General features: G+C 39.6%; 2 protein-coding genes across 2 annotated transcripts; both read left to right on the top strand.

Annotated features, from left to right (window-relative positions):
* Positions 1-36,262: 36,262 nt before the first annotated feature.
* LOC132525441 (olfactory receptor 8B8-like) lies at positions 36,263-37,193 on the top strand. Its single transcript, XM_060157992.1, is given in 2 exon segments — positions 36,263-36,948; positions 36,950-37,193. Coding segments are annotated over 2 exon segments (927 nt in total). The 5' UTR covers positions 36,263-36,265.
* Positions 37,194-51,793: 14,600 nt separating this feature from the next.
* LOC132525440 (olfactory receptor 8B4-like) lies at positions 51,794-52,718 on the top strand. The gene is given in 4 exon segments (XM_060157991.1): positions 51,794-52,005; positions 52,007-52,441; positions 52,443-52,639; positions 52,642-52,718. Coding segments are annotated over 4 exon segments (918 nt in total). The 5' UTR covers positions 51,794-51,796.
* Positions 52,719-72,089: the final 19,371 nt, after the last annotated feature.

Here is a 72,089-nt window from a genome sequence, read left to right as displayed (position 1 = left end):
AATGCAAAAACAGACGTTTTCTTAAAACAGAGAATGGAGAAAGATACACTGTGTAAGAACTAATCGTAAGAAATCTGAAATAGCTATATATTTCTGACACAGTAAACTTCAGGACTTGAAATATTAACAAACATAATGAGGCATGTTTCATAATAATTCAAGTATAAAGTAATAAAAACACATAATTCTAAATGTATTACACAGAACACGTTTACCACCACCTAACAACAGACCTTCAAATACATAAAGCAAATGCCGACAGAACTGAAAGGAGATACAGAAAAATTCACAATAAAAGTTGTAGGTTCAACATTCCCCTTTCAGTAGTTGATAAAACAAGTAGACAGAAAATCGTTATAGACACAGAAGACGTGAATAACTATCAACTGAAAGGAACAAAGTGACATTTATGCAACACCTCACTCAACAATAGAATACGGATGTTTTCTTCAAGTGCACATGGGCAATTCACTAAGATAAACCAGATGCTGGGACATTAAAGAAGTTTCAATAAATTTGGAAGAACCTAAAGTGTACAGAGTATATTCTCTGACTACCGTGGAATTAAGTTTTAGAAACTAAGAAGAGATCACTGCAAAAACAATATCAAGAGATAAGATCATGCAAGAATAGGATTTAGTATCTCTATGGTTTGGAAGAGAAGGAAAGAGAAGAAAGAAGCACAAATTAAATCTGACTAAAATTTTGAGCCCAGGGGACCATGAGTAGGATGGCAGAGATGAAGAAATAAGGAGTGGAGACGGTAAGGAGCTAGGTTTTAGGCTATTTGGAAATTGAACTACACATTTTTTAAAATATATTTATTTTTTATTTTTGGCTGCATTGGGTCTTCGTTGCTGTGCACAGACTTTCTCTATTTGCGGCAAGTGGGGGCTACTCTTCCTCGTGCTCAGGCTTCTCATTGTGGTGGCGTCTCTTGTTGCGAAGCACGGGCTCTAGGCACATGGGCTTCAGTAGTTGTGGCTCGCAGGTTCTAGAGTGCAGGCTCAGTAGTTGTGGTGCACAGGCTTAGGTGCTCCACAGCACGTGGGATCTTCCCAGACCAGGGCTCGAACCTGTGTCCCCTGCATTGGCAGGCAGATTCTTAACCACTGTGCCACCAGGGAAGCCCTGAACTACACATCCTTAAATAACCCAATTTTGAGAAAGAAACCACAAGGGAAATTAGAAAATATTTTTAAACTGAATAAAAAATGAAAAAAAAAAGCACAAAGCATTTTGTGGTGTAGCTAAGGCAGTCTCTGGAGGGAAATTTATAATTCTAAATGCCTATATTAGAGGAGAAAAAAAGTTTAAAATTAACAACCAATGTTTCTCACCTAAAAAATCTAGAGATATAAAAGCAAACTGAATCCAAAGTGAGAGGAAGGAAAGAAATGATAAAGATGAGAGTATAAATTAATGAAACAATATCAGTAATTAATAGAGAAAAACAATTAAAACTTAACTTTTAAGAAATCAAGAAAATTGATAAAATACTAGCTAGGCTCACCAAAAACGATATAAAACAAAAATTAATAATGTCAGGAATGAAAAGGAGGCAATCACTACAGATCCCAAAGATATTTTTAAAAAAATAAATAAATATTATGAACAACTTTACCCTGATAAAGTTGATAACTTAGAGAAACTGGGATATTCTTTAAAAGATGCAAATTAGTAAAACTTACAAAAGAAGAAACAGAAATCTGAATAGTCCTAAATCTATTAAAGAAAATCCTTCCCAAAAAGGAAATTCCAGGCTTTAATATTGACTTCTTCTAAACATTTAAGGACAAAATATAGATTAACAGTGATATGGAAGAAGTAAATTGGAATGCAAGAGTTCAATTTATTTAAATTCATTTTCATTTCTTCTTCTTTCCCTTGGATGCACAGAAACATTAGTTAATTCTCATACTAGAAATTCTCTCTCTCTTTTTTTTTTGGTTTCTGTGAATTTCATGAATTCAGGAAATATTTACTTACCCTTTGACTATTCTGTCTTTAAATATTTTTACTTGGAACAATTCGTCATTTTCTGTGGTCAGAGTATCCTAATTTGTATTTTGACCCCTTTCTCGCAAGCTCTGTTCCTCCATTGCCATTTTTTTTACTTTTCCTTTTGAAGATATTTGTCAGTATTTTATCATCTAGTCTAAAATCTAGCTCCTTATCCTTTCCACTCCTTATTTATTCCTTTCCGCCATCCTGCTCCTGGTTCCCTGGGTTCAAAATTTTAGTCAGATTTAATTTGTGCTTCTTTCTTCTCTTTCCTTCTATTCCAAACCATAGAGACACTAAATCCTGCATTTCCATGTTCTTATCTCTTGATGCTATTTTCACTTTACTATTTCCACTGCTTGTGAAACCTTAACTGATTTTCCTGCTTTCAGTCTGTCCCTATTTTAACTAATCCTGTGTGTCACTTCAGTCTTAAATATTTTTCTCATTCAAAGATACAGATCTGAATAGTAATGACGATAATAGCAGTAACAACAACATAATATTTTTTGTGTCTTCTATGTTCTATGTAATGGAAGATACATCATTTATGATTATTATCCCCATTTTAAGATGAGTAATTTGAAGCTCAAAGTTCCCAAGGCCACACAGCTAGTAAGTGTCAGAGCTAGGAATTGTAAAGGTTGGTTTGATTCCACATACAATTTCTCATTTAACTGGGATATATTTCAGAGTGAGAGAAGCTGCTACTACTAATTTTGGGGGGACAAGAGATGTTAACTAGGGCCAACCCAAATGAGCTAGAATTTATAGTACCCCACTAATACTATCTTCTACTTCCTCTCCAATAAGGACATAGGAAAGTTGGGTAGTCTGCTTTGGGGACAAAGAAGATGTGTTAATTTTTGTATTTGTTGAGTTCAGGGTGACAACAGGACAGCATACTGGAACATTTTAATAGAGAGGTTGTATACAGAAGACAGGGAATTAACAGAAAGATGAGAACTAGAGATACAAACTTAGGAACTAACAATAAAGATGATATTGTTGAAATCATGAATGAGCTCACCAAACATTTAAGGAAGAAGAGGCTCAGATGGTTGAGAACTAAACACCAGAAATTTTGAAACATGAAGGGAATAAGGTGGTAAAGAGACAGAACATGAGATGCCTGTATAAGACTGTAAACCCCTTTGGGGCATGAACCATTTCTTTTGAATCACTTTACCTACCATTTTAATGTTCCAAGTAAATATATCAAAAACCAACTGAACATTAAGTATAATACAGACCATATGACTTCTGATAGATTGATTTAATGTTATGCCTGTCCTTAGACCCTAACTGAAGTCATATCAAATGAAGACATTTCAGCTGTCATATTTTCTCTCTGTACAGGATCTTCAACTTTTTTTTGGTTGGAATTATGGCTTATTCTTGTATTTCTCTTGTGTGGAGTGAAGGGTACACCACTATGGTGCTGACTGAAGGTCTACCAGGCATTTGAGGGTTAGTGAATATGTGTGAGGCATATGTACGTAGACACTGCATTATACAGACATTTTCCACATGAGTATGTTATAAACCATGTCTCACAGGTATTTTAGTGTTAGCAGTTAGTAGACAAGGAATCCATTATACAGAGATTTGAGTTTTGGGAAAGAGTTCTACGACAAAAGTAACTTAATCAAGAATATTTATTTCTATGTTTCTCTCTGCTTGTACTGGAGCAAGTGAACACTGAAAATGACTTTAGAGAAGTCCTGATTCACTTGAAGTAAAACCTTGATGCATTTAAAATACAATTTCCATGGAAACTGTCTCTGAAGTAACAAAAATCTCAGAAGAGTTTTCCCTGGTGTTGCATCACGCCTGCAAGAACCCTCCAAGATTCCTAGAGGAAAGTGAACATTTAATGAACCCCTAAGCTCTTCTTTGCCCTTGGGTCTTAAGAAGAGCTTATTTATGCTGATTATTCTAATTTTTTGATAATGGATTGTTTTTCTCTATTTCTTAAATATGTGAAGTGGGATTGAGAATAGGGATTGGGATTCATTTGAGTCACTTTGGACCATGGACAATTCTCAGTGTAAATGAGACAGATGAGACTCCATCATTGCTGACTCTTAGCAAGTGATCATTGATGTATGTGTACATACTCATAATCATACAGTGGTTTTAGTTGGACTTGCTTGGAGAAAGGTGGACCCCTGCTTTTGTGTTTTGATTTCACAACTTCTCCAAGAGGACTCCAGCCCTTAACTCATACCAAAAATATATATAACTCATCTGTTAACTTCCCAAAATAGAAATTTATTTTTTGGATAGAAAATCTACAATCCTTAATATTAAAAAGACCCTGGTAAAGAGTGTAGAATGCAAATTGCTACACAGAATTTTATTAGGCTTTATATCAGTTTCAGTCAATAACCTACATTGTGTGATTGTCACTGTCTGAAACCTCAGCAAGGTCTCTTGCCTCTCTATCCTGTTACTAAGATCAGAATTTTCTCCCTCATAGCCAGCAATTTGGGATACAGTATTGCATTTAAAGTGCAGGAAAAAGACGTGTTGCCTTGGAAAGGTGCTCTGTTTAAGCCATGAACATGCCATGTTTTGTTAGAGTAACTGTTCTTATCAGGATAAGATTTTCAGGTATCTTTCAAGTCATTGCTCAAATGTCAGATTACTCTGCTTAAAGTTGAAATCTGTAACGCTTGTGTTTTCTATCCCTTTCCCTTGTTTTCCTTTTCTTCATCACATTTTTCATGTCACATGTTTTACCTCTTTCTTTCATGTATCTTTTGTCTTCTCCCAATTGAATGAAAGCTCCATGAGGGCAGGAATCCTTTTTTGTTTTTGTTTTGCTTTTTCACTGAAGAATAACCAGGTCTTAGAAGGGTTTCAGGGACAGGGTATATACTCATTAGGCACTTGCTGAAGGAATGCCGTTTTTGTTCAAAATCTTTCATCAACTCCACTTTATCTGGCAGGTTGGCTGCAGAGTTTGTTCTCTGCTTTTAGGTCTTGACGAAAGTTGTTATTAACCCAGTAGTGGGACTCCTGGGTCATATGGTAGTAATATTTGTAGTTTTTTAAGGAAACTCCATACTGTTCTCCATAGTGGCTGTATCAATTTACATTCTCACCAACAGTGCAAGAGGGTTCCCTTTTCTCGACACCCTCTCCAGCATTTATTGTTTGTAGATTTTTTGATGATGGCCATTCTGACTGGTGTGAGATGATATCTCATTGTAGTTTTGATTTTCGTTTCTCTAATGATTAGTGATGTTGAGCATCCTTTCATGTGTTTGTTGGCAGTCTGTATAACTTCTTTGGAGAAATGTCTTTTTAGCTCTTCTGCCCATTTTTGGATTGGGTTGTTTGGTTTTTTTTGATATTGAGCTGCATGAGCTGCTTATATATTTTGGAGATTAATCCTTTGTCAGTTGCTCCGTTTGCAAACATTCTCTCCCATACTGAGGGTTGTCTTTTCGTCTTGTTTATGGTTTACTTTGCTGTGCAAAAGCTTTTAAGTTTCATTAGGTCTCATTTATTTATTTTTGTTTTTATTTCCATTTCTCTAGGAGGTGGGTCAAAAAGGATCTTGCTGTGATTTATCTCATAGAGTGTTCTGCCTATGTTTTCCTCTAACTACTGGGCGTATACCCTGAGAAAACCATAATTTGAAAAGAGTCATGTACCACAGTGTTCATTGCAGCACTATTTACAATAGCCAGGACATGGAAGCAACCTAAGTGTCCACTGACAGATGAATGAATAAAGAAGATGTGGCACATATATACAATGGAATATTACTCAGTCATAAAAAGAAACGAATTTGAGTTATTTGTAGTGAGGTGGATGGACCTAGAGTCTGTCATACAGAGTGAAGTAAGTCAGAAAGAGAAAAACAAATACCATATGCTAAGACATATATATGGGATCTAAAAAAAATGGTTCTGAAGAACCTAGGGGCAGGACAGGATGAAAGATGCAGATATAGAGAATGGACTTGAGGACACGGGGGTGGGGGAAGGGTAAGCTGAGATGAAGTGAGAGAGTGGCATTGACATATATACACTACCAAATGTAAAATAGATAGCTAGTGGGAAGCAGCTGCATAGCACAGGGAGATCAGCTCGGTGCTTTGTGACCACCTAGAGGGGTGGAATAGGAAGACACAAGAGGGAGGGGATATGGGGATATATGTATCCATACAGCTGATTCACTTTGTTATACAGCAGCAACTAACACAACAACATAAAGCAATTATACTCCAACAAAGACATTAAAAAAAAATAAATGTGTGTGAACAAACAACTCATGAGATGGGAACTTGAAGTGGCTATTAAAAATTTGGGAAAAAAAAGGTTGTTATTAGTTATCTGACAAATATTTGTTTTTAGTAATCAAGATTAAACTGCATGATCAAGTAGTGGAGAAAAATCAGAGAAAGTTTCCTTAGGTTTAAGCTTGGAGAAGGTGCAAATAATTCTTGGTATATTTTAGAGGTGACTGAAATAATTAATATCCTCCTCTGAAGTCCAATACCCCTAATTTTACCCTTCTTGGCTCTAATACTTTCTACATTCCATTAAAATTATGTAAGTACTTGTTTTTATCTATAAAGAATTTCATGAGATCCTAGAAAGTAAAAATGCTGCTTCAGAGATTTCATTGTCACTTACAGGGAGGTATTGTAGCCCAGTGATTAAGACTAAGAAGTTTGGAGGCTTCTGGGAAGATGGTGGAAGAGTAAGACGCAGAGACCACCTTCCTCCCCACAGATACAACAGAAATACATCTACAACGTGGAACAACTCCTACAGAACACCTACTGAACACTGGCAGAAGACCTCAGACCTCCCAAAAGGCAAGAAACCCCCCACGTACCTGGGTAGGGCAAAAGAAAAAAGAATAAACAGAGACAAAAGGATAGGGACGGGACCTGCACCAGTGCGAGGGAGCTGTGAAGGAGGAAATGTTTCAACACACTAGGAAACCCCTTCGCGGGCGGAGACTGCAGGTGGCGGAGGGGGAAAGCTTCGGAGCCGCGGAGGAGAGCACAGCAACAGGGGTGCGGGGGGCAAAGAGGAGAGATTCCCGCACAGGATCGGTGCCGACCGGCACTCACCAGCCCGAGAGGCTTGTCTGCTCCCCCGCCGGGGCGGGCAGGGCTGGGAGCTGAGGCTCGGGCTTCTGTCTGAGCGCCCAGGGCGGCGTGAACACAGCCTGCAGGGGGTTAGTGCACCACAGCTGGCCGGGAGGGAGTCCGGGGAAAAGTCTGGAGCAGCCGAAGAGGCAAGAGACTTTTTCTTTCCTCTTTGTTTCCTGGTGCTAGAGGAGAGGGGATTAAGAACAGTGCTTAAAGGAGCTCCAGAGACGGGCGCGAGCCGCGGCTAAAAGCGCGGATCCCAGAGACGGGCATGAGACGCTAAGGCTGCTGCTGCCGCCACCAAGAAGCCTGTGTGCGAGCACAGGTCACTCTCCACACCCCGCTTCCGGGGAGGCTGTGCAGCCCGCCACTGCCAGGGTCCCGGGATCCAGGGACAACTCCCCTGGGAGAACACACGGCGCGCCTCAGGCTGGTGCAACGTCATGCCGGCCTCTGCCGCCGCAGGCTCGCCCCGCATTCCGTACCCCTTCCTCAACCCGGCCTGAGTGAGCCAGAGACCCCGAATCAGCGGCTCCTTTAACCCCGTCCTGTCTGAGAGAAGAGCAGACGCCCTACGGCGACCTACACGCAGAGGCGGGGCCAATTCCAAAGCTGAGCCCCTGGGAGCTGTGAGAACGAAGAAGAGAAAGGGAAATCTCTCCCAGCAGCCTCAGAAGCAGCGGATTAAAGCTCCACAATCAACTTGATGTACCCTGCATCTGTGGAATACATGAATAGACAACGGATCATCCAAAATTAAGGAGGTGGACTTTGAGAGCAAGATTTATGATTTTTTCCCCTTTTCCTCTTTTTGTGAGTGTGTATGTGTATGCTTCTGTGTGAGATTTTGTCTGTATAGCTTTGCTTCCACCATTTGTCCTAGGGTTCTATCCGTCCGTTTTTTATTTTTTCTCTTAATATTTTTTTTATTTTAATAACTTTATTATATTTTATCTTATTTTATTTTACTTTATCTTTTTTCCTCCTTCCCTCCTTCGTTCCTTCCTCCCTCCCTCCCTCCTTTCTTTCTTTCTTTCTACTTCTACTAATTCTTTCTTTCTACTTTTTCTCCCTTTTATTCTGAGCCATGTGGATGAAAGGCTCTTGGTGCTGCAGCCAGGAGTCAGTGCTGTGCCTCTAAGGTGGGAGAGCCAACTTCAGGACACTGGTCCACAAGAGACCTCCCAGCTCCACATAATATCAAACGGCAAAAATCTCCCAGAGATCTCCATCTCAACACCAGCACCCAGCTTCACTCAACGACCAACAAGCTACAGTGCTGGACATCCTATGCCAAACAACTAGCAAGACAGGAGCACAACGACACCCATTAGCAGAGAGGCTGCCTAAAATCATAATAAGGTCACACACACCCCAAAACACACCACCAGACGTGGACCTGCCCACCAGAAAGAAAAGATCCAGCCTCATCCACCAGAACACAGGCACTAGTCCCCTCCACCAGGAAGCCTACACAAACCACTGAACCAACCTTAGCCATCGGGGACAGACACCAAAAACAACGGGAACTACAAACACGCAGCCTGCAAAAAGGAGACCCCAAACACAGTAAGGTAAGCAAAATGAGAAGACAGAAAAACACACAGCAGATGAAGAAGCAAGAGAAAAACCCACCAGACCTAACAAATGAAGAGGAAATAGGGAGTCTACCTGAAAAAGAATTCAGAATAATGATAGTAAAGATGACCCAAAATCTTGGAAATAGAATAGACAAAATGCAAGAAACATTTAACAAGGACCTAGAAGAACTAAAGATGAAACAAGCAACGATGAACAACAAAATAAATGAAATTAAAAATACTCTAGGTGGGATCAATAGCAGAATAACTAAGGCAGAAGAATGGATAAGTGACCTGGAAGATAAAACAGTGGAAATAACTACTGCAGAGCAGAATAAAGAAAAAAAATGAAAAGAACTGAGGACAGTCTCAGAAACCTCTGGGACAACATTAAATGCACCAACATTCAAATTATAGGGGTTCCAGAAGAAGAAGAGAAAAAGAAAGGGCCTGAGAAAATATTTGAAGAGATTATAGTTGAAAACTTCCCTAATATGGGCAAGGAAATAGTTAATCAAGTCCAGAAAGCACAGAGAGTCCCACACAGGATAAATCCGAGGAGAAATACGCCAAGACACATATTAATCAAACTGTCAAAAATTAAATACAAAGAAAACATTAAAAGCAGCAAGGGAAAAACAAATAACACACAAGGGAATCCCCATAAGGTTAACAGCTGATCTTTCAGCAGAAAATCTGCAAGCCAGAAGGGACTGGCAGGACACATTTAAAGTGATGAAGGAGAAAAAGCTACAACCAAGATTACTCTACCCAGCAAGGATCTCATTCAGATTTGATGGAGAAATTAAAACCTTTACAGACAAGCAAAAGCTGAGAGTTCAGCACCACCATACCAGCTTTACAAGAAATGCTAAAGGAACTTCTCTAGGCAAGAAACACAAGAGAAGGAAAAGACCTACAATAACAAACCCAAAACAATTAAGAAAATGGGAATAGGAACATACATATCGATAATTACCTTAAATGTAAATGGACTAAATGCTCCCACCAAAAGACACACACTGGCTGAATGGATATAAAAACAAGACCCATATATATGCTGTCTACAAGAGACCCACTTCAGACCTAGAGACACATACAGACTGAAAGTAAGGGAATGGAAAAAGATATTCCATGCAAATGGAAATCAAAAGAAAGCTGGAGTAGCAATTCTTATATGAGACAAAATAGACTTTAAAATAAAGACTCTTAGAAGAGACAAAGAAGGACACTACATAATGATCAAGGGATCGATCCAAGAAGAAGATATAACAATTGTAAATATTTATGCACCCAACACAGGAGCATCTCAATACATAAGGCAAATACTAACAGCCATGAAAGAGGAAATCAACAGTAACACATTCATAGTAGGGGACTTTAACACCCCACCTTCAGCAATGGAAAGATCATCCAAAATGAAAATAAATAAGGAAACACAAGCTTTAAATGATACATTAAACAACATGGACTTAAATGATATTTATAGGACATTCCATCCAAAAACAACAAAATACACATTTTTCTCAAGTGTTCATGGAACATTCTCCAGGATAGATCATATCTTGGGTCACAAATCAAGCCTTGGTAAATTTAAGAAAATTGAAATTGTATCAAGTACCTTTTCTGACCACAACGCTATGAGACTAGATATCAATTACAGGAAAAGATCTGTAAAAAATACAAACACATGGAGGCTAAACAATACACTACTTAACGAAGTGATCACTGAAGAAATCAAAGAGGAAATCAAAAAATACCTAGAAACAAATGACAATGGAGACACGACGACCCAAAACCTATGGGATGCAGCAAAAGCAGTTCTAAGAGGGAAGTTTATAGCAATACAATCCTACCTTAAGAAACAGGAAACATCTCAAATAAACAACCTAACCTTGCACCTAAAGCAATTAGAGAAAAAAGAACAAAAAACCCCAAAGTTAGCAGAAGGGAAGAAATCATAAAGATCAGATCAGAAATAAATGAAAAAGAAATGAAGGAAACGATAGCAAAGATCAATAAAACTAAAAGCTGGTTCCTTGAGAAGATAAACAAAATTGATAAACCATTAGCCAGACTCATCAAGAAAATTAGAAATTAGAAATGAAAAAGGAGAAGTAAAAACTGACACTGCAGAAATACAAAAGATCATGAGAGATTACTACAAGCAACTCTATGCCAATAAAATGGACAGCCTCGAAGAAATGCACAAATTCTTAGAAATGCACAACCTGCCAAGACTGAATCAGAAAGAAATAGAAAATATGAACAGGCCAATCACAAGCACTGAAATTGAAACTGTGATTAAAAATCTTCCAACAAACAAAAGCCCAGGACCAGATGGCTTCACAGGCAAATTCTATCAAACATTTAGAAAAGAGCTAACACCTATCCTTCTCAAACTCTTCCAAAATATAGCAGAGGGAGGAACACTCCCAAACTCATTCTACGAGGCCACCATCACCCTGATACCAAAACCAGACAAGGATGTCACAGAGAAAGAAAACTACAAGCCAATATCACTGATGAACATAGATTCAAAAATCCTCAACAAAATACTAGCAAACAGAATCCAACAGCACATTAAAAGGATCATACACCATGATCAAGTGGGGTTCATTCCAGGAATGCAGGGATTCTTCAATATACGCAAATCAATCAACATGATACACCATATTAACAAATTGAAGGAGAAAAACCATATGATCATCTCAATAGATGCAGAGAAAGCTTTCGACAAAATTCAACACCCATTTATGATAAAAACCCTGCAGAAAGTAGGCATAGAGGGAACTTTCCTCAACATAACAAAGGCCATATATGACAAATCCACAGCCAACATCGTCCTCAATGGTGAAAAACTGAAAGCACTTCCACTAAGATCAGGAACAAGACAAGGTTGCCCACTCTCACCACTCTTATTCAACATAGTTTTGGAAGTTTTAGCCACAGAAATCAGAAAAAAAGCAATCCAAATCAGAAAAGAAGAAGTAAAGCTGTCACTGTTTGCAGATGACATGATACTATACATAGAGAATCCTAAAGATGCTACCAGAAAACTACTAGAGCTAATCAATGAATTTGGTAAAGTAGCAGGATACAAAATTAATGCACAGAAATCTCTGGCATTCCTATACACTAATGATGAAAAATCTGAAAGTGAAATCAAGAAAACACTCCCATTTACCACTGCAATGAAAAGAATAAAATATCTAGGAATAAACCTACCTAAGGAGACAAAATACCTGTATGCAGAAAATTATAAGACACTGATGAAAGAAATTAAAGATGATACAAATAGATGGAGAGATATACCATGTTCTTGGATTGGAAGAATCAACATTGTGAAAATGACTATATGACCCAAAGCAATCTACAGATTCAATGCAATCCCTATCAAACTACCACTGGCATTTTTCACAGAACTAGAACAAAAAATTTCACAATTTGTATGGAAACACAAAAGACCCCGAATAGCCAAAGCAATCTTGAGAACGAAAAACGGAGCTGGAGGAATCAGGTTCCCTGACTTCAGACTATACTACAAAGCTACAGTAAACAAGACAGTATGGTACTGGCACAAAAACAGAAATATAGATCAATGGAACAGGATAGAAAGCCCAGAGATAAACCCACACACATATGGTCACCTTATCTTTGATAAAAGAGGCAGGAATGTACTGTGGAGAAAGGACACCCTCTTCAATAAGTGGTACTGGGAAAACTGGACAGGTACATGTAAAAGTATGAGATTAGATCACTCCCTAACACTATACACAAAAATAAGCTCAAAATGGATTAAAGACCTAAATGTAAGGCCAGAAACTATCAAACTCTTAGAGGAAAACATAGGCAGGACACTCTATGACATAAATCACAGCAAGATCCTTTTTGACCCACCTCCTAGAGAAATGGAAATAAAAACAAAAATAAACAAATGGGACCTAATGAAACTTCAAAGCTTTTGCACAGCAAAGGAAACCATAAACAAGACCAAAAGACAACCCTCAGAATGGGAGAAAATACTTGCAAATGAAGCAACTGACAAAGGATTAATCTCCAAAATATATAAGCAGCTCATGCAGCTCAATATCAAAAAAAACCAAACAACCCAATCCAAAAATGGGCAGAAGAGCTAAAAAGACATTTCTCCAAAGAAGTTATACAGACTGCCAACAAACACATGAAAGGATGCTCAACATCACTAATCATTAGAGAAACGAAAATCAAAACTACAATGAGATATCATCTCACACCAGTCAGAATGGCCATCATCAAAAAATCTAGAAACAGTAAATGCTGGAGACGGTGTGGCGAAAAGGGAACCTCTTGCACTGCTGGTGGGAATGTGAATTGGTACAGCCACTATGGAGAACAGTATGGAGGTTCCTTAAAAAACTACAAATAGAACTACCATATGACCCAGCAATCCCACTACTGGGCATATACCCTGAGAAGACCATAATTCAAAAGAGTCATGTACCAAAATGTTCATTGCAGCTCTATTTACAATAGCCAGGAGATGGAATCAACCTAAATGTCCATCATCGGATGAATGGATAAAGACGATGTGGCACATATATACAATGGAATATTACTCAGCCATATAAAGAAACGAAATTGAGCTATTTGTAATGAGGTGGATGGACCTAGAGTCTGTTATACAGAGTGAAGTAAGTCAGAAAGAGAAAGACAAATACCGTATGCTAACACATATATATGGAATTTAAGAAAAAAAAATGTCATGAAGAACCTAGGGGTAAGACAGGAATAAAGACACAGACCTACTAGAGAATGGACTTGAAGATATGGGGAGGGGGAAGGGTAACCTGTGACAAAGTGAGAGAGTGGCATGGACATATATACACTACCAAATGTAAAATAGATAGCTAGTGGGAAGCAGCCGCATGGCACAGGAATGACCGCCTAGAGGGGTGGGATAGGGAGGGTGGGAGGGAGGGAGACGCAAGAGAGAAGAGATATGGGAACATATGTATATGTATAACTGATTCACTTTGTTTTAAAGCAGAAACTAACACACCATTGTAAAGCACTTATACTTCAATAAAGATGTAAAAAAAAAAAATGGACCATAGACCTAAATGTGAAATGCAAAACTGTACATCTTATTATAGATGATAGTACAGAGAAATTCTAAGTGGCCTTAGGTTTAGTCAAAGAGCTTTTAGATAAAACACCAAAAGCACAATCTATGAAAGAAAAAATTGATACACTGGATTTCATTAAAATTAAAAACTGCTTTTCAAAAGATAATTAAAAAAAAAAACCAGACAAGTCACAGGCTAAGAAAAATTTTTTGCAAACCACACATCTAATAAAGTACTTATACACAGAATATACAAAGAAATCTTAAAAGTCAACAATAAGAAAACAAACAACCCTATTTTTAAAAATGGGCAAAATTCTGAACAGACGCCTCACCCAAGAAGATATACACACAGAAAACAACTGTTTGAAAAGTTGTTCAACATTATACATCATTAAGGAATAGCAAATTAAAATGACACCGAGATACTACTACACACCTATTAGAATGGCTAAAATTCAAAAACACCTGACAATACCATATTCTAGTGAGGATGGGGACGTAGAAGAACTTTCATTCTTTGCTAGTGGGAGTGCAAAATGGTACAGCTACTTTGGCAATCTTTCCATTTGACTCAGTAATCACACTTTAGTTATTTACCCAAATGAGTTGGAAATTTATGTCTACATAAAATCCTGCATAAGAATGTTTATAGGGCTTCCCTGGTGGCGCAGTGATTGAGAGTCCGCCTGCCGACGCAGGGGACATGGGTTTGTGCCCCGGTCCGGGAAGATGCCACATGCCGCGGAGCGGCTGGGCCCGTGAGCCATGGCCGCTGAGCCTGCGCGTCTGGAGCCTGTGCTCCGCAACTGGAGAAGCCACAACAGTGAGAGGCCCGCGTACCACAAAAAAAAAAAAAAAAAGAATGTTTATAGCAGCTATATTCATAATTGCAAAACAAACCCTTGGTTGAAGGAATCAACAAAGATGTCCTTCAAAATACAAATGTGTAAACAAACAATGGTACATCCATACAATGGATATTATGTGGTTATAAAAAGAAATGAACTATAAAGTCATGAAAAGACATTGCGGGACCTTTAATGCATATTGCTTGGTGAAAGAAGCCAATGTGAACAGGCTACATATTGAATGACTCCAAGGGGAAATCATTCTGGAAAAAGAAAAACTATAGAAACAGCAAAAAGATCAGTTGTTGCCATGGGGGAAGGCGAGAGGGATGACTGGGTGGAGCACAGAATAATCTTAGGGCAGTGAAACTACTCTGATGATATTGTAATGGTAGATACATGACACTATGCATTTATCAAAGCCCAGAGAACCATACAACAGAAAGAATGTAAAGAATGCCCTAATGTAAACTATGGACTTTACTTAATAATAGTATATTAATGTTGGCTCATATACTGTAATAAGTGTACACCTCACTAGTGGCAAGGTATTAATAGAGAAAACTGTGAATGAGGAAGAAGGGGTATATGGAATCTCTCTGAACTATCTGTTCAATTTTCTGTAAGCCTAAAACTGTTAAAAAAAGTCTATTAATGAAAAAAATAACAGTTATGATCATTTTCTTTTCTGAGTCTTGAAGTAATACAAACTTTTTTAGGAATTTGGAAAGTAAGAAAATTGTTAAGAAAGAAATTTACCCTTACGACTACTAAGCAAAGATCAGGAAAAGTTCTCATTTTGAAGCATTTTCTTTCAGTAGGATTATACTTTATATTTTATGTTACAAAATGTTTCCACGTGTTATTGTCATGAGTTTTTTGTTGTTATTCTTTAAATTATAGTTTTGCTACATATGATTTCATCATATGACTGTATCATACTTTATAACATTTTTGTCCTGTTTCAAATCCTCCAATGTTTTATTAGTATAAATAATACTGTGACTATCACCTTTGTGTAAAAAATCTCTGGCTAGATTTATGGCAATTTCCTCAGGATAGATTCTCCACAGGAAACTGTAGCATCAAACGGCATGATGTTTTGAATCTGATATTTCTTTCCCAGTGAATTCATTCCAGTTTAAACTCCCAACAATAGATTAATACCTTTATGAAATGTCTACTCTTTTCCAGACACATTGTACTAGTAAGCCTATATGGTAGCTCATAAAAAGTAATCACTCTGATTATTTAAGCATAGTTCACATTATTTTCTTCTCCTTACTTGCCTCTCTTACTAGGATGACAGTGAAAGGGCATTGCACATCTATCTTTTCTTCTTGTTTCTCTCTCTGGATACATAAACCTTATCCACTAAGATTTCATCTCATTAATTTTACCACAGTTTTGGCATCCTTCAAATTGGAGGACAGGAATATAGGGCTTTGTGAAGCACATAAGACACTTTGTCAGTTATAATAAATTTGTTAGAGATTTGTAACATAAATACCTATTTCTTCCTTTTCCCATTAAGACTAGGTGCCTCTATATGTGCTCCCACAGCACCCTTCACTTAACCCGTTAGAACATTTACTGCACACAAAGCAGTTGCCTATTTATGCATGGCTGATCCTCACACAGAATATAAGTTCAGTGAGGGCAGTGTCTGTGGTGTCTGTCTGGTTATCTCAACGTTGCTGACGAGAGTAACTGGCATACAATAGATGCTTAATAACTAGTGGAGGCAAAAAAAGAAGACACCAGGAGATTGAGAAGATTATTTTTTAAAAGGCCATGTCTGATTTCCAGACCTATGGTTTTATACACACTTAAAAAGACAGCATTTTAAAACAGAGGTGAATGGTGCACTTTTCCCACAGCAATTGCTCTCTGTTCTTGCTGGTTTGTCTGGGTACAGGCTGTCCGTCAGCCTCCTCTAACTCTGGATGAGAAGGGTCTTTTCCTAGATCAAGTGACTCAGGTCTAAGTATGATATGCAATGCACACTGTCAGAAATTTAGCCTCGTTTAGGGTGGTGTTTTGTACGAAGCACAGATTCTACGTAAATGTTTTTGTCAGCGCTCACTGCCATGATCTTTCAGTTTACCTTACATCTTGGAGCTGTCTTCATTAACACTTAGGGAGCTGGAGTATTGATGCTTTCACACTAGTCAATCATTCATTCTGGGTTGCCTTCAAAGGAACGCACATTCTCAGGAACTTCTGTCTCTCCTGAGTAGGCAAACCAGTCTCCAGTATCCCAAGCCAAGCTTTCTGGCAAAGAGAAGCAGGGACAGGTGTTGGAATTCTGTGAAAGCTTATTTGAAGCTGGCCTGCATAACAATTTGATAAAGGGACCTGAGGGAGATGGGTGAAGCACTGACAGTATGTAGTATACTCCCCAACAGACAGACATGTCTTTATGTTACTGCTGTCGTATTAGTGAAAAAAAAAAAAAAGAGAGAGAGAACTAAAAACACATCACAACTGAATTGTCCATTTGTCTCTTGAGCTTTTCCTCTTTCTGATGTACTTCTCTATGTTCTAAGGTTCTTATGTTGGGTGAGGTTTTGGTTGTGGAATCAACTGCTCCCTTTTGTAATGGAACGCAACAGGCCTGTTTTGCTGTTAGTGGTAAGTATCTTGGTTTCTGCTAAGTTTGCTTTTCCCAAGGCATTTAGATCTGGAACCACTGATTCCTTCTCACTTATGCTGGCCGTATTCCAATTCTTACAAAACCTGGCAGTTTTCAACATACCTCACTCCCCTGGAGAACGTGGATGTCTTCTTGCTGCTCCTAGCTTCCTGTTTGATACGCCCGAGATATCTGGGTAGCCTACATTTTATCATTTTGTTCTTTCTATCCATTTGGGTCTCATTTTTAGGGCTGTGTTTATGACTATGCTGATTATCCTCCTTTTGCTCCATCCAAATCCATTCTTTACACTCGTCCATCCTGCTCTGTCCTCTGGGAGTCTGACTGATATGGACTGCATTAGCAGACTCTTTTATCCTCTGCAGCAAGGAATGCGGGGAAAGGGAGAGTGAGGACAGGGTATTTATTCCTCCGGCCTTCCCCTGTGGGAGTGCTGTGGGCTGCATCCATCCACCAAGAGTCACACGCAGGTAGAGTTGCTGCCCTTCCCACACAGCTTGCTCTCCTTGCCACTTCAGGCCTACGGGTGGTACCAGCTCCTGCATTATCCCTGTGGTTTTCCTACCTCCTACCTACAATCTTGTAAACTATATGCCTTTGCCTGGTTTATGGGCCTTAAGCACCTAGTTGGCGAACCAGACGATCAGAGGTTTTCTAAGCCCTCATCTGGCCAGCGCTGGTGTACTTACCTACTTCACCAGGCTGTAGGATAGAGGCACAAGGTGAAACAGAAATACAATCGGCAGTTACATCTCTCTTTCCCCTGCCTGTCCACACAAAGAATGGCAGAGGGCCTTGTGCACGCTCTGAATTCAGGAATGTCATCCTAAGTAGGAAGTGCTGGTGAATATCTTCAGAGCAGGGTCTCTACCCTTTCTCTTCTTGAAGTTATTTATGCTGTGGGAGAGCAGGCTCCTTAAATAACAGCCCCCAAATAGAGCTAACGTCTCTCTGAATTGCTCTTGCACAGTTATGATAATTGTTCAGAAAAATTTTATTCCTCTATCAAAAAAATGTACCTGAATATCCTGGGCTCGCAGATCATGGCACAGTATTAATTAATACAGGAAAACAGAAAATATGAGGGGGAAATAATGCATGAGAATTTGTGTTTTTAACTTTTTTTTAGATACTTCTTTGACTTTAAAAGTGTTTCGTATTAAAGATATTTGATTTATATTTATGGAACTTTGGAAGCAAGTATTTAGCATGTCATTATGTGCATATGTGGTACATGTATTTATATGCTTATCCGTGAAAGGAAATATGGCTTTGTGCAAATAATTCCTGTGAATGGGCAGATTTTCTTTGGTCTAATTGGGTACCTATCTTTCCAGGCCCCAGGAGGATAAAGAGTGGGAGGAATTTCCTTCCTCATTCTTCCTCAAGGGGGAGGAATGCTCCTAACTGCTAGGACTGGGAGACCAGGCTGAGCCTATGATGTGCTTCTCCCCTTCTGTAGGAAAGGCCAGTTTCCCCAGGATAAGAGCAAGCTCACCTCCTTCATTTTATTCCCATCTTCTTATCTTTTCTGCCCCTCCCAGGAACTTCTTTACTTTCCTGACAGCTAAGTCAGGCACCAAAATTGTGCTTTTTTTAAAAAAAAAAATCCAGCATTTTAATGCATGCTGAACTGGAAGGACTGTTTTTGAATTTCAAACAGTAATATAGCCAAAAATCGTTGCCTATACATATTTTTAGATTTTATAAATGAACAGAGTGATAGACAATAAATTATAAAACGAAAGAAAGGAGTTTTATTTTATACCCTAAGGAACCAAGATAATTACTTTTGTCTCATGTCTTTGCTTGGTTATTGCTTTACGTTCGCTGAAACTCACAGGAGAATGAAAAACACGCTGAGTAGAAGAGTCTTCATGCTAAAAGAGAATGCTATTCTTCTAAAAGTTAACCTTAGAACATTCAAAATTGAAACGGGAAGGAGATTCTCTGAGTACAGAGAAGTTATTGGACCAAGTGACCCAGACTCTTCACTGGAGATTCCTTCTCCTCTTGCCCTTAGGTTTTCTACCTGAGGCCAACAACACTGCCCAGCATGCAGGCCTCACAGGCTGTCCCTGGAAAAAGGGCTGCATAAAAGCCAGGCCATTGACTTTCAAATATTTTTTTTAATACTTAATTTACTTTTTTAATATTTATTTTTTCATTTTTGGTGCTGCCGGGTCTTAGTTGGCAGCAGGAAGGATATTTGTTGCGGCACGCGGGATCCTTTTTTTTTTTTAGTTGCAGCATGTGGACTCTTCGTTGCAGCATGCATGCAGAATCTAGTTCCCTGACTAGGGATTGAACCTGGGTCCCCTGCATTGAGAGTGTGGAGTTTTACCCACTGGACCACCAGGGAAGTCCCTAGGCCACTGACTTTCAAATGAGGCTTCCAGAATAGTTGTCCTGAAGGCTAGGGAGTACCTGCATTGTATGTATATAGATCTACCATATGGAAAAATTCAGTGACACTTAAGATTCTTTTTTGTCTGTATAATATGTACTAATAGATAAGAAAAAATGTACATATATATGTATACACAAACACTTTTGTGGAGAATGTGTCTTACATGTTACTCATCTTCAGTGTGTGCCCCCCAGGGGTTACTCTCATTCCATCTCCTGTGGAAGAAGCCACCTTCCACCCTCAGTATTTAAAGTCTCATGTGCATAATGTCTATGTCTTAATGTTCAGACATAGTGGGACACTGACTTCTCCTTCCTCACTGCACTTAGGACTATCTTTCTCAGAGTCAGCTTTTGTTTGAGTATCGAATTCTCCCTTGGGAGACCAGCACTGCCAATGCCTTTAACCTGCAAAAGAAATCCTACTACCTCGCAGAGTTCATTTTTGTTCTCGAAATAAATGAAGGAGCTAGAGTTTGAACCAGCTCCAACTAGCCATACATCCCATATACTTTGCACTGAATGATATTGGTATATGACTTCAATTTTTCTGAGAATTAAAGAACTGATTCTTCCCTGAAGCCCACCTAATTTGTAACTACAAATTTCTAATCAGAGTTATAACGTAAACGTTTGGTTATACTGTAGCACGGTGCACTGGTGAGAGCATAACCTGAGATATGGCAGGCATGGGTTTGCAGCTCTGCTCTATCTTTTACTAACCAAGTGTATTTGAGCCAATTATTTCCCTTCCTTAAACCCTGTTTAATTACCTGTAAAATAGAAATAATACTAGTCTCACAAGGCTGCTACTAATGTTAATGTACATAATTTATGAAAAGCATTTTGCATAGTGCTTGAAACTCCTCCCCCCCACCGCCATTTTCTTCCTTTCAAAAGGAAATGTGAGGCTTCATATCCCACATACAATTTAGTGAAATTTGTTCTTGAAAATCTATACACTGCATAGGGATAAAAAAGAGGCCCACTTCCTGAGCTGCACAACGGTGAAGGTAGGTTTTATTAACACATTTAACAGATGAGGTAACTGGAGTTTAGAGCCTTTAAGCAACTTGCTACTGAGAAATAAAATATTGCCTGCCATATCAGTAAACAAAGGATGTCACAGTCAACAGTGATTGCAGCCACCACCCGTGAGCTGGTGAGCCCTGAGGGAACTCAGGGAGGAAAAGAATACCTGCCATCTAGCAGCCATCAGACTGCAGCCACTCCCCACGGTGAGCCCTGAGGAAACTCAGGACGTGAAAACACAGGATACCGGTCCCAGATAGCTGAGGTGCGTATCAAAGGAATGATTCCAGTGAGCCCAGACTCCTGCATCTTCCCATACATAGAAAAGGGCTGAATTCCTTAACCTGAGATATCTAGTTTTCTTTTACTAACAATAATCTTTTGTTCCTACCAACTGCCCTTTGTTGCCAAACTCCTATATATCCTGCTCCCCCTTTGCCTCCTCGGAGCAGTTTTCTCAGGCTTACTTGAAACGCTGCCTCCTGGGCTTGAAGTCCTCAGTGTGTCCTCCGAATAAAACCTAACTCTCAACTTTTAGGTTGTGAACATTTTTTTAGTTGACACTACTTCTATTAATACGTCAGAATAATTGTTGACATAATACATGCTTTTTCTTTCTTATTCCCCTCCCCTCTCACAGGTACAGTTTTGCAATTTTCCTGTCCTTCCCTGGCCTGGCAGAAATCTTAAGGTTTACTCTTTGGAGAGTTTGAACCAGGGGTACCCTGGACCCTGGACACCAGGCACAGCCATGGGCAGGGGACTGAACTGAAAAGACAGGGGTGAAATTTTTGGACTTAATCACCAAACTCTCTGAATGCGGGCAGCATTGTTATTAAGGCCACTCTCTCTCTCCACTCTTAAATTAGGAGACTGGGGTCTCCTTTCTGGTGAAACTGACCAGCCTATGAGGAAAGACCTATAGATACTGAAGTTAGGGTTTCTCCAATAAAAGAGCCCACGTGACCCACTGAAGAGTGAAGTCCTCTAGTTTCCAAGTGTGGCCCAAACCCACTGAGTGTCCTTAGGACACTTAGGATATTCTTAGTTTCAAGAGAACAGCCAAGGATGACCCAGCATTTGAAGAAGGATTATAACATGAATAAAAGAAACTCAGATGAAACAGAGAATGTGATGCTGCCATTGTTGTCTCAAGTAGCAGAAGGTATCTAGAGGTGGGCTGTGAATCTAACCCAGGAAAATGGGACTTGCCATCTTGTCTTGGTGAGTCTCGTGTTTGTGGTGAGCTGGGCAGTTCCCACATGGGCTGACCACAAAGGCACCCTACTGGTTACTGAAGTTACTGGGAAAGAAGGCCCCATAGGAAGCCCTGGAACAGGAATACTGTTCAGGCAGCCCTCTGCTGCGATAAAGGATGAGAACTGAGACACAAGGAATTCTCTGGGGGCTGCCTCTTAGCCTCTTTGCAGATTTTTGCATTTGGCAGGCGCTGTCCATCTCCTGTGCCCAAGTCTTCTGGTTGGGCCTTGCTGTGCCATGGTAGGAAAGGGGACAGCATTCACTCTTCTGTTTGCCCTGGGCCAGCTAAATACACTGACTCAGGCTTCTAGTCTGGGAGTTCTCTTTCCAAACGGCTACTGGACCCAGACAGGCCAGCGGCTGGCTGTGTCTGCTAACCTGCATTTTGGTACCAGTGCTCCTGCAGGGTGATGTTGATATCCACTTCCTGGGATAGGTGACATCTTTTAGAGGACTTATTGCCTCAACTTTGAGCTTGGATGTAGAGGAGTGGTATAGGTTGGGAATGATCTTGGAGGAAAGGAGTGAATACAGTGGGAGTGCCCTTGGCTTTGGTTTTCCCATCATCGTTCCCCAAGAAAGAGAAATTAGAGACACTGATGCTTTTCCCCATTTTATGGTGAAGAAACAGGCAATGTGAGTTTGAGGCTCCCTCCATGAATAATTTAGAAACAGAGAGCATCATAAGAAAAAAAAAGGGTCAGATCTCCCAGCTCTTCCACGTTTTCTTTAACAGGGATCGTGGAGTGGCTGAATAAATCAAGAGCCCAAACAGTACAAGTAATAATGATTTAGATGGGGTTTATAAGAGGTGGGAAGAAAAGCAAAGAAGAAATACAAGCAACAACATTTATTTAGCACATACTATGTACCAGGAAGTGTTAGGCACGAACAATATGTAATCAATAGCTTTTGGGGATAAGGAGTGAAAGACAGTTCAGAGATGATAACTGTCTTGCCTAAGAACTTTTGAGACTTCTAAGCCCTGAAAACATATTGTGCCCCAAAAGTAAGAACTACATAATTAGAAATTTTATTTCCCAAGATAATAAAAACTAACCTGAAGATAAAATAGCTTGTTTCTAGGTTTTTGATTGAAAATTTATGGCGCTGATAATAATTATGGAGGTGATAATATAATAATAACTTTCTTACATTTTTTGTCTTTTCTCTTTTGGTCTCCAAAGGACATGCATGCTTCAGACTAGGGTTTTTCAAACTATGGGCTACAATTCAAAAGTGGACCATGGCAGTAAGGAGAACACTTGGGGAAATGCCAACGTCAGCAACAGTGGGAAGCCTACAGCTATGAACTTGACCATCAGATCCAAGGGATGCATTGGGCCCAATCCCTTAGGGTGGGGCCCCTGTGGAGGCAGTGGGGTGCCTGGAAGCATCCATGTGCTCTGCAGCTGTATATGTGACATGGTGTTACTAAGTGTGGGTATACAGAGCTGTCAGGATGGAATCTCAGGATGGACAGAGTGAGGACACAATGGCTTCAGGCAGCTGGCTCTGAGCAGAGAGTGTCTGCAGTTCCAGTATTGGGAGTATCTGTGCTAGGAACAAGAGATGATTCTGTAAATAACATGGCATGCTATGGGCCAGGACGGTGGTAATTACAGGGAGGCTTGACCTGGACTGGGTCCTTGCTGGTGGAAGATGCAGAGGCTGGGACTTCACCTGGGCCTGGTGCCAGGCTGCTCTCCCCGAGTAGGTGGAGCTCTGTGGCTTTATGCTGCTCTCTCATTAATGAGGTGAGTGGAGGAGAGGGAGTGCTGTGGAGCCAGACCACCCATTTAATTGCTGTGGGATTTGGTTTGATTTTTTTAAACACATTGAAGGCCTTCATTTTGTTGTCTGGGATGCAACTGGAGATCCAAACTCATCTAGGATTGCTCCCCCTCATCGTACACTTTGTCCCAGGGATGTTGGCTCTGAGCTCTGATTCATCCCCCAACACGGTTTGTCTCCCTGAGCCTGATCTCTTTCCAAAATGTTTCAATCTCGCTGTTAGAATTTCCTTTTAGACCCAAAGGTCTTCTGAAAAAGTTAGGGGATGAACTGCATGATAGAATATTAGAAAGATCATAACTTTTGAAACTTGAAGGCAAAAGACCTCCATCGGGGTTACAGAGGTTATATATGCCCCAGTTTTCTTTTCTGTAAAATAGGAAAATAGTACGTTCTCCCAGAATTGCAAGGATTGATTAAGATACGGTGTTAAGTGGGTTTTAAACTATACAGTGGGGTACAACTGCCAGCTCGTGCTTTAAATGTGGGTTTTGAACTTACAGGGGCAGGGTGATAGCAGATGCAGAAGTTAGGGGCAGGAAAATATGGACTATTTAGTCAGGACTATATCCTTCCTTGGTCATATGAAAGAAGTTCCCTCTAAAGAGAGGGAGTTGGGGGCAGATACTGGAAGGAGGGGATCTAAGGAAGCTATTTTGGGGGAGATATTGAAATTTGAAGTGTATGTTTATGCAAAACTATTAGGCCAGGTACAGAGAGATTACAAACTCAGAGAAAACAGATTGTCTTTGGCTAAGAATTTGATTGCTAGAGTATGACAATCTGAATTAGCTTCCTGGACCTCTTACTTTTGTGAATTCTAGAAAATTACCAACTTCCATAAATTTCAGTTCCTTCATTTGTAAAATTAGTATAATAACAGAAACTGTTTCATTAAGAATTAAATGAGGGCTTCTCTGGTGGCTCAGTGCTTAAGAGTCTGTCTGCCAATGCAGGGCACACGGGTTTGAGCCCTGGTCTGGGAAGATCCCACATGCCACGGAGCAACTAAGCCCGTGTGCCACAACTACTGAGCCTGTGCTCTAAAGCCCATGAGCCACAACTACTGAGCCTGCGTGCCACAACTACTGAAGCCTGCGTGCCTAGAGCCCGTGCTCCGCAACAAGAGAAGCCACCGCAATGAGAAGCTGGCGCACTGCAATGAAGAGTAGCCCCCGCTCACCGCAACTAGAGAAAGCCCGTGCACAGCAACGAAGACCCAGTGCAGCCATAAATAAATAAATAAATAAATTTAAAAAAAAATTAAATGAGATAAAGTATATAAACACTGAGTACAATGTCTGGCTTCTATTAAGCATCCAAGAAATAACTATTCATATTATTGCTATTAATTTGAAAAAGCTTGACTCAAATATTTACTTGTTATTAGCACATGTCAAAATTTAAGTTTATTTATTAATGAGGCAACTAGTAAGAAAACAAAGAAGCTGTTTCTAAGAACAGCTTACACACACACACACAGTTTTATATAGGAATATATAAAATCAAACACATATATGTAAATAGCTAGGAAAATGATGCTGGAGTAAGACTGCCATGCTAGATATATGACTGATTAATGTCCTACAGGTTAGTAAAACCATATTCCCTTTAGGGTTAACTCCTTTACTAAACTATACAAATTATGATGGCATCAATTTATGCAAAAATCTCACCTTATAAGGCTTATAAATATGCCCGCCCCTTTATCATTTGTGAATTGTTAGTCAAATACACTGTGATAGTCTCCAAGAGTATCAGATTAGGGTCAAGCAGGTATTTTGGAAAATGCTCTCGCTCGATGTCAAAGAATTAGTCAATCATCTACTTACATTTTTTCCATGTTTGGGATACATTTTTCTTTACCATTATTAAAGGAATTTTTGGAAGGGACAACCTAGAAATTATTGAGTAGAAACAAGACAACTGATTATAGGAACTTCTCCTCTCTATCAAACCAACCAGGGTCTTCTTGATTCTGAAATTATGAAGGTGAGACGAAATGAGGTGCGAGACCTGGAGGTTTTGCTACCTGCAACAGTGCTCCCTAACCTTGGTTGCCCTTTGGCATCACACGAGGAGCTTTAAAAAACTACTGCTGCCAGGGCCCCATCTCAAGCTTCTGATTTAATTGGTTTGGCATTTGGATTTATCGTTAGTTTTTCCCTGGGTCTGAAACTTTTTAGTCCAATACAGCTGGGTCCTCTGCGAATCTGGGGAGAGGTTATTAAAAGCTGAAACAGGAGGCATAAATTGGGGTGAAAGTATTGTTTGTTGATAACTGAGCCTCATTCTAGGCAGAACCTGAAGGCATTAGCTTTAATGGAGTAAAAGCAGTCAAACACCAAGAAGATAACAGAAAATCTTATTTTAAAAATATTTATTTGTTTGCGTGGGGTCTTAGTTGCAGCAGGCAGGCTCCTTAGTTGCAGCTCGTCAGCTCCTTAGTTGTGGCATGTGGCCCCCTTAGTTGCAACATGTGGCCTTCTTAGTTGCGGCATGTGAATTCTTAGTTGCGGCATGCATGTGGGATCTAGTTCCCTGACCGGGGATTGAACCCAGGCCCCCTGCATTGGGAGCACAGAGTCTTATCCACTGCACCACCAGGGAAGTCCCAGAAAAACTTCCTTTTTTTAGACACCACATCAATAATATCTGTACTGTGGCCAGGTTGTCCTCAAAAAGAGTTTTCAAAAGGGCTGCACTATTTTATTCATTTCCTATTCACCCCATTGATGAGGGATCCCTACCCATGGTTATGGGGATGGCTGGACACACAACACCCAGCATTGGACAGACGGGTTAACAGAAGTTTACTACTCACGTATACTCACAACCTGGGGTGGGGGGAACACTGCAGGTCATGCAGGTTCACGAGAGGGTTGCACTAGAAACAGAGAGGACATCCAGGGGCTGTGGGAAGCAGCTTCCTAGTATTGAGAGGATGAGGTGCCCCTGGTTCCCAGGGGAGAAGGTAATTGGCTTATCTGAATACCTTCTCAGGCTAACAGGGCACTGAAACTCTAGGATACTCAGGGAGAAGCAGGGACTGTGCCTGGACCCCATGATAAGGGGGGGTTGCTTGGTTGGGAGACCTCATCAGTGGGACTGGAGTTGGGTGGGGAACTCATGGTTAGGCCATTCGAGGCCCTCCTGGTTTCCCTCAGATGTCAAGGCAACACATAATGTTGGGCCTTATATCAAGTGCACACATTCACAAAAAATCATGTGTCTGCATTTATGCATTAATGCAAAGTTATGCATATATATGTGGGTATATACAGTTATCCCTCAGTATCTGCTGGTTCCAGGACTGGTTCCAGGACGCCCCCCGCCCTGTGGATGCCAAAACTCGGGGATGCTCAAGTCCCTTATATAAAATGGAGTAGTACTTGCCTATAACCTACACACATCCTCCCATATACTTGTATATTTTAAATCATCTCAAGATTGCTTATAATACCTGATACAACGTAAATACTATGTAAATAGTTGTAAATACAATGTAAATGTTATGTAAATAGTTGGTGGTATGAGGCAAATTCAAGTTAACTTTTTGGAACTTTCTGGAATTTTTTCTTTTTTGAATATTTTCAATCTCTGGTTGAATCCGCAAATGCAGAACCTGAGGATACAGAGAGCTAACTTTGTGTATTAACAACGAAATAAAAAGATTAAAAATAAAAAGATGTAGCTCTCTGATTATCCATGCCAAATAGCTTGTTTTGCTTTGCATATGGTAACTAACTACTAAGTGACAGGTGTTTTTTCTTTTTTAAACTTCTTTATTGGCGTATAATTGCTTTACAATGGTGTGTTAGTTTCTGCTGTATAACAAAGTGAATCAGCTATACATAAACATATATCGCCATATCTCCTCTCTCTTGCGTCTCGCCTCCACCCTCCCTAACCCACCCCTCTAGGTGATCACAAAGCACCGAGCTGATCTCCCTGTGCTATGCGGCTGCTTCCCACTAGCTATCTATTTTACGTTTGGTAGTGTATATATGTCCATGCCTCTCTCTTACTTCGTCCCAGCTTACCCTTCCCCCTCTCCATGTCCTTAAGTCCATTCTCTACATCTGTGTCTTTATTCCCGTCCTACCCCAGGTTCTTCAGAACCACATTTTTTTTCTTAAATTCCATATATACGTGTTAGCATATGGTATTTGTTTTTCTCTTTCTGACTTACTTCACTCTGTATGACAGACTCTAGGTCCATCCACCTCACTACAAATAACTCAATTTCGTTTCTTTTCATGGCTGAGTAATATTCCATTGTATATATGTGCCACATCTTCTTTATCCATTCATCTGTCGATGGATACTGAGGTTGCTTCCATGTCCTGGCTAGTGACAGGCTTTTTGAATCCTTACTGAGAAGTTAAGTTTCAGCTCAATTATCAATATCTATGATTTGGGGCTGGATGGAGAGGTCAGCAAATAAGAAGACTGTGTTAACTTTCTTTGTTAATTTTGTATTTTGCCTTCATTAAAGAACATTTTAGGGAGAAGAGAAATTTATTGCACATGACTGAGTTTTAGGTGTTTGAGATATTCAAGTGGGGATGTCTGATAGGCTGTTGATAGGAGAGGGTATAAGTCTGATCTAGACACATACATTTGGCAGCTATCAATTTTATAGCATGGGTTCATTTTAGCCAGTATGGATTGATTGCATGTTTATCTTCAGAGCTCCCTGAGGCATGGTACTGACCAGTGGCCAAGGCTATGGAATATATCACTAAAGATAAGAGTGTTTTATAACCGTCGGCTCCTGAACCGTTTTAGGGCAGGATGTACCAGCTTGCCAACACTGTCTGGTAATAATAATTGGATTATAATAATTTAATAAAATAATAATAGCAATAATAATACTTGGTTTTGGCAGAGGCTGGGGGGTCTCAACGGTTCAGGCTGGTCTCATAGGTAGACTATGTCTACAAGACCAGTTCATTATAAAAGGAGCAGACTTGGGACTTCTCGGTACCAAGAAACTTCCCACGTATGCTGGTGGTGATTCAAGACCCAGTGACAAAGTGCATCTTATGTAATCCAGTGGTGGGAGGGCAAGGAAGCCCATGCCAAAAATCTGGACCTCTTTCATTGCATACCCTTCTCGTGCTGTTGCTGTACTTGTGATAAAGCTGTTCTGTGAGTGGAAAACGTTTGAATGTTGTGAGTCCTTTCAACAATTAAATACTTAAAGCAATTAATTCATAATTAACACATCAGTTAATGACATTTAAACCATAGGAGTGGACGGAATTATTCTGGGAAACTGTATGGGACAGGCGGATAAGAAAGGGGAGGTTGGAAATTTGAGAAACTTCATTTAATGATGAGCAGGGAAGGAATACACCTGGTGTACTGTAGATAACATCATGAGGTAGATAAAGCAGGTTTGATATTCCTGTTTGCGGAAGAGGAAATCACAGACTGAAAACCATGTTTACTTTTCCAAGGCCACACAACTAGATCTTTAGACTCTTAAACCTGGTTCCTTCAACTACATCACATTGCATCTTGATTAAAACTAGTCTTTAGAAAAGTTCCCTAGAAAAAGCTTTGAAAAGTACATTTTACAGAGGTTTTGTGGCTTTCCTGACCAGTAGAGATGTTAAAAAATAGCAGCGTCTTCACCATCCTGCAATTAGGATTTCTGAGACATCTCTGTCCAACAAAGAAAGGCTGTTGCTTTCTACAAAATAAGTGGATCTTAATTTTTAGGATTTATTTTTAAAAAATCAATTGAGACATCCCCACCAATGCCTAGAATAACCTCCCCTCCATCTAACTGCCTTTAAATAAGGCCATGCCATGGCCTTGCATGGTCCTCCCTCTGGTACAGTCTCGGAACGTGGTGTACCCTTAACACACCTTGAAATCATATATTTTACATTGCTAGTGTTAGTGCAATTTGCTTTTTATAGTAGCATACATATTCCTGAGATAAATGTCACTTAAAAATGGATTCCTATTTTAAGAGCCCCAAACTGTGGGCTATGATGAAACTGAGCTCTGGGCAGCTCCTGACTTGGGAAGCCTTTGCAGCTCTTTCTGTCACTGAGTAACTCTCCTTTGCCAGTCCTCAAAATATCAGGAGGTTCTTTCTATTCTGTAAATACCCGGTTTATGGAGGTCACACCCAATAGGTACACACCATCTAACATGACTGTCCATTCAGTGTCAACATTAGCATATTTAAAATGTCAAAAATATACTAAAACCACTTGTGTGAAATCTACATTATTTATCTTTTAGAAATGGGTTTACCACATAGCTATTTAGGAAAACTCTTAACAAATTCCTTAATATTTGAAAAAAATAAATGTATCCCTGAACTTATCAATTTTCAAATCTGGACTTTATTCAACCACATTTACACCTCTTTCTATTGAACTTAGTAAATATTAATGAACAATATGTGCACTTGTCACTGTGTTCAATATTGGGTGTGCAAATTAAATGGTATTTCGACATACCATCTTGCCTTGCAGTAACTTATGATATAGCTGGAGCTGGGGAAATTCAATCCTGAAACAGTGGATGAAAAGTAAAAGGCATAATTTGACCAAGTGGATAAAAAGAGATATGCAACAATTCGGATTTTAAGATATTTCATTAATTCAAAATTACTTATTAAAATTACGATAACTGCTCCCCACAACAATCCTATATGTTAGATGTTAATCTCTCTGCTTAGAGACTGGGTCCCTAAGGGGCAAACACTATAATCTTACTAGGCCAGTGAGTGATGTGATCAGGACTCAAGTCATCTGACTACAAAGCCTGCTCAGGGCCAACACACTGGCCTTCTCTGTCACATTTACTAATAACTTCCTCCTCCCTTTTTATTGAAAAGTTTCATCCTTAATCCTTGACTTGTGGTATCTGTGATCACCCCTGTTTACATGATTTCCCAGTGCATATCTTGATGACCTCCTCCTCATGCCCCCATCTCACACAGCTTTTCCTGACCATCCCTCTTAGATGTACTTTCAGCACTTGACAGGTCTAAATCTAGGTCTTTATTTGCCATCTTTACTTCCTTTTTTCATTGTCCTGGGATTGAAATCTCAGTCACCTTTGATACTTGGTCTTTCCTCTCCACTCTTCTCCTATGATAATTTATTCTAGCCAATTAATCTGTTAATTCCTCCATCACTACAAACACCTGGAGGCTTAAGGAGACCAGGCTGTCCTAAGAGATAACCAAGTCAGGGGCTTCCCTGGTGGCGCAGTGGTTGAGAGTCTGCCTGCCAATGCAGGGGACACGGGTTCGAGCCCTGGTCTGGGAAGATCCCACATGCTGTGGAGCAACTAGGCCCGTGAGCCACAACTACTGAGCCTGAGCGTCTGGAGCTTGTGCTCCACAACAAGAGAGGCCGCGACAGTGAGAGGCCCACACACCATGATGAAGAGTGGCCCCCACTCGCCGCAACTAGAGAAAGCCCTCACACAGAAACGAAGACCCAACACAGCCAAAAATAAATAAATAATTAATTTTAAAAAAAAAACAGAAAAAGAATTCATTGCTAAAAAAAAAAAAAAGAGATAACCAAGTCTGATTCCTCTGAGTCAAGGAAACGTTCTTGTGCCGAGCAGGATAATAACAGTACCTACTTCATAGGATTTTTTAAAACATTAAGTGAGTTATTATGTGTAAAGCACTTCGCATAGTTTTTGGCACATAGTAAGCACTTAAAGATATAAAATATTAGTACTAGTATTAGTATTCTTGTATTCTATAATCCATTGGATGATATTTTTAAGCATGCCAAATCTGTACTTTGGGTAGATTATTCATTTTCTATAAATGACATAATGTATGTAAAATTACTAGCAGAGTGCTTGGTACACAGGTGTTCAATACATGTTAATTACCCCCAATATAGACCTCCAAGTTCCCTTCTTATTCTAGGACTCTATGTTAAATACATATACCATTTATGTACAGATTTGCATGTTAAGGATTTGAAAATGTTTAATAAAAGTATATTGAGATTGAATATAATGCAGAGCTACATAATTCCTGATATTTGTTTTCTCAGGAGCTAACAGAGGCTATGTCAAATGAAGACCTGTCAGCTGCCATCTTTTCCCTTTGGTCAGGTTCTGTGCCTTTTCTTATGAAACTGTAACTTGCACTTGGCCGCCTCTGGTGGGTAGTGATGGTCAATACACTTGGGGCCAACTTTGTGCCACCAGAAATCTGAGGGTTAATACATGTGCATGAGAGCCATTGTATTGAATTTACACGTGTCACACATGGAAGGACACAAATAGATCATAATTTTAAAAAGACAGAAAAACTGGAAATAAATAAAGTAAAGAAGCACTAGATAGAGATTCAAGTTTAGGAAAGAGGGCAGTTCTGCAACAAAAGGAATACAGTTAAGAATAGTTCTTCCTACACTGCTTCCTGCTCGGGCTTCATCTGCTCTTCAGGGAACATGACTTTAGTGAAGCCCCAGTTGAGAAGATTTTGAAATGTAGTTCCCATGGCAACGGGCTCTGAAGTGACATAAATCCAGAGAAACTTTCCTTGGTTGTTCTATTATCCAAACAAGAATCCTCTAAGCTCCTAGAGAAGTCAACTTTTAATGAAGCTTGGGTCCTCTTTGCTTTCTGTGCCCCAAGGTGCCCCTTTCCTGTGAGGGTCATTTCAGGTTTGTAATAATGATTTATTTTCTTTAACTGTGAGTCGACTACAGTGGGGGTGAGAGTAAGGATTGGAATTTCTTGTAATCACCAAGGCAGTGGCAAATTTCTAAGTGTTAAGATTCATGGTTGAGGCCTCTTGTAATTGAGCTGTGAGCAAAATATATTCCCCGTATGGAGGACTGGCAAGCACCGGGTATGTGCAAGTGTCACACAACACTCACACACAAAACACACACACACATACAAAGGACTGACATAGGGATTATAATTAGCTTGCCAAGTGGAAGACACAGCTACCAATGAGATTCTCATTATAAACCCAGTGCATGATGACTCCAAATGCCTCATTCTGACTCAGTGCACGATGACTCCAAATGCCTCATTCTGACCAAAATGTACCTCTCATCAATTGAGTACTGTCTGAAAGTTCATAATTAGAGATGTGTTTTTTTGGTTAAAGATTTGGTCTTCATTAAAAATAATACCTGGAAGAGGGTGTGGAATGTTTGTGATCTCCCATAAGCTTTAGTCGACTGTTGATGAATCTGTGACATCTTTCTAGAGAATTGGTTCTGACACAGAATTGAAGGTAAAGAAAGCTGAGGACCGTGAGTTTGGGGAAGAGGGATTTTTACCGAGACTAGAAGTGGGTACAGAAAGAGAAGATTGGAGACTGTAAAGGAAAGCTCACCTGACTTGGTGATTTGGCCTTTGTGGTGTGGTAGAGTGTGGTTATTTGAAAATAAAGCATTGGTTTTGGACAGGAAGTAGGGACAAGGTGAAATATTCAAGGACCTTGAGCCTGTCTGTGGATTAAGCAGTGTTGGAAAGATGGGCCTTACATAAAGTTTTGAAGAAAAAAAAATTATTTCAGAGCTCCTCTCATTCCTGTCAGCTCTCTTCCTCTTCTACCCTGTATGAGCTCCTCTTGCCCCTTTCAGGTTCATCTACCTCTTAATGAGCTTTTTCTCTTCCTTATTCCTTTCTAAATTATACATATTTTATACTTGTTTTATGTATATTTCTCATAACATTTATAAAGGCTTTTCTATGTGTCCACCTCTTTGCGAAAGTCTTCCATTATTTGATTTAACTCTCACAACAACCCTGTGAATTACTATCATTATCGCCATTCTGCAGATGACGAGATTGAGAATCTGAGATTAATGAACATGTGAGTTGCTGCAAGCCAGGTTCTATGTTCGATTTAAAGATACATTGAATAAACGTAGTGCCCATCCTTCATTTTCCTGGAGGGATGTGGATGTTCACAAAGGCAAAGATATGTTGGGAGGAGAGCTGCAGCAGATCTCAGGACAAGGCACGACAGGATTTTTTGGCTAATCTCCATTAGGCTGTGACCTGATGATGATTTGAGATCCTACTCCTTCTGGCTTTTTGGCATTTTGATAGAACATACTCCAAACTTTCTGCAAAATGGAATTTCAGGTACTCAATAAATTCATGATTCACATTTAGTTTTCTGCCTGGAATCAAACAGCTTTGGGGGAGGCTGCTTCTCCCAGGTGGAATGAGGAACATTTTGGTCAGACCTGCTCCAAATACTGTTTTAGTACTTGTCTTTGTCTTTGACTTACTTCACTCAGTATGACAGTCTCTAGGTCCATCCATGTTGCTGCAAATGGCATTATTTCATTCTTTTTTATGGCTGGGTAATATTCCATTGTATATATGTACCGCATCTTCTTTAACCATCCATTGATGGAAATTTAGGTTGCTTCCATGTCCTGGCTATTATAAATAGTGCTGCAACAAACATTGCGGCCCATGTATCTTTTCAATTTATGGTTTTCTCTGTATATATGCCCAGGAGTGGAACTGCTGGATCATACGGTAGCTCTATTTTTAGTTTTTTAAGGAATCTCCATACTGTTCTCCATAGTGGCTCTACCAATTTCATGTGCTTTTTGGCCATTTGTATGTCTTCTTTGGAGAAATGTCTATTTAGATCTTCCACCCATTTTTTTGACTGGGTTGCTTTTTTGATATTGAGCTGCATGAATTGTTTGTATATTTTGGAGATTAATCCCTTGTTGGTCACTTTGTTTGCAAATATTTTCTTCCATTATGAGGGCTATCTTTTGGTTTTGTTTATGGTTTCTTTGCTGTGCAAAAGCTTTTAAGTTTAATTAGGTCCCATTTGTTTATTTTTGGTTTTGTTTTCATTACTCTAGGAGGTGGATCGAAATTATGTCAAAGAGTGTTCTGTCTATGTTTTCCTCTAAGAGTTTTATAGTATCCAGCCTTACATTTAGGTCTTTAATCCATTTTGAGTTTATTTTTGTGTATGGTGTTAAGGAATGTTCTAATTTCATTCGTTTACATGTAGCTGTCCGGTTTTCCCAGCACCGCTTATTGAAGAGATGCATTTTATTTTTAATAAATAATTTTTTCTGGATCTTATTACTTTTTTTGCATATTTAGTCAGATGTATTCTATCTTATCTTTTCCAAGAGAATGTCAGAGCCTTGAAGATAAGACTTTATACATTTAGTTATCTCCCACAGGGAGATATTAAATGCAATTGTTAAAAATACCAGATTTGGAGTTAGATGGACCTAGATTTCATATGACCTTCATAGCATTTAGTAAAATACTTCATCTCTAAAATTGGAGTGATAAAACTTAGTTCGTAGGATTTGGGGGAGAATTAAAATAAAGTATTATATGTAAAATGCTTTGGATCCTTGCATGCTGGGTTCAGCATACAAGTACTAGGAGAGGAAGACTGCTGGGTATATGTATATAATAAGTGCTAAATAAATGGTAAATTATTATTTTTTCATTTCCCTGAGTAGCTGTTAACTGAACAAATAATGTTTCTAAAACCCCCATTCAAATATTATCCAGGGTATAAGCAAAAGTTCCTTCTTTTTAATTTTTAGGGCTGTGGCCCCGGGGGACCTCTGGCTTTCTACTTCTAATCAGGTCCCTAGATCTCTAAAACCAGAATAAAACTGCTCAGTCTCCTGTCACCGCCTGACACTGATTACAGGTGAGGATGCTGTCTCCCGTCTGCAAGCTGGAAAAAAGCCTCGGGGCAAAGCCTCAATCAGATATCAAGTTCTTCAGCTCAGAAAGAATTCGAAGGCAGTCCAAGTTCTGATCTCCCAAATAGAACAGGGACTAAAGGGGCCACACTTAGTTCCTTCACCTGTGTTAGCACCAGAGCCATTTGTCTGTCTGAACAAGCGAGGGCAAGAGTTGGACCGACAGGGACAGGGCTAAAGCTGCAGACTGAAAGAGGTGAGTGACGGCATCTGGGCTGAACTTCTCCTAAGTCCCCACCCTCAGGTAGGAAAGGTTTTGGGAAGGACCACCTTCCTTTTCTGGTCTGTCCAAGTTGACCACGAGGTGGACACTCTAGCACAGCTGGGCTGGCTCCATCCTCTCAGAGGACTCTTCCCAGAGACTGACCCCAGTTACTGTAAACTGGAGCAGACACTGGAGTCGGAATGACACAATAAATGGACTGAAGTAAAGATCCGGGAGACTCCTCAGTGCATCCTTGGGTCCCTTCTTCCCAGCACCAGTGGCCCTCCTCTTGGAGGCAGATCCGTCCCCCGACGGTGCTCCAGAGGCAGAGTCACTAGAGGGTCATGGGAACAGACCCATAGCTTCCAGAAAGGCCTTTCTGCTGAAGTCCAAAATATCCAAGTGTGGATCTAATTCTAAAGAACTGGGAGGTGACAGGGAGGGCAGCAGTGCTCTCTCCCCCTCTCCCTCTAAGTGACTCTTTTCCCTTGTTCCCACAGAGTGCCTTAAATGAGAACAGTAGCTGAGAACTCTTCTGTGACAGAGTTTATCCTCAAAGGCTTAACCAACCAGCAGGAACTCCAGATCCCCCTCTTCTTCCTGTTTCTAGGTCTCTACGTGGTCACTGTGGTGGGGAACCTGAGCTTGATAACCCTGACTGGACTCAACTCTCACCTGCACACCCCCACGTACTTTTTCCTCTATAACTTGTCCTTCATAGATTTCTGCTATTCCACTGTTATCACTCCCAAAATGCTGATGAGTTTTGTCTCAACGAAGAACATCATCTCCTATGCAGGGTGTATGACTCAGCTCTTCTTCTTTACCTTCTTTGCTGTCTCTGAGTCCTTCATCCTGTCAGCGATGGCATATGACTGTTATGTCACCATCTGTAACCCGCTGGTGTACACAGCCACCATGTCTCCCCAGGTCTGCTTACCTATTTTGCTGGGTGTCTACGTGATGGGGTTTGCTAGGGCCATGGCCCACACAGCATGCGTGGGGAAACTGACCTTCTGTGCCCACAACCTTGTTGACCACTTCAGGTGTGACATCCTTCCCCATCTTGAGCGCTCTTGCACCAGCACATATGTAAATAAGCCAGTAGTTTTTGTTGTTGTGGGTATTGATATTGGTGTGCCCACAGCTACCATCTTCATTTCTTATGCCCTCATCCTCTCCAGTATCCTCCACTGAGGGCAGGTCCAAAGCCTTCAGCACCTGTAGCTCCCACATAATTGCGGTTTCTCTTTTCTTTGGGTCAGGGGCGTTCATGTACCTCAAACCATCTTCTCTTTTACCCATGAACCTGGGGAAAGTGTCCTCCTTGTTCTATACCATTGTGGTGCCCATACTCAACCCATTAATCTATAGCCTGAGGAATAAGGACATCAAAATTGCCATGAAGAAAACTTTGAGCAAAAAATCATTCTCCTGAGAAAGAGGCAATGCTTAGGAAAGGGACATTTTTCCTTCCATAGATGATTCAAGTTCCACTGGTTACACGGAGGAAATTTTTACTTTTTCTCAAACAAGTTTGTCCTTCCCATTTTAAGAGCCCTTTAAATTAAGATTCTTAAAACTAGAGTATACTCACATTTAGTGGACGTTTAGGATCATTTAGTTAAGTTCTATCATATTTCTGAGAATAGATACAGGCTTATGTACCTTCACCAAGGTTCATTAGTTATGCAATTACTCAGCAGGGGAACTGTGACTAGAATCCAGGCTCTTGATTTCTAATACGATTTCCTTCCATTGCTGTTCACTTTCTTCCTCCCTCAGCCCTGGAAGGTTTCATTTCAAATGTGAGCTGGTCTAGGACATGAAAGTCTGGTTCTGTCTACAGAAATTTCAGGCAACTTTTCAAGGGCTAATTTTAAATATCACATTTTTGCATGAAGGTAGGAGGTATAACATTTTGTTGAGATGGTCTTGGCTAAATGACCAGACAAATTCTTGAAGAATTTTGCAGAGTGTGTGGGGGAAGTGTGCTAGGACCTGGAGAGCAGCAAGCATGGTACCTCCTGAGACAGTGATGTGGAGCTTCTGGGACTTGGACTTTAAGGGATTTGGCCAGGCTGGGTGGAAGACCTCAGAGAACATGTCAAAGTTACGAAGGACAGGCTTTGGGAATTATTTCAAACACAATCATTTCCCTGTTTTCAAGTTGTGCTTTTAAAGCAAGAGTAGAGAAGGCTGCCACTCAGGGTGGTCAGCTAAGGATCTGGAGACTATTTCAGAACCATAGAAAACCTAGTGTTGTAAGTCAGTAATCCGGTCAGCACCACACAGCAGCCCGTCACAGAGGAAACTGCCACTGACTGTGACGGTACCGCTTCTGTTTGCTGTGTGCCTCTCCAGATTAACTTGCTGCCCTTTGTACTTTACTCCAAGCCCCGGGAGGATCCTGTCAATGGGCTCCCCGGCCCCTGGTTTCTGGTTGGGTTGGCATCACCAGACGAAATCAGAAGGTGAGAGGAGCATGATATTTGTGATATTTATTTCCTGGAATTCCTTCCAGCTGGGCTACAGTGTCAGGAACTGAATGCCCTGTTTCCTACCTGGTTACAGTAAATGCTCCCTCCTTTGTCTCTTCATGCCAAGGGGTGGCAATGTCTCCTGGCTATTTGCTAGTCTTGGGAGCGCGATCATCCCTTTGTGGTTTCTCTCAATCACCTTTCTCTTTAAACCCCTACAAATAGTTCCCTTGTTATCTTTCTCAATCATTTTGTTTCAGTGGATCATCTGTTTTCTGCGGGGACCCTAGCTGACACAACTTGCAGTAAAGGGTGGAAGAGCTATACAGCTTAAGTTTGTAGACCCACAGCCTAACGGTACTATGTAAAGGGAGGCAGGGTTGCCTTTTGTTTTTGTTTTTGTTTTTGTTTTTGTTTTTTTTGCGTTACGCGGGCCTCTCACTGTTGTGGCCTCTCCCGTTGCGGAGCACAGGCTCCGGATGCGCAGGCTCAGCGGCCATGGCTCACGGGCCCAGCCGCTCCGCGGCATGTGGGATCTTCCCAGACCGGGGCACGAACCCGTGTCCCCTGCATCGGCAGGTGGACTCTCAACCACTGCGCCACCAGGGAAGCCCTGCCTTTTGTTTTAAAAGAAAATTGTAAGCGGTAAATATTTTTTTGGTGAAGCAACAATATGTGAAATGCTGTGAAAATAGCTTTGATTTATGAGAGTCTCTTTAGGAAAAGTCTCTTCTATTTGGAAAAACGAAGTGTGGATGGATATACAGTTTTGCCCTTTGGACTGTACAGATCAATAAGGGTGAGTTCAAAAGAATGAGAGTGGAGTGAGAGAACTGTGCTTTAGACAGCATAGAAAAGACAGATGGACAGTATGGAATCTGGATGACTGGGACGGGGAGGAGAGTAGCATAAAGACCTAGGAAAAGTATAGACTAGGGAATTGGAGGGTAGAATCAGATTTGAACCCTCGCTTTTACTCAGTAGCTATGTGACCTTCACCAAGTTACCTGATGTCTCTGAGCAAATGTTTTCACAGGATTATTAAGAAAATTAAATGGCAAGTGCTCAGCAAATTTAATCTCCATTCCTGCTGGATCTTCTCCTCCTAGTGTCAGCACTTCCACTAATTTATTGTGTGACCTTGGGACAACTGCTTCATCTTTCTGGGCTCATGCTTGCTTATATGAAAAATGATTATGCTCTATCATTATTTCTACAATCTATTTACTATATATGTTTATTTGTATATTAAATGGGCAGTACATGTTCATGATAATTAAAATTATTACCAAAAAATAATCAGTGAAAGGACGTCCACTTCACTCCAATTTTCTGGTCCTTTTGTACCCTCCCTCGGGTCCATCACTGTTGCTTATTATATATTTATAGACAGTCTTTGCACGTATAGTATATGGTACCTGCACATACATACACACAATGTTGCCTTTGTTTTCAAAGTCTATGAGCAGTTGCTTTAAACTGATGAAAATTAATTAGAAGAGGAGGGAATAAGGAATTATTATTGGATAAATAAATTAATAGAAAAGCAGATAAAATGTATATGAAGGGTCATGGGTAGCCCAAAAGAGGGAGAGAGAAAGGAACACTGTGAAAACAAGGAAGCACCAGCCCCGGTTACAAAAGTGTGTGCCCCAAGACAGAGCTCACAGCAAGAATTTGTTTTTTCTGATCTCTTGCCTCCAATTTGATTTTCATACTTGTGTAAAATTCTACCATATGGATGTATTATATACAATGAGCAATTTTCTACTGCTGTATATACTATTTTAATATTTCCAAATTATAAATAATGCTTGATTAACAACATTCAATAAATCTTTGAGTCTCTCCCCACCCTATCAGAATATATTCCTAGACAAGGAATTACTGAACTATACAAGATTTCTTGAATGTTATTGCAAAATCCCTTCTTGAAAGTTTACCTCAACTTGCACTCTCACTAGCCGCGTAAACATATCTGGACTGTCTACTTTGGCCAGACTCTGTACTGGTTAAGGGCGGCACTCATGAAAATTGATCAACTTTAATTTTGGTGGTGGTGGTGTTTGTATTATTGTCTCTTCCTTTTACATCTTTTTTTTTCTCTCTACTTCATAAACTACTTGTGGTATCGGGATGGGTAAGAAAAGAGGGAGCAAAACAGAAAATGTTTTCTCCACCCTTCTTTTCCTTCCTTATATACTCCTTCTATTTCTTAAATGGCTCTTTCTTGACTAAATCATATTGCTGGTAATCCTTTTAATTCTAGGAAGGGAACATACTCTGGAGCCTTTATGTCTGTGATAATCTATTGTGAGGTGTCTTTCTGGAATATCTTTCTCCTACCCCCCACCCCCGTTCGTTTCTGCACCTCTGCTCTGTGCTCCCACAGCAGAACACTGCAGTCAATTTATCAAGTGCTGGTCACAATGTAGGGTCCTTGCTCACTTTCTTTTCTGTATCCACCCCTACCACAAATAAGACTGTAGGTTTTGTGTGAGCAGAGTCCCTGGTGTCCATTTTGAGACAGTCCCACACCAAGCACAGTGCCCGGCACATGCAGAGTGGGGATTTAACAAATATATGTTGGATGCAAGATTGGAGCATCTAGCAGTTTTAGCAGCTGACAGAACAGGGGCTTCCCTGTTTTGTCTTCTGGCAACACATTCTTCTCTTCCAGCACACAGATAAACACATGCTTGGCCCCTAACATCCCATCACTGATGCCTTGATTGTACTATTCTTATGTTTAGTCTTGATCCCCAATTTTAGGCACATGCCACCTGGCGTCTGTAGCAGGAGCCAGACCCTATCATGATTTGTAAACCACAACTTTACACTTCTCTTAAGAGTAAAATGTACTGTGTTATATAAATGTCTTGTGTTACATAAAATGTATTGTATTATAGTAAACTCTAAATCACTATCCAATTGAACATAGAGCTTTGAGGGAAATTTTATAAAATACCAACAGTTGGGCATTCATTTTGTACTCTCCATTTTAACTAATATCCCAGAGACAGCATACTGAAGAAAAATTTGTACAACAAAGAAGTCAATCATTCATGACACTCCCAAATGGGGTATGACACTCCCATTTCCCCCAGAGTAACAGAGACTATAAAGTCGAATGATTGTGTTCAAAAGATAAATACACTTGGAAAAAAGTCACCAAGACCACAATCTGGTTCTTCTTTGCTGACCTTGCAAAGCACCATTTCCTCAGAGCAAAGCTTCCTTTTTCTTTACTCACACAAATGAATATATTCTATGTCCTCTCAGAATTGCTTCTGGGGACATTTGATAAAACAAGAGTTTTTGAAACTTTGCAAGTTCCTTAGTAATTTACTGGGGAAGGTTACCACTTTTTCCTTTGTAATTAGAAGTAAATTGTGGGGAGACATTTTGAAACTATGAAACGTCATGTTCCTTTTCAATCTTTCACACCCTAGTTTTAGCATCCATTGATGATGCCTGCCTGAATCTATTACTCTGATGGTTGTAAAATGGGGCCTGTCTAACTCCATCAAACCTTTGTTATTTGTTAGCCTGCATTTTCTCAGGAAGAACCTTTATTTCTTCTATATTTATTCATTCATTCATTTATATCATTGTGGACTCATACATTCTAATTTTATCTGAGTTATGATTCATTATTGTCATTATTTACTTTGATGCTCAATTTGTCCATGATTTGTCCAGTGTGACCCTCCTCACACTGGATCTTATGTCCTTTTAATATATCTCCATTAGATTTTGAGCACTTTATCACTTTCTGGCAAAACAATCAGGCTCATCCTGTACTTCCCCTGCCCCAGCACTGATTCTACATAAAGACAAATGGTGTTTAAATCTGAGATATGACTATTAGGTGAAATGAGCTGTATTTAATGTAATTCTGCAAGCAGGTATTTAATGGGAGAATATTCGTGTTTGTAAAGTACTCATTTATATGTTTGCTCTTTGAGGATACCTGTCTATGTATAAGTGAGACTTGCTTTCTGTCAATAGGCCAATGCTCTGTGTCCCAAACCCGATGATTCCGAAGTGTCACTTCTCACCGCTTTTTACCTGCTCACATCACAGTTTCCTAGGTTCCCATCAGTGACTTGTGAGACTACATGAAAGGAAGAATTAGGCCTGGAGCGGGAGGAAAAAAGCCCCGAGACGCTTGTCCACACATTTGGTTGTAGATGCCATTCAGTCTGGCCTCCTTAAAGATATGACTCCTTGTCCCATTTGCCTCCTTCATTCATGTATCTTGCAATGACTGTGATCTGAGAATGAAGGTGGACAATATTTTCACATTCAAGGAACTCATGTTCTTCAAACAGTAATAATAACATTTTATATGGGTTCTCATTTAGTCTTCCCTACGACTGTATGAGATAATTCTCTCTGCTTTATAGATGGGTAAACTGAGGCTTCAAGACATTAAGGAACTTGCCTAAGATTGAATAAATAGTAAGCGGTGGAGTAAAGAACTGAATTTAGACTGTCTGACTCTGGTGTCCACACTCCTACCACTCACTGCCTTCCAGAGGCTCAATCTGCATGTGTAAGAAATAGTGATGCACGTATATGCATCTCGTGCCAAGACCAAGGTCTTGCTGCCTTTGAGCTGAACAAGTCCATAATTCACTCTCATTTGAAAACAATTTGCCAAGAACAAATGTCAAGGGAGACACACTAAAGACTCTTCTCCTTACTCACTGCACTGACCTACTAGGGTCAGTAATATAAACGTGTGAGACCTCCTGGACTATGGTAATATGGATTGTGAAGTAATATATTCACAGAATGTTTATTTGAGGTTATATTCCCAACCTCAGCTAGGTGATCTAACACATGCTGAGAGCTTAATGCCTGACAGATACAGAAGGCGCTAAATAAATGTTGAATGAATCCTTAGTGGGATCTTAAAATACTAAATTATACAGTGTTTTGTTTTTAATTTTTTGAAATAATTTCTTCTTAAATTTGCAAAAGCAATGCTTGAGTGTTGTAAGAATATGTAAATGTATAGGTAAGCAAAAGATTAAAAAATCTATGATCTTGCCACCTAGAGATAACTAACTACTCTTAGGATTTGGGTGTATGTTTTTTCAGAATATTTGTGTGTGTGTAGTCGTGATGGCTTAAATTGGTTTGCAAAGACAATACACACATAAACATATACAAACACACAAAAACAGATGTGATCATATTATGTATGATTTTATAACTATTTTTCATCCTGTAACACATTGTAAGCAGCCTCTGTGTGATTAAATATATATGAAAATCATGATTTTTAACAGCTGTACTCATTATGTTTGAAGCTGTAAGGTCAGTGGAATGATGTGAAATGTTTCTGTTGGCTGCACAGAAGGACAACATTGTTTCCTTCTTTTCAAAGAACTTTTTAACAGTGATGTGTTCATCTGAGGATCCTAAATTCCTTTTCTAAGAGTAGTTTTCTCTTTGATTTATTCTCATGTGTGACATTCTGCACATCCCTCCCACCACCTTAGTTCAGGTTTCCTGGTCTCCAGCCCCATCCTTCTCCTTCGCCCTTTACCAAAATTGAAAGACAAGTCTGGAGATGTCAAGGCTCTCCCATTTTGCTCACCATCAACTACAGTGAAGTCCAAACTCTGGTGCTAACCACTTTGGGCTCCAAATGCGATTCTAGCTTCATTTATGCTTTACTTTCCCTAGTGGGGGAGAAGCTTCTATGTCCCAGGCAGGTAAAAGAAGAAGCAACCCTTTCTCTTCCCCCTTATTCTCCCCACTTCACCCCAAAGGAGAGGATGGTTTATAGCAGGGGTCCCCAACCCCCGGGCCACGGACCACCAGCTGTCAGTAGCCTCTTAGGAACCGGGCTGCACAGCAGGAAGTGAGTGGTGCACGAGCAAAGTTTCACCTGACGCTCCCCATCGCTCGCATTACCGCCTGAACCATCCCCTCCATCGCTCGCATTACTGCCTGAACCATCGCCTGAACCATCCCCTCCATCGCCGGCATTACCGCCTGAACCATCCCCTCCATCGCTGGCATTACCGCCTGAACCATCCCCTACATCGCTGACATTACCGCCTGAAGCAACGCCTCCATCGCTGACATTACCGCCTGAACCATCCCCTCCATCGTTCGCATTACCGCCTGAACCATCCCCTCCATCGCTCGCATTACCTCCTGAACCATTCCCTCCATCACTGGCATTACTGCCTGAACCATCCCCCACATCGCTCACATTACCGCCTGAACCGTATCCCCATTCCCCCGGAACCCTCCACCCCAGCCCCGTCTGCGGAAAAACTGTCTTCCATGAAACTGGTCCCTGGTGCCAAAAAACTTGGGGACCGCTGGTTTATAGGACTGATCAGAAATTGGGAAAGTTAACTTATAATGTGGCTTAGTGTGGCCCAGCCCCCTTCCTACAGCCCATCTCATTTCTAGTTAGGACAGGCACATTCTCAGGATCTCCACTCATCTGTTCCATCTGCAACTCTGTTTCTTTGTCGAGAACACCAACAGTTCTCCAGCTCAGTTTAGACCTGGATTCATAAATTTAGTCTATGGTGTGCAATGAGAGAGCTATAGGGTCCTTGGATGTAGATGTACAACCAAGCTGGGTCTTCCAATCAACCTTATCAGCAATAAAGCTGGCATTTTTTTTTTCCTGTCTGACTTCTGTATCTAATTTCTCAATTGATTCTGGACTCAGAGAGGGAAGAAGGATATAATTTACTATCAACCTTCATCTAACCCAGCTACCTCCCACCCCTCTCTGCCATGTATACGATTCAAGTCTGTGTCATTTTCCATTCCCCAAATTTGCAGTGCTTCCCCTCCCCCCTCAAATGACCTTTAATATTTCCTTTTGTGATTCCCTTTGCCCAGAACATCCTCCTGATATTCTCTGCTGGTAAACTTCTACTTATCATTCAAGACTAATAGCAATGCATTTCTAAAACCACATCATAAAGCAGACTGTGTGTTTCCATAGTAACGATGTAATAATTGGAGACTGTTTCCGAATAAAGATCTGTTGCAAAATCAAAGATACACTTTCCATAATACTATACAAATGAGTTTCTTTTTTTCTTTGCGGTACGCGGGCCTCTCACTGTTGTGGCCTCTCCCATTGTGGAGCACAGGCTCCGGACGTGCAGGCTCAGCGGCCATGGCTCACAGGCCCAGCCGCTCCGCAGCATGTGGGATCTTCCCGGACCGGGGCACGAACCCGTGTCCCCTGCATCGGCGGGCGGACTCTCAACCACTGCGCCCCAGGGAAGCCCTATATAAATGATTTTTAAGAGTAAATTATTTTCCACGTTTTACAAGGTATGCAGAAAGCTATTCCATTTTATAAGGAATTGCAAAGACAACAAAGTGTATACAGAGCCCATGAAAAATAGAACCTTATAATAACAATGACCAATATAAACACACACTAGCAATTTAATCATTAATAAAAATAATTTTTGTGTCATTAGCTTTCTTAGATGTTAAACATAATCCTTATTATTATTTGCTCTTGTTGTTATGGCCCACAGAGCATTAAAAAAGCTGGTCAGACAATTAATCAAATGCATTTCTGTTTAGCTAGAAAAGCAGCTTATTAAAGAAAAGAAGAGTCATTGGAGAATTGAAGGTTTAAAAAACTTTGTGTAGGAGTATGAAGAATGGTCTCCAGAATCTGGAATGTGTGTTCACTTCATCCTCTAAACCACATCCACACAACAGTTCCCTGGAAGGGAAAAATCATTCAAAATAAAGAAAATCTCTGGGAGTTTGTTACACCCTTTTAAGAAGGTGATTTTGGCGGGTATGTCTGCCTTCAAGCTGCCCCACAGCCTGGAATGCTTTCCCTGAATCCACTCCCCGCCCACATTCCCCTTAATCTCCAGTCCCTATTCTACCAGCCAGGGTTCTTGACTGCAGACAGCAGACATTGATTCTGGTTAACTTCTTCAAAGAAGGGAGTTGTCAAGAAATGGGGTGGTTCACAGAATCCTAGAGCAGACTGAGGAACCGGTTTCTGGAGTCAGGCAGCAACCAGGGGAAGCCAGGTGGTGGAATCACAGCCAAGTTACACCTCAGAACCATCTGGATAGGCTGAGCTGGCTGCTCCTGCTGGCACCAGCAACACCTGATGTTTGGTATTGACTGATCGATTTTTTCTTTTCTTTCCTTGGGCCAAAAAGAAATATAAGTTGTTCTTGTTTCTTGTGTCACTTGCCCCAGACTCAGAGACCTGCATGGGAACATCTGAGCTGAGCTCAGGTCTTATGTTCTCTGGAGAGATTTCACGGAAAGAGGCCAGGTCCTGGCTCCATCCAAGGCTCACACAAGGGCGGATTCCCAAATGCAGAAGGAGTGCCAATGCTGGACAGTCACAAACAAACAACTATTTTTATCCCTACTTACTTTTTGGGTTTAAACCTGAATTTCACTTCCTCAGGGAGGCCTTCCCTGACCCTCCATTAAATGGGTTCATAGCACCCCATAACTTCTTCCGGGCACACTTACTGTATTTCTAATTGATTATTAGAAGTATCTGTTTATTCTAGGTTTCTCCATATAAAATACATGTTTGAAAGAACAGGGACTATGTACGTCTGTTTCCGCTGTTGCTCTATTTTTAGTGCAAAACACAGGGCCTAGAATGTGGTAAATGCTCTCTGTATATCTGTCGGACCTTCTTTACTTCTACATTTCTTGGGTTATATTTCTAAATGATATTTATTTCCCCATCCCCCTAGCTTATGTTGGCTTCTGGATAATTTCTACTCTCCAAGTTACTTATTTTCTCTTTACCTGTGTCTAATAGGCTGTTTAACACATTCATACAGTTGCTAATTTCAACAATCATGTTTTTATTTCTAAAAGTTCTATTTGAAGGAATTCCCTGGTTCAGGAACTAAGATCCCACAAGCTGCGCAGTGTGGCAAATAAATAAATAAAGTTCTATTTGAGTCTTTAAAAAAATATGCCTTGTCAATTTTGATTTTTCCTTCATTATACTTTCAATTTTTTTTCCTTTGAATACATCAAGTACATTTTTTTTGTATTCTGTCCCTGATAAGCCTAATAGTTTTGCAGGTCTGGTTGTACAGATTGTGATTTTTCATTTATGGTGATTCTCATCCTGGCGGCTTATTTTGTGTTTGTTTAGTGCTTTTCATTAAGAGCTTATGATCCTTGGATATTTATCTGGGGAAAGTCTTTGATATCTTGATTTAAACTGTATTTTTCCAAGAAGGATTTTTTTTGGTTGTATATGTAATATGAATTTTCCACCTAAAACACAGAGGTGGTTAGAACTTTTCAGGGGATACTTTGTCTCTTTGTCTGCCCTTCTAGAGCCAAGGCCAAGACAGATACATATCTCTGCCCTCTTCCTGTGTGAGCTTTTCTCTTCCTCTAATTAAGCCATGGAAGATGTTTCCCTTTGGGGATCTAGTATTATGCATCAACAGGTTCCAAACTCCCAACCTGCTTGATTCCCAGGCTTTATCTCTTATGTCCTGCATAGGTAACCCAATTAAACTCTGACTCTGGGCCACAGGGCATCTACTAGTTCCCCAAGGGCAAACCCCAGGTTCAGTGCTTGTGCACCCCTCTGGATTATTACATCCTTATTTTTTCTCTTTTGCTCTCATAGGAGTTCACTTAGTTTCTGCCAGTTCAAAAATTAACAAATAGATGATTTTTATATTTTATTCTAAATTCTTGGTTTTGTTATATCAGGAGAGATTTTTCTGAATATAAAGTTTGCAAGATTGCTGGAAATAGCTAACCTTAATACTTATTGGATGATGAATAAATGAATACACTGACTTCTACTCTAATGAACAGAGATAATTCTTTCTTACTCTTCCATTGCTGGGTCATTGCTACACATCTGCTAACCTGTTATTTAAGAGGGGGAAGTGCAGTGGGTAAGAAATTATGTACTAGAAAGAAATAACTATTTTCTTCACAAAAATAAATCTCAAAAACATCATCTAAATATGGAACTGGAAAAAGATTTCTCTGAGTAGTGAGGGGGAATTAGACCAAGTAATCCTGACCTGTACTAGAAACTGTCCTGGCCCCTAGAGGGCTTCTGCTCTCCCTCAACATTGGATAAACTGCCATAAACTTTCTGCTTTGTGGTGTTTTTGGAGACAAAGCCAGAGTGTTCCAACATGACTGAGATGCTGGGGATGACAAAAGAGGAATAAGAGTACGGGGGGAGAGAGAGAGAGAGAGAGAGAGAGGGAGGCAGGAAGGAAGGGAGGGAGAGAGAGAGAAGGAGGGGGGAAGGGGGAGAGAGAGAGAGAAAGGGAAAGCTGTATTCTTTCATGACTGAGTCACAAAGCATCACTTCTACCATACTCTTGGTTTGAGAAATCCCAAGTCCCTGCCTAGATGCAAGGTTAGAAAGCATAGACACCATCTCTTTATGGGAGGAGTGTTAGTTTCATTGTACCAAGAGCATGTGGGATGTAAGATGCATGCATGTATGTATGTATGTGTATGTGTGTGCTGGAATGGCCATCTTTGGAAAGAATAATCTGCCACACATGCACACTGTCTAGTTGTTATAAACATAATACATAGAAAACATCCAGCATAATGCCAGGTGCTCTGCAGTTGCTCCATAAGCATTAATTCCTTTTCCTCTTGATTTCCTCCCTTTTATATGAGAAACAAAAGGGGGTTTTATTTTAAGAAAAGTAAGATAGATGAGAAATAAAAAAGGTACTTTTGCATGTGTTATCATACTGAAAGTTGGTAGGTTAGTAAATCTCCATTTTATAAATTAGGGAATTATGCCTCAAAGGTGTTTAGTAATTTTAGTGTTAAAGTAATTCTGCGGGATGATTTATTAAGCTATTCATTTGTTTTTGTTCTCCATTTATGTTTTACGTAAACTTTTAATTGAAGGGTAACATAAGAACACAGTTGGATGAATTTTCACAAACTGAACACATCCATGTAACCAGCACCCCTGTCAGAAACAGCACATTGTCAGCAACCCTGAACCTGAAGCACCCTTCATAGACCTTTCCAGTCACTAGTCCCCAACTGACCAACCATGAATAACTGCTATCTGACTTCTAACATCAAAGATTAGTTTCCTTGCCTTTGAACTTCATATAAATAGAATCATAAAGTATGCCTTCTTTTGTCCTTGGCTTCTTTTGTTCCATAATAGGTTTGTGACGTTTATCTGTTTAACTTTCATGAAACTTTTTGGTATGTTTTTAGGGTATACATGTGTATACTTATTTTTATTCGGTATACATCTAGGAGTATAACTGCTGGGTCAAAATGTATGTATATGTCCAAATTTGTTAAATACTACTAATCAATGTATTGTACCATATACAGCAATATACAACAATATTATACCATGGTACCAATGACTGCAATATAGAATTGTACCAATGTTTTATTCCTTGTTCCTATGTAATTCTTCTCCCCCTATTCCCCTTCCATATACTTTAGGCAGGTAACTACGGTTTTAACTTCATTTGCTTTAGGGTTTTTTGCTAGGTATAAATCAGAAGCAGCCCGAAGTTAATGCCTTCCCACTTTGAAGCCAAAATCTACTGATGAGATAGTACTGGTTGGCCAGGAAGAGTAGGTTCAGGGAAGGAGAACTCTCAAGGTAAGGAGGGTGAAGGACAGAGAGACTCCCTTGGTCAGAAAGTGGATAGAAGTCAGTGGGTCTAGGAGACAGCAGGAGCCAGAGGACCTGAATAGCTGCTTATGCTCTTTTTAGTAGGGTGACCATATAATTTGTTATCCAAATCCAGACACTTTTGAGAGTGAGAAGGTTTGCTATTAATAATTATACAGGGATAATGGATGTAAATCAGGACTGTTCCAAGCAATCTGGGATTATTTTAGGCAGCTTCAGTGGAAACTTACAAATGTAGTTGCTCACATATCTTTGAATATTTCTTAGAATATTCATGTAGCAGATCACATGGAGAACAATTTTGTCATCTGGAGGATGACAGGATTAAAACCTTTAGGTACATCTCCTGTTAATACCTTAGCCTGCACACATCCATCGAGTAACTTTGTAAAGGGGCGTGTGTGTGTGTGTGTGTGTGTGTGTGTGTGTGTGCTTCTTTGCATATGTGATGTGATATTTTAATCTCTTCATATATAGTAAAAGCTGGCCTATGGCCCTTAGTAGAGCTGAGGGTAGGTGGTGTTTGGGGCGGGGGGTGTCTCCACTGTTCTGAGCAGCTCATGGTGCTAGAAACATTTTGTCTGAGGTGCTTTCCATATCACCTACAAGTCTGACCTAACTTTTTTTTTTGTCCTATTCTCAAAACTCCTTTTGAAAATTTAGAAATAGTGGCTGAAATTAGTTTGGGATCATCCTCTCTTAATGTCAAGTGTAAGTGTCAAGCTTTAATGAAGGATAGGAAAACTGAGCGTCCCCCCCTCCAATTCAACACTAAACAACATGAAGTCCTTGGAGATAAGGAGAAGTCTGAGTAGTAGAACACCTGCGTCCCAAGATGCTAGGTAAACATCATCATCCAGGCTGTAAACAAAGACAGTACAATTTCTTCCCTGTAGGGACACATCTCTGAGAAATTCCCAGGGGGTTGAAACTGTATCTAATCAGATCCCTGAGACCATCAAGTAGCATAAAGTTCTTCATGATATGCCAGCTGGGGTTCTGGTGAAAATGAGCGTTGCTGTTTTTTTTCTCCTAAAGTTGATGCATATACCATCTGGGAAAATCCACAAACAGAAATCTTGGTCTGTTCCTAGAGCACCTTGGAGACTGGGGTCTGTAAAAGCTCTGATTCTCAGCACCAACGGAATCAGAAGAGTTAAAACTTGAGGCTGTCTTCTTTATGCACTAACACCATTTTCTCCTTTGAGATAATGGAAAAAGAGATTGCATAGGGCCCAGGACTCTGGGGGGCAAGGAGGAGGAAGGTGAATGTCTGACTCCTATTTTCCTGATGGCTTTCTTTTAAACTCACAAATAAGGGGTCTGGGATGTATTGAGCCCTTCCCTACTCTTAACACTGACTCTGGTGTGAAATGCAGTGAAGGGACCGAGAGGAGGAAGGTAGGAGGTGCAAACAGAGGGGACACTCTTGGCTTTCTCCCCATGGCGGGAACCCCGTATCTAGTTGGGAGAGGGAGTCAGGATGAATGGAGACGATGGCGACAGGAGAGCTCCTGTCTCTGAACCTGAGGCAGTGGGCTCGGGTTGTACTCCTGCTGGCTCTTGGAAGGTCTTTCTGAGAGCCGCTGGGCAGCCGATTCAGGGGCTCCATCCCCTCATCTCCCAGGTGGGGACAGAACTCTTGCTGCCCATGGTAACAGACTCTAGCTTGGATTCACGATCAACCCAGGGGAGCTGAGATATAGTCACAGACACATTGTCAATAGCTTGGGGGGGGCATAGATGAGAGAAGAAAGGCACAAAGGAGGGCATCCATGCACTGGCTCATCTTCTAGACCTTTCTTCCATCAGCCATGCTTGTGCCTATAACCAGTCTATGTATTTTGCCCCTTGTTTCCACAGACAGCTCCCCAGAAGAGAATGGCTCTGAGAAACAGCTCCTCAGTGACTGAGTCTATCCTTGTGGGATTATCAGAACAATTAGAGCTGCAGCTTCCCCTCTTCCTACTGTTCTTAGGGATCTATGTGTTTACTGTGGTGGGCAACTTGGGCTTGATCACCTTAACTGGGCTGAATTCTAGCCTTCACACTCCTATGTACTTTTTCCTCTTCAACTTGTCTTTTATAGATCTGTTTTTCCTGTGTGTTTACCCCCAAAATGCTGAACGATTTTGTGTCAGAAAACATCATTTCTTACGTGGGATGCATGACTCAACTATTTTTCTTCTGTTTCTTTGTCAATTCTGAGTGCTGTGTGTTGGTATCGATGGCTTATGATTGCTATGTGGCTATCTGCAATCCTCTGCTGTACATGGTCACCATGTCGCCTCATGTCTGTTCTCTGATGATGTTTGGTTCGTATGTGATAGGGTTTTCTGGGGCCATGGCCCACACCAGAAGCATACTGAGACTGACCTTCCGTGATTCCAACATCGTTGACCATTACCTGTGTGAAGTCCTCCCCCTCTTGCAGCTCTCCTGCGCCAGCATCCATGTCAATGAGCTGGTGTTTTTTATTGTTGTTGGCGTGGTCATCACAATACCCCTTATCAGTATATTCATCTCACGCTTTGATTCTCCCCAGTATCCTCCGTATTCCTTCCACTGAGGGCAGGTCCAAAGCCTTTAGCACATGTGGCTCCCACGTTGCTGTGACGCTGTTCTTTGGGTCAGGGGCATTCACCTATTTGAAAACCTCTTTTCCTGGATCTATGGACCAGAGTAAATTTGCCTCAGTCTTCTACCCCAGTGTGGTTCCCATGCTTACCCTCTGATCTACAGTTTGAGGAATAAGGATGTTAAAGTTGCTCTGAGAAAAACCCTGGAGAGAGTGCTCTTCTGATGGTTCTGTTTGTATCAGTTATGTACCGGTAAGCATCATACTCAAGAATCTTTTTATATACAGGTGTAGGAATTTTAATCTTGTTTCCTTAAGGGGGATGTTCTCGCTACTTAAAAAAATCGCACATCCCTTGCTTATACTCTTTTTGAGGTTTATACTGGTTCACTGCATGCAATTTAGCAACTATTAAGTGCCTATTGCTTACTGGACTCTATACTAGGTCCAAGAGATGAGCAAGATGAGGCTCTATGCCTTCCATCCTTTTCTTGGTAGGCTAAACGGGTTTGTCCAAGCAACTTTTCTGACTGGGAGATGGGGCAGGTGGTGGTATGAAGGTCCAGGAGAGTGAATTTATTTTTTCTTCAGTTATGGGAGCAGGCTGACCAAAGACAAAAGGTAGATATACCCTGGGCCATAGGTAAGGTAAGTCTCCCAACTCTTAGAGAGGTTGCTTGGCGAGGAAGATTGTAAATCATCCCTTTCATATACATCCATGTACACACAAGAGAACGCCTCACTTAAGAGTTCTCTACATGGCCTGAAATGTAAAGATAAATCAAACCTAAAATCTTTCTTTTCAAAGTTTCAAAACTCTTAGGCCATGGATTGGTAACCATGGGGTAGGTAGTTTATAACTGAGCCAAATTCTTGAGCCCTGGGCTCTAAGGCTGAAAGCAAAAGAATAAGGGAGAAATTCCATGGATTTACAAGATTATGTTAACTGCTACCTCTATCCTGCCTGAGATACTGTGCATATTATAGGCATTTAGGACAATTCTTTTATTATTTACAATAGATTTAGATGTTACTGTCTCTGAGACTGTGTGTATGTACGTGTGTGTGTATTATAGTTAACTATTAGAGAATCAGGAAGAAAGAGGAGTCACATTACACTTTCCACTTGCAGGAAGACTTGGAAGCAATCCTGATTTTGAGTGCCAAAGACTGCTCTGTACTACTCTGTTGAAGATTCTGCTATTCTATAATGGATAGCTCAGATTTTGAGGAGTACACCCTCATAAACTTCCCTGTGTGTTGGCAGGAAAGTGAACTTAGGGCCAAACCAACCCACATGGAAAGATGGGAGAATGGAGACTCATGGTGGGGTCAGAAGAATGGGACCCTCTCTGTGTAAAGACTAGAACTTGGGGTGTCCATGAGATCATCTGTAAAGAGCATTTGGTACTTTTGGATACCGGAGAGTCATATAAAGTACTCGGTTTATATATTTTGCTTTGCTTATATTTTTCCAACTCACCCATAAAATTGGATAGCTGCATAGTGTATATTGGTATGAGAAACGAGGAAACAAGAGATGTAAGACCTTTCTCACATTTATCTCTCTGCTGACGCTTGTTAGAAGTGGCAGCATCGTACTGAGAAGAAAGGTAGTTCAAGTGTTCCAGGTCATGGCCAGAAGCAAGGCATCCTGAGATACAGCCGAGAACAGCACAGAGAAGCACCTGCAGCAAGGAACTGACTAAGGAGGAGGAGATGTGAGATAAAACTTATTTTCTCCAAATATGCTAAAGGGAGGGCGTTTTTGAAGGTAGAAAAATCCAATACTTGGATTATATCTGGATTATGATAAAAATGATACTTAACCTTTATTGAGCACGCTACGTCTGGGCACTGACATATATTAACTCACTTACTGCAATTGTGTTAATGCCATGCTGAACCACTGCTAGTCAGTCCTCTGGACTTAGCTGAACTCTACCCTCCAGAGGACTATCTAGGTCTAGGCATGTGGAGACCTGGGGATATTAGTAAGAGTCAAGAATAAGGAACAATAAGGATAAATATAATTTGATATGCATAAAGGAAAAAATTACCATTAGTATAAATGAGTGGAAATAAGGGACAAAGCAAAACCATAAGGATGTGACTGGAAAGGAATAATTATGAAATAAGTTCATTAAAGCCTAAGAATAACTTTATTTACATTCATCCCATATTGGCATTGGGGTAACTAGAGGTGAAAGCATAAGTATGACTTAATGAGACACCGGCTTGGAACCCTTTGTCACTGAAGATCTGAAACGACAAAAACTCAGAGGCTCTTTTCCTGGTTCTTGTAATAGCCAGTAAGAGCCATTTATTTCTCCCACATAAAAGACAACATTTCGTAAATTATGAAGACCTTCACCTCTGTCACAAACTAAGGACGGGTCATCTTGCATACCCTTCTAGGTTGGTGTTGAGGAACTGCTGGTTCATAAATGGTCAACAAATAGGAACAGATTTGGGGGCTTCTGCTTTACAGTAAGTGAAAAACATGATTGGACGCTCTGTGTCAGATGTCCTAAAGTGGGTCCCTCTGCCACAACAGCAACATTCTGTCACCTCATGACATCATGACATTTTGACTTTCAGCAAGTGAAATTTTCTCTCTAGGAAGCATTATTAAAGTCAGGATTCCTCTGGGTTCAGTCTTTGGTCTACTTCTCCTTTTGGCTCTTCCTGGGATGCCTTTCCAGCTCCTGCGGCTCTAACAACCACATGTTTGACTCCTAAATCCATAACTCTAGTTTGGATCTATGTTTATAACCTACAATTAGTTATAACTAGAAATATGAAAGTATCGTCAGATACCAAACAGAATTATGTAATAATTTGATGGTGACGTAGTTTTGGAGAATAGAAAAGAATAAACTACTCTTGATAAACTACAATAAACTACACATTCTCCTACATTCTAAATAGGTAGGAGAACACAGAGGTAAGTGACAGACACCAAGTCCGCGAAGAACTTTCCAGTGGAGCTTGGGAGTGAAAGGCACTGCTCTAGGCTGTGGGGCAGTGATGCCTGTTCAGTGCTAAGCCTTAGCCCACGTGTTAGATCGACAAACATCGCCCTCTCTCCCCTCACACTTCCATAAAAGAAATCCATCATTTACTAAATGCTGCAGCTGCTGAAAACATAAGTGTGACTGCAGTGGCTTAAACACATGAAGGTCCATTTTCCTCTAACATAAAAGGCATCTAGAAGTAGAGAGTCCAGGGCTGATATGGCAGAGTCACCAAGAACTCAGTGTCTCTCTCTTTCTTCTCTTCTTAGCAGGGACTTCATTCTCGTGGATGCATCATGGCTTCCATATGGCTGCTAGACCTCATATGGTTTTGTCCACAGGCCAACCAGCAAGAAGACAAAGGGGCAAAGGGTGCTTTGCTTATTCAATGAGTGACTTTCACTGACATCTCACTAGCCACCCCTACTTACAAGGGAGACTGGGAAACTTGGCATTCAACTTCAGAAGACTGCCATCCAGGAAAAACGTTAGGATTTTGTTATTAATTAAGAAAGAGTAAATGGCTATTGGGTAGGCAATCAGCAATGTGTACCAAAGGACAGAATTGGTTCCACTTGCCAGGAGAGAGCAGTTCAGAAGTGAGCACCTTCCATCCCTATTATGGCTTCCTTACTTAGTTATACTTGGTTTCAAGTGTAAGGGAGAGAGAGACAGAGTTATTAATATTGCTAAATCTCTCACATTACAGTTATCTTTGTCTTTTTAGTATAAAGGGACTTCTGGTAATTGAAGCTCTTATTTTCTTATGCTTTGAGACGCTCCCTCTTGATTTGTAGGTGTTTATTAGAAATGGTAGGAGAGAAAAATAAACTTTCCTCTATCCATCTTAGGTTCATTGACTAGGGCCCTAAAATTAGAATGATGAAAGAGAGATTAACAAGAGAAAAACAAACAGAAGTGTATTAACATGCGTGGTGTACATACACACAGGAGTATTCAGGGATGAGTAACTCCAAGGGGTGGTTAGAACTTGGACTTAAATAGCATCTTAACAAAGAATAAATTTGTAGAGAAATTACAAGATAGAGGAAAAGGGTTTTGAGCTTCTGGGGTAGTAAACTGTGGGAAATATATGGGGAAAACTAATGGAGGATAAGGTCTAATTAGTAATGTTTTTTCATGTAGGTTCTGCTGGTGAGGTCTCTGGGTTTAGAAGGGTCTAGAGTTGTCTCCAGTGATTAACTTCTGTCCCTAACTTCTGTCCCTTCTGGTAGAGAAGAGAGAGGAACACCTCTACACATTTATGTGCTGCTTTTAGGTAAATAGGGAGAGATTTTCTTATATCTACTTTTTCTAAATAGCCTTCAGTTCAAAATCCTTATACCAGCATGGTATATTTTGGGTAGCATATACTCTGCTGCCATTAGGAACCATACTAAGAACAAAGTTACTGAGGGCACACAAAAATGCAATTCAAGGGCTTCCCTGGTGGCACAGTGGTTAAGAATCCGCCTGCCAATGCAGGGGACACGGGTTTGAGCCCTGGTCGGGGAAGATCCCACATGCCGCGGAGCAACTGAGCCTGTGAGCCACAACTACTGAGCCTGCGCTCTAGAGCCCGCAAAGCACAACTACTGAAGCCTCTGTACCTAGAGCCCGTGCTCTGCAACAAGAGAAGCCACCGCAATGAGAAGCCCGCATACCACAATGAAGAGTAGCCCCTGCTCACCACAACTAGAGAAAGCCTGCACACAGCAATGAAGACCCAAAACAGCCAAAAAAAAAAAAAAAAATTAAATAAATAAATTTATTTTAAAAATGCAACTTAAATAGGGCCACGGACAGCGGGGCTCATTGACAGCTAACAGAGAAATATGACAAGAAAAATTAGGCTAGGAAATCCATAATTTCACAGAACAGCAAGAAGACTTGCTTATCTTTTAAGATTCACCCAACCATTTATGGGTTCAACTGATATTCACTAAATTCTCACTAAGTCACAGGTGAAGAGTTCAAGATTTCACTTAATGGGAGGACTTCAAACTGTCTTTTTTCCATTAATATGTACAACCAAATGCCCTAATTAATAAATAAGCTGAGGAGGGTTTGATTGATACTATTTTCTGAAAACTGAGAATCCGAATTAGGACATTTGCCTACTTAGAACAATTTGACATCTCCTTGGAAGAGGGACAAGAGTATTTACAAGCTGACAATTAATAAAAGAATAAGTATATTTAATAGTGTAAAATAGACACTGAGGAAGAATTATTTTTGGCTAAAACTTGATGGTGGAGAAAAGGGAGCAGAGAGGATAAGAAGAGGAAATGTATTAGTTGTATCATTAAATTATAGTGATAATAGACACAGTAAGGGTATTTTATAAAGTTATTATAAAAGCATGCACCATTACAAAAGTACAAACCAAAATTTCACACACATAAGGAGGAAGAAAGGCAAATCACGTAGTGATGTAAAATAATGTAAATATAAAATGAGAAGTCATAACATAAAATACTATGATAGAACTAAAGCAAACATATATAAATAAATGTAAAAGTCCTCACCTCTTTATTAGTTGAAAAAGGATTAGAGTGGACCATAAAGTGAAATACAAATCCATGTTACATACAAAAACCTATCTAAAACCAAGTGATTCAGAAAGATTGATAATAAAATAGTGGCCGAAGACATACTAAGTAAATGCAAACAAATGAACAAATGAACAAGTATCAATAATATGGGTATCAACTAGAATGGAAGTCAGGCCAAAACTGTTAAGCAAGAAAACTATAATGTTACAGGGTAAATTTTACAATGTATATGTGAGCGTTGTGACTCTCTATGCCCTAAATAGTAAAACAGCAGGACCTATAAGAAGACAAAGACACACTAACGGAAGGAAACTTTAAGTTACCTTTCTCAGTTCATGATAAAACAAGGTTACTGAAAAAACAGAAAAAGACATAGAAAATCCTGTCTAAATATAAGAATCAGAAAAATATAATTTATATATATCATTTACATGATATACTGTATATAAATCATCTGTACGTGTGTGTGTGTGTGTGTGTGTGTGTGTGTGTGTGTGTCTAGCTCTGTTTCCTAGAAACTAGAAACACATCTTCTTATTAAGAGGTCAAGACAGTCACATAAATTGAATAGCTATTAGGTCATAAAAGCAAACCTCAATAAATGTTATATATTAGAAATAGCACAATGTCATCCGATCACTGTGTAACAAAACTAAAACTTAATTACATAAGTAATTAAGGAAAAAAAAGCCCTCTATTATCTAAATAATAAAAACTAACTTTAAAGGTACTTACACGTGAGAGAAAACTGCAAAATTACAAAACATCTAGAAAATGGATATAAAAATGCAACATTTCACAACTCATGGGATTTGTGTACTGCTAAAGCAGAAATATAACATATAACCTTAAATACTGTATCAACAAAGAGAACAATGAAAATAAATTAAGCACTTAATGAATCAGGAAAAAACATAATAAAACCAAGAAAATGAAAACAGAGGATAGGAATTAATAAAGTTAAAATAAAAAATATTGAATTAGAAAACAGAAAATAGTAGAATTAATAAATAAATAGATCAACTACTATCTATTCTAAAGTCAGAAAAAAAAGGAAGGGGAACAAATACTAAATTTAAGAAATATGGGAGAATTAGAAATGGAGGAAATAAAAAACTTCAAACTACTTTGTTTTGCTCTATTCAAATGAATTAAAAAGCCTGGATGAAACAGTCCATTTTCTAGGAAAATGTGATTCAGTAAAACTAATGCTGTAACATGTAGAAAACCTAAAGAGTCCAATTCCATTAAATAAAGTTGTCAAGAGTTATATACCAGTCCCAAACGGTTTCACAGAAGAATTCTACCAAAGAGCAAATAATTCCAATACTATTTAAACTGATCTAAAGCCTAAAAAAAGAAGAAAAACTCCAAAATTATTTTTATAACACTGATGCCAAAATCCACAAGATTGCATACAAAAAAGGACCAACCTCATTTATGAAATCAATACAAAAATCCTAAATAAAATATTAGCAGATATTTCAGCAGCAGAAAAAAACCAGTAGCTCATCATATCTAAGTAGGGTTTATTACAAGGCTGCATGGATGGTTCAATATTAGGAAATCTACTAATTTATTTATTAATAGGGCTAAAGAGAAAAATCATATGATCATCTCCATAGATGATGAGAAGATATCAATTCATCATACAATTGTGATTAAATTCACCTTATAAAATAGGTCTTGATAAAGCCAGTTTGAAGTTTGGATCGATCTCTCTCGCGCGCTCTCTCTCTCTCTCTCTCTCTCTCTCTCAGCTAGAACTAAAAACCCTATTGGACTTATTCCATTTACTTTTATTTCTAGCTATATATAATGCTCATCAAACTGCCTGCCCTCTTCGGACTAAATTCACAGAGACATTTCATTTGTCGTATTTCTTTCCTGGCCCTGAGTAACTCATGCTATATTAGGTAAAATGTAACATTTCACTGTGTTATTCATTTGTATTTATAGCTCCTTTTATTTTCTAGCTGTTTCCAAGTTCTGGACAAATATTCTGGGTTTCACAATTTTAAGAGCAAAAACCACAGTATATTGTCCTTAGCTAAGGGCCAAAGGGCTATCTGCAGCATTAAGTTTCTTTGTTTTATTAACTGTGCAAAACAGCTCCTAGTGCAAATGAAGATCTTTTATTCCTCTTTGAAAAAGGAAAGAAATGTGGCAGAGAAATTTCCTAGCAGTGGACTGTACCTTTCCATGCAACTCCCACTTGCCTTTAGCTTCTTAGAAGGTAGAAATAATGTGTATTCTCCTGGCTATCATCTTTTATAGAGGAGTAAACTGAATTCCAGAGTTAAGAATCTGCTGAAGGTCACGAGAATGTGGTAGATCCTATTTTTAAACTCCACTTTATTGGACTCCAACTCCTACGCTTTTTTGCACAAATACACATCGCTTTCTAGAAAGGAATGTAAAGAAACAGGAATATGAAATAGAGAAATATGAGAGGAACAGAGAGCATGACAATCTGGAGAAATGGTTGCAAATCAGCATGAAAGAGAGGATGGACACAGTGTTAGTGCCCCAAATCCCTGTGAGTGAGATATAGTTTACTTTGGTTTAAGAGTCCAAAATAGACACTTGCACATATTCTTAAAAAGTTTGTCTCCAGGGCTGGATGAAGAAAGCCAGCTACAAGGGAACACTTAACCTTGCTTTGTTTTCAACAATAACTCTAACGAGACTGGAGAATGGATCAACCTCATTCTGGGAATAGGTCAGAATCTTTAGGGACACTGTGTATAGTTAAAAAAAAAATTATTGTCACATGATTTTGTATATTTGAAAGTAAATTAAGTAAAAATAATGTCATAATGCAATTTAGTGATATAAAATACTCTGGTGAGAATACCTAAAAGAATTTATCTTCTTAACACCACTTATTCTAAAGAATGGCAAATAAAATTACTCCTTGGAGGTATATATCAGAGCCTTGGGATTTGTAAAATTTAAATTTTTATCAAATGGTTTTAAGATGGTTAAACACACTGTTTTATAGGAATAAATTTAGATTATAAGTTATATTGGTGAGCATTTAAAACTAGATTTTATGTTCATGACACTTTCTATAAATATACATTATATAATCACTAACTTATAAAATCTTTCTTTCACTCAACTTTTTATTGTATTCCTACTATATTCCAGGTTTGGGGGAGAGAGCAGTAAACAAAACAAAACAAAAAATACTCGGAGCTTAGATTCAACTTATTTGTTAAATTGGAATAATTAGTTTATATTTGTGTATGTTATTTATATTGTGATTACCATGTCTCATCCATTCTTTCTTCACCACATAACGTAGTAAGCATCCAATAAGTTTTGCAAATTGAATATATTCAACCTGCTTAATTTAAATTTTGCTCTAAAACACATCTTTTTTTAAAGTTTATGTGTTTTAACAATGAATTGAAAATTTTATATAATGAGTTATGTAAAATCTCTGGTTATACATTTAGGGGCCTAAAAATATGCAAAATATAAATTTTAAACTAAATTCACTTTTTTTAAAAACAACTTCACTGAGTCACCAGCACAACCTGGTGGCTGCTTAAATAATTACTTGGTTCAGTGTTAAAAAGTTTCTCTTCTGAGTTGTGTCTCCATTCCTGTACTGACCTGGCTTTTTCTTTTTTTGTATTTAAAAATCACATTAAGAAGCTTATAACTATCATAATTAAAATTTCACAATTTTTTGTAAAACAAATATAGGTATTTCAAAATCCTATACATACTGGTCCTCTAATAGCAATGTGATTGGATGATTTGTCTCCTCGCCGAGTTAATTAATTTCTAGAGGGCAAGAAGAGCCTCACGAAGTTTTAAATTATAATCCTGCTCCCCACAGGAACTTAATATTCCGCAAATTAAAAGCAATTATTGTTTTACTGCTTTGCAACATTTTAAAGGGTTTGTGTGTTTTGCAGGTGATTTATACCCATTTAATAGAGTCTGGGGTCTTGTCAGATTCATGATATCTATAATCTGAGATGGCTCTTCTTCCAAGTGATCATGACTAGAAATAACTGGGAAGAAGCTGAACGATCATTTGCCAGAAATGTCTTAAAAGGTATTTCACCATGGATGGGGGTGGTTGCACTAGATGACCTCTAATTCTAAGATTTAAAAACTACTAATGATTCATTAAAATAGATCATTTTTGTCTGCTTCCACTTCTGCTTTTGTACTTCCACTAGCTAATGCAGGAATTCAACTCCTGTGAAATTTCCTCAAGAATTTCTGGGAATCTCCAGAAAGATCTTGTTGTGCTCAGGAACCAGTCGTCTCACTGGCAGCACACTACTCCCTTCTGCAACCTTCCCTATACCCCAAGGCTGGAGGATACACTGCTCTGCAGAGCAGAAGATCAGCTGCTCTTGCCCCTGAGTTGCTGTCAGATGTGCCGTGCCTGCTGCCCTCTCTTGCCACAGTTCAGAGACCACCCCATGGGAGTACAGCCACATTCTCCAAGGCTGTTACCAGGCCCTGACACAGAATTGCCCTTCCTTGGTCCCTCGTTTCCCACCTCCCACACACATCTGCTGCTTTGGATGGTGGCCACTTTCATTGCTTTTATCCTTTTCCACATATCCCTGTAAGAAGCATTTAAATGAGCATCTATAATGTACTGGGCCCTGCGTTTGGCACTGGGGATACAGCACTGAGCTATGCAGATATGGTTCTAGTTCTCATGAAGCATTCATCCCAACAAATAAATATGGAGCCAAATCAGATCATCTCACCATGAATGAATGAAATCCACAACTTCATCAGACATTATGAATCTCCTCTGGGTTCATCTGAACTCCTGCTAAATAAGTATTGATTTTACTTGCTTTGGTAAATAACACAATCTTTACTGAGTTTTAGATGAAATCGTAGGCTTAATCTAAATAATAAAAATCCAAGTGAATCACAGATTAAAAACATCTGTGATTCACTTGAGTGAGTCATATCACCAATCACTGTGATATGTGATGTGTGATATGTGATATGGAGATGATGGAGTTCCTAAATCTTTAAGCAGCCCAGAAACTGAGTATTTTGAAGCCTTGGTCTTCCTTTCTCCTTTATGTTCAGGATTGTATGACGCTTTCGTTGCTATAAAGCTGGTAGAAATCTTCCCTGGAAAGGAAGAGTACGGATGCTTTGGGGAATGGAGAGAATTGAAGAGAAATTTCTGGAAGGATAGTCCAGGTGAAGAATAACTAAAAAGTTATTTGGATGCAGAAGTAGTGGAAGGGGTAGGGAAGAAAGGTGGATTTTGGCCGTGTTGGGCATGGGCAACCTCGTACACACAAGGAGAATGAGTCATAAAAGCATGTAGGGATCGGGCATATATTATCAACTCTTTGATTCTGAATACTGAGCCTAAGTTGTTTGAATGTAACTTTATTTTCATCAACCTGTACTGATGTGAGATGAAAAACACACACTTCTAGTGGGCCCATTTTGAATCTTTGGAATCCCTTGGTGTGTTGGGTGGCTTTATTAGTGGGGAAATTTATTCAGGTAGGAGCAACATGCACATAGGATGCCCCATAACAATCTGTGCTAAGGACACACTAAAGTTTAAGAAAGCTGTTCTAGTATATACAACATTGATTACATTGATATTGTTCATCTCAAGTTAAATTCAAGATAACAATAAAATTAATCTAAATGGGCGATATCCTAAGATTTTAGTTTCAAGGAGAATAAAATTTACAAATTCCTTTAAATGCCTTAATTTCTCTGTTTCTGAGATAAAAGCCTATATCTTTTATCTTTTTTAAAAAATTAAACCTTTTAAATAGTAGATTAACATGCAGTTATAAAAATAATGCAGGGATCCCATGTATCCTCTATTCAATTTCCCCCAATGGTAACATCCTAAGACTATAGTATAATAGCACAACCAGGATATTGACACTGATACAGTGCGTTGATCTTATTCAGATTCTCCCAGTTTTACTTTTATTCATTCATGTATGCGTGTGTGTGTGTGTGTGTGTGTGTGTGTGTGTGTGTGTGTGTTTGGCTACGTTGCGTCTTCCTTGCTGTGCGCGGGCTTTCTCCAGTTGCAGCGAGTGGGGGCTACTCTTCATTGCGGTGCATGGGCTTCTCATTGCGGTGGCTTCTCTTGTTGCGGAGCACAGAATCTAGGGCATGCAGGCTTCAGTAGTTGTGGCTTGCTGGCTCTAGAGCGCAGGCTCAGTATTTGTGGTGCGTGGGCTTAGTTGCTCCGCAGCATGTGGGATCTTCTCAGACCAGGGATTGAACCCATGTCCCCTGCATTGACAGGTGGATTCTTAACCTCTGCACCATCAGGGAAGTCCCTGTGTGTGTGTTTAATTCTGTACAATTTTTATCACATACGTAGGTTTGTGTATTCAATACCACAGCCAATATGCAGAACAGTTTTATCACCACAAAGATCCCTTGTGGGGCTTCCCTGGTGGCGCAGTGGTTGAGAGTCCGCCTGCCGATGCAGGGGACACGGGTTCGTGCCCCGGTCCGGGAAGATCCCACATGCCGCGGAGCGGCTGGGCCCGTGAGCCATGGCCGCTGAGCCTGCGCGTCCGGAGCCTGTGCTCCGCAACGGGAGAGGCCACAACAGTGAGAGGCCCGCGTACCGCAAAAAAAAAAAAAAAAAAAAAGATCCCTTGTGATGTTCTTAACTTATGATGTTCATTTTCCTCCTTAAACTTCATTCCCAGCCTTAAACTCTAATCCTTAAGCCACTAATCTGCTCTCTACCAGCATTACTCTTTCATTTAATTAATACTATAAAAATGGAATGATATAATATGTAACATTTTGGGGATTGACTCTTTTCACTCAGCATAATTCCCTTGAAATTCATCTGGGTTGTTGCCTGTATCAATAGTTCATCCACGTTTTTGTGTGAAGAAAGTTTTCCTTGCTTTGGGATATATGCCCAAGGTTCTAACTGCGAGGTAATCACGTGTTCAGTTTTAGAAGAAACAAACTGTTTTCCAGAGTGATTATAATACTTTATATTCTCACCAGGAATTTACGACTGATCCAGTTTTTCTATATCATTGTCAGCATTTGGTGCTGTCACTTTTATTTTAGCCATTCTGATAAATATGTAATGTTGTTTCATTGTGGTTTTAATTATGTTTTCCTGATAATGTTGAACATCTTTTCATGTGCTCATTTGCCACCTGCATGTCCTCTTTAGTGAAATGTCTACTCATGTCTTTTCTCATTTTCTACTTGTTTCTTTTTTTTTACTTTTAAGTTTTTGAGAGTTCTTTACATAATCTTGATACGTCTGTGAGATATATGCTTGCAAATATTTTCTCCCTATCTCTGTGTCTTTTTATCCTTTTAACAGGGTATTTGACAGAGCCAAACATTTAATTTTGGTGAGTCTAAATTTACAAATTTTTCCTTTTATAGACTGTGCTTTTGATGTCAAGTCTTAAAAATCTAGGCCTAGCCCTAGATCATAAAGGTTTTCCCCAAATCTGTGTTCTTTTAGCCAACTAAACAAGTTTAACATTATTGGGTTTCTGTCTTAACCTCCAACTCTGTCCATCTTACATAGAAGAGAAAGTTTTAGAAACAGGTGCTGGAAGATCAAAATCTTCCAGGCAGGTTTTCTCAGTGATCTTAGCTAAGAGTTTACTTTTCCTCTTCTACTGTTATTAGGAGACTCTGTGAGTCAGAGTAAATCCCATCATGAACATTTTCATTAGCAAACACCCATTATCATTAGCTTTCATAATGAAATAAATTATTTGGTGCGTTTCATTTGTTAATTACAATTGTAATTCTGATGATACTTGGGAAAGATGGGGTGATACCAAAAAAACTTCTCTCCTTTAAAAAGAAACAATATTAATCACAAATGAAAAGGGGCCATTTTTCTCTGAGTGAAACCAAATTACTCCCTTCATGGGTTGATTTTTCTTAATCACGTTTTGACCTATTTTTCTGTTTGATATTCAATCATAAAAATTAGGAGAATAGGATATTTCATAACTACAATTCCTTACCATAGTGTGAGTTCATGAATGTAGGGAACTCTGTTTTGTTCTGTATTATATCCCACACGTAGCACCTACTACGATAGGTGTTCAAAAATTTTTTGTAGAATGATTGAATTAATGAATCAATGAGTATTACCCCTAATTATTTCTTCAGGCAATTTAGAGAGTCATCACTGAAAGAAAGATCAGAGCAGTGAATTCATTTAGGGTTCTACTTCTAAATAACAGAGGTATGTAGAAAACAGCAAGAATTTCTCAGACTGGTTACCTTGGAGAGGGAGGTGTCTTTCTATGCTTCCCCAGTAATACACAGTCACAAGTTCTGAAGTCTGTGTTCCGTTGGTTCATCTATATTCCCTTCTGAGCTGAAAGTAACCAAAATGGGCAATATGGGTATCTATGCCCATCAAGCAGAGATATCAGCCCTATTCCTAAACTCAATATTTGGCGGGCATATGCTAAATCTCTACGAGCCTTCATCCTCTTTGGCCTGCTGCAATCTCCCCTAGCTTCTTCCATTGGTGCCCAACCTTAGTTTTGGACACCTGATTATATTCGAGCCCCTGCGGGGACTGAGAAGATCCTCAACCTAAATTCTATGCCACACCTTAGACATCATCCAAAATGTACTGTTGTTAACATTTTGTTGTAATTCCTTACAATCCTAATTTGTAATTGCCAAATAAATTCCACTGCATGCTTATGCTCTCCCTGAAGTGCTTCATGCTCTGCCATCTTTGGCCCTTTCTTCATGCTTTTCCTTGTTGAATTTTCCTCACTCTCCCTATTGTGCTCCCACACTTCTCACCTGACAATACACACTTCTACTTTTGTTCAGGTAACTCAAATCCTTCTTCTGTTCTCCGTTGAAACATTACTTTCTCCATTAAGTCTCCCAGCCTCTTAAATCAATCTTATATGCTTGGATACAAATGTACCTATTATCCTCACTGTAAGTATAAATATTTGTCAGATTCCACCACAGACTTTCAGTTCTTCCAGGACAAGGGACATGTTTAAATTATTTGCCATTGTATCAAGATGTCAGGGGTTTTTTTGATATGTAGGCAACAGGTTTCTAACCTTGGAAATACATAGGAGAAAAGAGTGTGGAGCTGAGAGACAACGAGCATTATCTGGTACTTGCTGTCTTGTTTATTCTCTTCTGTTCCACATTTAATCCTGAATAAATATTGTGGGTTCTAGAGTCCACAGTGAGTTAAATTAACATTATGCTGAATTTAGCTGGGCACCAAAGTGCCACGGTATTATCACCAAATATCTTGAGAATGTGACTTAAGAGTAGCTTAAATTAGACAATTCAGGTGAACTAAGTCTTTTTGATCCTGTCTTCCTCATACTTTTTAATAGAAGGAAAATTTGCATGTAACTTATCTCTAACAGTTTCTAGAGGCAAAACCCCAAAATCATAACAGATGAGGTTGATGTTACATGAAAGAGGATTCATTATTGGCAAAGCCAATAATGACATTACTTGCCAGAGGAGGAAGCTAGAATTTTCTCTTTTGATAAGTGAGGTACAGAGGAGGTTACAAAAACTACCACTTTCAATCATTAATCATGAATCAAAACACCCTAAAACCAGTTTTCACAATGTTTAACTTTTCATGTACATATCTTTGGCCAGTTTGTCCATGATTTGGCATATATGGATGCAGGGGAAAATCCTGTCTCAGGATTTATGTTGATAAGCAAGTCACTCTAGTAATTTACAGAAAGAATACTGGGGATGCAGGCACTTGGTGTGAGCCTGTAAAGCTATACTTGGAGAAAAGGCAGAACCGAGGCAACCCAGAGGCCAAGAGCAGGGCGTATTCAGCAGGAACAGTCTTGCTACAGCGCCACACCCCTGCTCCATACAACTGGCATGGCCCCTGGACATGCTGCAGCCACCAAAATGGTTCCCAACTGTCTCACTGTGTTCACATCATTCCCATCAGATTAATTTCTCCGGTGGAAGCATGCAATTGGCTGCATCTAGGTCAATGTGCCTCTTTTCTGTGAGCCTAGGGACACGGGGGAGGTGTTTCTCTCCTACATGGATTCTCCAGTGGGAAGTTGGGCACTCAATCTCATGAACATGACACTGAATGGAAGATTATCCTCCAAGATACATGCCCACACATTTGGTTTTTTTCATATCTACTGAAAGAGTGAACCTATATTTTCAACTCTGGTTAGTTGTTTATTTACGTAATAGCCAATATGACATTTGGGAGTGGAGCACTTGCTGTTTTTTCCTTGCATGTGACTAAATCGATGCCAAGATGATTCAGGTCATCTTCCTGTAACCTGTTTCAATTTGTTTTCATATTTTTAAGATGCTCTTTATTTCTGGCATCGGCACTGAATACTGGTGGAACCGAACAGGAAGCCAGCTGGCACAGCAGAAATATAAGCTCCAGAGGCTTAGCCCCAGTATCATGAAAAAAAGTACAGAAGGGTGGATTTGGACTGAGAGGTAATTTAAACTTACATGAATCAAAGAAATAGGTTCTATTAGGGCAACTGGACAATATTCATCAAATTTACATATATACATATCCTTAGGCTAAATAAATGCACTCTAAAAACCTATACACATGCCTAATGATTTATGTACTGGTTTACTAATTTTAACCTTTTTTCACAATAACAAAAAACTGGGATTAACCTAGTTATCCATCAAAAAGAGACTGTTCAAATACTTTTTTGGACATTTGTACAAAAATTTTATGTAGGTGTACTAAAAACTAAGACTATCTTTATATATATAAGACATATATCATATATGACTATCATATATATATATATATATATATATGATATGATATCCAAAATGTATTGTTAAGTGGAAAAAACCCTCCTAAACCACTGTTCCAGTCTGGACTGGTTGCTTTTAGGCTAGCTACACAGCTGTCATCCTGGGACTTCACTAGTCTTCTGAATTTACTCTTTCCTGGATCCTAAGTCTTACTCGTTCTCTAGCTGTGTCTCAAGAAATGATATATATAAGATAAAAAGCAGGTTAAAGCAGTGTGCACACAGAATGCTACCATTTATGTAAAATCAGTGGGCTAATATATATGAACTTTATTATATGTGAATAAAATGTCACTGACAGCACTGACAGTAACTGATAGGACTGGCTGCCTCCTGGGAGAACAAGTAGGTAACTGGGGGGATGTGGAATGTAAGGGAGACTTTTCATTGTATATCCTTTCTGTAGCTTTTGAATTTTGAACCATGTGAATGCATTATGGACTCAAAAACTAAATAATTAAAAAGGACCCCAATACTAAGAAGCCATATTTCCCTTATATAACGAGTTATTAATTCTATATATACATATAGGAAAGGAGAAAAATCTAGACAGAGATGGTGGTGGTGGTAAAAGAATGCAGTAAAAGTAAACTTTCCAGAGGAAATACCATCCTAAGAAGAAATATCAGTAAGAAGTCTAAAAGGCATGAGAGAGCATGGCATCAGGAACAGTGTTTTCATAGAAGGAAATCTTTACTGACACAGGAAAATGCTCATGACAGAAAGGGATCAAAAAACAGAGCAGGAGCAAAGGACATAATCCATATAATGAAAAGGCATCCTACAGAATGGGAAAAAAATATTTGCAAACCATAGATCTGATAAGGGTTTAAATATACAAGGGACTCATACAACTCCACAGCAAAAAAAAAAAAAAAAAAACCTGATTAAAAAATGGACAAAAGAACTGAATAGATATTTTTCCAAAGAAGACATACAAATGGCCAACAGGTATACGAAAAAGCGCTCAACATCACTAATTATCAGGGAAACAAAAATCAAAACCACAATGAGATATCACCTCACACCTGTTAAGATGGCTTTTACCAAAAAGACAAGCAATAGCAAGTGTTAGTGAGGATGCAGAGAAAAGGGAATCCTTGTACACTGCTAGTGGGAATGTAAATTGGTGCAGCCACTGTGGAAAACAGTATGGCGGCTCCTCAAAAAATTAAAAGTAGAACTGCCATATGATCCAGCAATTCCACTTCTGAGTATATATCCAAAGGAAATGAAATCAAGATTTTGAAGAAATATCTGTAATTCTATATTCACTGCAACATTATTTACAGTAGCCAAGATATGGAAACAACCAAAATGTCCATCAATGGATGAATGGATAAAGAATATGTGATACACACACACACACACACACACACACGCACACACACGCACACACACACGTTGGAATATTATTCATCCATGAAAGAAGGAAATCCTGCCATTTGCAACAACATGGATGGACCCTGAGAACACGGTGCTAAGTGAAATAAGCCAGACACAGAAAGACAAATACTGCATGATCTCACTTATATGTGGAATCTAAAAAAAGTCAAACTCATAGAAGCAGAGAGTAGAATGGTGGTGGCCAGGGGCTAAGGGGTGTAGGGAATGGAAAGATGTTGGTCAAAGGGTACAAGCTTTCAATTATGATAGGAATAAGTTCTGGGGATTTATACTTTAAATTTACTAAGGGAGTAGATCTTAAGTGTTTTCACCACACACACACAAAAAGTGGTAACTATGTGAGCTGATGGACGGGTTAACTAGCTTGATTGTGGTAATCATTTCGCAGTGTGTGTGTGTGTGTGTGTGTGTGTATAAAATCATGTTTTATACCTTAAATATATACAATTTTTATTTGTCAGTTTTATCTCAGTAAAACTGGGAAAAAGAATGCATAAATTTATGTGTAATATCACTCCCATTTCCCCCTAAATATATCTGCAGATGTAAAGAGAAAAGACTTGAAGGTAACATACCAATGATGAAGGGTAGTTTTCTCAGTGTGGTATCTGATACCAACATTCTAGTAGCCTAAAATTTAGGGCAAGGCAACTGTCAATCCTACTGAGGAAACTGAAATGCAATCCAATTTAACCATGGTTCAAGCCAAGCATGAGGACTGTGCACAATAGCAGGGATATGTCTGTTATATTTCTGCTGCCACCCTTAGAAACAAAATTTTACCTACCATGATGCATTTTGGGGTTCTAAAAATGCCACAGCCGCTTTGCAGGCACACCTAATTTATTTACTTGGTTTTATTATCTTCTACTAACACATGCATAGGTTACATTTTGGAGACAGGTTTTACTTTATTTTTTTTGGCTTCTTTTAACATCTTTATTGGAGTATAACTGCTTTACAATGGTGTGTTAGTTTCTGCTTTATAACAAAGTGAATCAGTTATACATATCCATATGTTCCCATATCTCTTCCCTCTTGCGTCTCCCTCCCTCCCACCCTCCCTATCCCACCCCTCTAGGTGGTCACAAAGCACTGAGCTGATCTCCCTGTGCTATGCGGCTGCTTCCCACTAGCTATCTATTTTACGTTTGGTAGTGTATATATGTCCATGCCACTCTCTTGCTTTGTCACAGCTTACCCTTCCCCCTCCCAGTATCCTCAAGTCCATTCTCTAGTAGGTCTGTGTCTTTATTCCTGTCTTACCCCTAGGTTCTTCATGACTTTTGGAGACTTAGGTTGCTTCCATGTCCTGGCTATTGTAAATAGAGCTGCAATGAACATATTGGTACATGACTCTTTTTGAATTATGGTTTGCTCAGGGTATATGCCCAGTAGCGTGATTGCTGGGTCATATGGTAGTTCTATTTGTAGTTTTTTAAGGAACCTCCATACTGTTCTCCATAGTGGCTGTATCAATTTACATTCCCACCAACAGTGCAAGAGTGTTCCCTTTTCCCCACACCCTCTGCAGCATTTATTGTTTCTAGATTTTTTGATGATGGCCATTCTGACCGGTGTGAGATGACCCACCTCCTAGAGAAATGGAAAAACAAAAATAAACAAATGGGACCTAATGAAACGTAAAAGCTTTTGCACAGCAAAGGAAACCATAAACAAGACCAAAAGACAACCCTCTGAAGCAACTGACAAAGGATTAATCTCCAAAATTCACAAGCAGCTCATGCAGCTCAGTAACAAAAAAACAAACAACTCAATCCAAAAATG

This window comes from Lagenorhynchus albirostris, chromosome 9, assembly GCF_949774975.1.
Source record: "Lagenorhynchus albirostris chromosome 9, mLagAlb1.1, whole genome shotgun sequence".
Lineage (NCBI taxonomy): Eukaryota > Metazoa > Chordata > Mammalia > Artiodactyla > Delphinidae > Lagenorhynchus > Lagenorhynchus albirostris.
The sequence above is the reverse complement of the archived record's forward strand: the minus strand, read 5'-3'. Positions and strand labels throughout refer to the sequence as shown.